This window comes from Oncorhynchus tshawytscha, linkage group LG27 (assembly GCF_018296145.1).
Source record: "Oncorhynchus tshawytscha isolate Ot180627B linkage group LG27, Otsh_v2.0, whole genome shotgun sequence".
NCBI classification, from domain to species: domain Eukaryota; kingdom Metazoa; phylum Chordata; class Actinopteri; order Salmoniformes; family Salmonidae; genus Oncorhynchus; species Oncorhynchus tshawytscha.
The window spans coordinates 5,092,040-5,164,128 of record NC_056455.1 but is presented as its reverse complement, the minus strand read 5'-3'; the positions used below and the strand labels follow the sequence as shown (position 1 = coordinate 5,164,128).

General features: G+C 45.3%; 3 protein-coding genes across 6 annotated transcripts; 2 read left to right on the top strand and 1 right to left on the bottom strand.

Annotated features, from left to right (window-relative positions):
- The first annotated feature begins 11,607 nt into the window (after positions 1 to 11,607).
- On the top strand, positions 11,608 to 19,979 carry LOC112225917 (proline-rich protein 15-like protein A). Its single transcript, XM_024390052.2, has 2 exons — positions 11,608 to 11,894; positions 18,207 to 19,979. The coding sequence occupies exon 2, from the start codon at positions 18,260 to 18,262 to the stop codon at positions 18,581 to 18,583; it is 324 nt and encodes a 107-aa protein (XP_024245820.1). The 5' UTR covers positions 11,608 to 11,894; positions 18,207 to 18,259; the 3' UTR covers positions 18,584 to 19,979.
- A 5,178-nt stretch (positions 19,980 to 25,157) lies between these two features.
- Positions 25,158 to 51,405, top strand: LOC112225916 (oxysterol-binding protein-related protein 7). Of its 4 annotated transcripts, XM_042307175.1 has the most exons (23): positions 25,827 to 25,944; positions 26,501 to 26,623; positions 37,335 to 37,540; positions 37,749 to 37,889; positions 38,167 to 38,220; positions 38,385 to 38,498; positions 38,846 to 39,028; positions 39,240 to 39,372; positions 39,517 to 39,638; positions 40,090 to 40,191; positions 42,518 to 42,680; positions 42,915 to 43,048; positions 43,909 to 44,010; positions 44,260 to 44,440; positions 45,064 to 45,096; positions 47,034 to 47,323; positions 47,949 to 48,086; positions 48,205 to 48,347; positions 48,689 to 48,833; positions 49,011 to 49,161; positions 49,444 to 49,570; positions 49,903 to 50,025; positions 50,326 to 51,405. In XM_042307175.1, exons 3-23 carry the CDS (start codon positions 37,400 to 37,402, stop codon positions 50,435 to 50,437), a joined length of 2,832 nt encoding a protein of 943 aa, XP_042163109.1. In that variant the 5' UTR covers positions 25,827 to 25,944; positions 26,501 to 26,623; positions 37,335 to 37,399; the 3' UTR covers positions 50,438 to 51,405. The 4 variants fall into 4 exon arrangements, with proteins under 4 accessions (XP_042163111.1, XP_042163108.1, XP_042163110.1 ...); XM_042307174.1 differs by lacking the exons at positions 25,827 to 25,944; positions 26,501 to 26,623 and adding an exon at positions 25,161 to 25,352; XM_042307176.1 differs by lacking the exons at positions 25,827 to 25,944; positions 26,501 to 26,623 and adding an exon at positions 25,162 to 25,352 and having other exon boundaries at positions 37,335 to 37,537.
- Positions 51,406 to 51,624: 219 nt separating this feature from the next.
- Positions 51,625 to 68,797, bottom strand: LOC112225915 (TANK-binding kinase 1-binding protein 1). Its single transcript, XM_024390050.2, has 11 exons — positions 68,682 to 68,797; positions 61,522 to 61,778; positions 60,518 to 60,646; positions 60,135 to 60,239; positions 56,010 to 56,160; positions 55,716 to 55,918; positions 55,451 to 55,512; positions 55,126 to 55,235; positions 54,354 to 54,841; positions 53,372 to 53,629; positions 51,625 to 53,195 (listed from the first exon to the last, which is right to left on the bottom strand). Exons 2-11 carry the CDS (start codon positions 61,753 to 61,755, stop codon positions 53,067 to 53,069), a joined length of 1,869 nt encoding a protein of 622 aa, XP_024245818.1. The 5' UTR covers positions 61,756 to 61,778; positions 68,682 to 68,797; the 3' UTR covers positions 51,625 to 53,066.
- Positions 68,798 to 72,089: the final 3,292 nt, after the last annotated feature.

Here is a 72,089-nt window from a genome sequence, read left to right as displayed (position 1 = left end):
GAGGGAATGAGAGGGAGGGAATGGGAGGGAGGGAGGGAATGGGAGGGAGGGAATGGGAGGGAGGGGAGGGAATGGGAGGGAGGGAGGGAATGGGAGGGAGGGAATGGGAGGGAGGGAATGGGAGGGAGGGGAGGGAATGGGAGGGAGGGAATGGGAGGGAGGGGAGGGAGGGAACGGGAGGGAGGGAGGGAACGGGAGGGAACGGGAGGGAGGGAGGGAATGGGGGGATGGGAGGGAGGGAGGGAATGGGAGGGAATGGGAGGGAGGGAACGGGAGGGAATGGGAGGGAGGGAATGGGAGGGAGGGAACGGGAGGGAGGGAATGGGGGAAATGGGAGGGAGTGAGGGAATGGGAGGGAGGGAGGGAATGGGAGGGAGGGAACGGGAGGGAGGGAGGGAATGAGAGGGAGGGAGGGAACAGGAGGGAGGGAATGGGAGGGAGGGAGGGAGGGAATGGGAGGGAGGGAACGGGAGGGAGGGAACGGGAGGGAGGCATAGGAGGTAAGGTAGAGGGGGAGGGTTGGTGGGAGGAGATTTTATTTAAAAAGAAGGGGTTTTGACTTTTGAGAGGCGTGTTTCTGCGAGTATGTGTGTGTGTGTGCGCGCACGTGTGCGTGTGAGTGCTACCGTGTCACTCTCTTGTTTTATCAATTGGACATATTTTGCTGAACCGAATTGAACTTTTCCATTCCATGTCAGTTGATCTTGGAAACAATCCCAGTTGTCAAGATGCGATGGGATGTTGACACTAGCGGAGAGTGGTGACAGTGCTCTGTATATTAAGCAGCAGCTCTAGCAGGCTCAGATTGGATTCTGAAACCAAATGTTTGGCCTATCTGTCCATCAACGGAGAGGAAGTGCCGGTTAGCTCACCTATTAGACGTAGGAAGGAAAGAAAAAAACTCCTGGGACTCGATATGGTTCGTACTTTTATGCGTTCAACTCGTGTCATCCACTATCTTGCCAATTCCAATGTCATCGCTGTTGTCATTACCGTCGCTCTGTGTTCCTGGCCGACATCCACACGGTCGTCAATGTTAGACGCACATGTCTATCATCCCAGTTTGACCACGAACGGCGTTACTGTAGGAACATCATCGTCGTCATCATCATCGTCGTCATATGAGCTATTGCGGCACTGACACCCACAATTTGAAATAGGAAGTGGCTATTTAGCTAAATGGAAAAGAAGGACCATTCTACAGTATGACTGAATGGGTGATCCGCTGGGCAGGGCCTGGAGGTGTTGAAGGTAACTAGAACAGCAATAAAATAGAAAATATGCCACTGCCAATCAATAAAGGATGCCATGAATGGTTGTGTCAAACATGTTACCCCCCACCCCGGCACACTCCATCCCCCGCTCCCATTGTAAACCGGTAACGCTGTTGCATAGTGGATCTGACTGGAGAGGAAGTGGCCATTAAAGCACGGGTTACAGCTAATCTGTTACACCCATGCATTTTGAAGACATGGCCGGGGTGAGGGAAGAGGGTGAGAGTGTTTGCATGTTTGAGGTGGTTGTTGTGTGTGTGCATGTGTGTTTGGGGGTGGGTGGGTGTGTATTTGTGAGTCAGGTGTGTGTGTGTGCGTGTGTGTTTGGGGGTGGGTGGGTGTGTATTTGTAAGTCAGGTGTGTGTGTGCATGTGTGTGTGTTTGGGGGTGGGTGGGTGTGTATTTGTGAGTCAGGTGTGTGTGCATGCATGTGTGTGTGTTCGGGGGTGGGTGGGTGTGTATTTGTGAGTCAGGTGTGTGTGCATGCATGTGTGTGTGTTTGGGGGTGGGTGGGTGTGTATTTGTGAGTCAGGTGTGTGTGCATGCATGTGTGTTTGTTTGGGGGTGGGTGGGTGTGTGTATTTGTGAGTCAGGTGTGTGTGCATGCATGTGTGTGTGTTTGGGGGTGGGTGGGTGTGTATTTGTGAGTCAGGTGTGTGTGCATGCATGTGTGTGTGTTTGGGGGTGGGTGGGTGTGTATTTGTGAGTCAGGTGTGTGTGCATGCATGTGTGTGTGTTTGGGGGTGGGTGGGTGTGTATTTGTGAGTCAGGTGTGTGTGCATGCATGTGTGTGTGTTTGGGGGTGGGTGGGTGTGTATTTGTGAGTCAGGTGTGTGTGCATGCATGTGTGTTTGTTTGGGGGTGGGTGGGTGTGTATTTGTGAGTCAGGTGTGTGTGTGCATGCATGCATGTGTGTGTGTTTGGGGGGTGGGTGGGTGTGTATTTGTGAGTCAGGTGTGTGTGTGCATGTGTGTGTGTTTGGGGGTGGGTGGGTGTGTATTTGTGAGTCAGGTGTGTGTGCATGCATGTGTGTTTGTTTGGGGGTGGGTGGGTGTGTATTTGTGAGTCAGGTGTGTGTGCATGCATGTGTGTGTGTTGGGGGTGGGTGGGTGTGTATTTGTGAGTCAGGTGTGTGTGCATGCATGTGTGTGTGTTTGGGGGTGGGTGGGTGTGTATTTGTGAGTCAAGTGTGTGTGCATGCATGTGTGTGTGTTTGGGGGTGGGTGGGTGTGTATTTGTGAGTCAGGTGTGTGTGCATGCATGTGTGTGTGTTTGGGGGTGGGTGGGTGTGTATTTGTGAGTCAGGTGTGTGTGCATGCATGTGTGTGTGTTTGGGGGTGGGTGGGTGTGTATTTGTGAGTCAGGTGTGTGTGTATGCATGTGTGTTTGGGGTTGGGGGTGGGTGGGTGTGTATTTGTGAGTCAGGTGTGTGTGCATGCATGTGTGTGTGTTTGGGGTGTGGCATGTGGGTGTGTATTTGTGAGTCAGGTGTGTGTGCATGCATGTGTGTGTGTTTGGGGTGGGTGGGTGTGTATTTGTGAGTCAGGTGTGTGTGCATGCATGTGTGTGTGTTTGGGGTTGGGTGGGTGTGTATTTGTGAGTCAGGTGTGTGTGCATGCATGTGTGTGTGTGTTTGGGGTGGGTGAGTGTGTATTTGTGAGTCAGGTGTGTGTGCATGCATGCATGTGTGTTTGGGGGTGGGTGGGTGTGTATTTGTGGGGTGTGTGCATGCATGCATGTGTGTTTGGGGTTGGGTGGGTGTGTATTTGTGAGTCAGGTGTGTGTGCATGCCTGCATGTGTGTTTGGGGGTGGGTGGGTGTGTATTTGTGAGTCAGGTGTGTGTGCATGCATGCATGTGTGTTTGGGGTTGGGTGGGTGTGTATTTGTGAGTCAGGTGTGTGTGCATGCCTGCATGTGTGTGTGTTTGGGGTTGGGTGGGTGTGTATTTGTGAGTCAGGGTGTGTGTGCATGCATGCATGTGTGTGTGTTTGGGGGTGGGTGGGTGTGTATTTGTGAGTCAGGTGTGTGTGCATGCATGTGTGTGTGTTTGGGGTTGGGTGGGTGTGTATTTGTGAGTCAAGTGTGTGTGCATGCATGCGTGTGTGTTTGGGGTTGGGTGGGTGTGTATTTGTGAGTCAGGTGTGTGTGCATGCATGCATGTGTGTTTGGGGGTGGGTGGGTGTGGATTTGTGAGTCAGGTGTGTGTGCATGCATGTGTGTGTGTTTGGGGTTGGGTGGGTGTGTATTTGTGAGTCAGGTGTGTGTGCATGCATGTGTGTGTGTTTGGGGGTGGGTGGGTGTGTATTTGTGAGTCAGGTGTGTGTGCATGCATGTGTGTGTGTTTGGGGGTGGGTGGGTGTGTATTTGTGGTGTGTGTGCATGCATGTTGTGAGGGGTGGGTGGGTGTGTATTTGTGAGTCAGGTGTGTGTGCATGCATGTGTGTGTGTTTGGGGGTGGGTGGGTGTGTATTTGTGAGTCAGGTGTGTGTGCATGCATGTGTGTGTGTTTGGGGGTGGGTGGGTGTGTATTTGTGAGTCAGGTGTGTGTGTATGCATGTGTGTTTGGGGTTGGGGGTGGGTGGGTGTGTATTTGTGAGTCAGGTGTGTGTGCATGCATGTGTGTGTGTTTGGGGGTGGGTGGGTGTGTATTTGTGAGTCAGGTGTGTGTGCATGCATGCATGTGTGTTTGGGGGTGGGTGGGTGTGTATTTGTGAGTCAGGTGTGTGTGCATGCATGTGTGTGTGTTTGGGGTTGGGTGGGTGTGTATTTGTGAGTCAGGTGTGTGTGCATGCATGTGTGTGTGTTTGGGGTTGGGTGGGTGTGTATTTGTGAGTCAGGTGTGTGTGCATGCATGCGTGTGTGTTTGGGGTTGGGTGAGTGTGTATTTGTGAGTCAGGTGTGTGTGCATGCATGCATGTGTGTTTGGGGGTGGGTGGGTGTGTATTTGTGAGTCAGGTGTGTGTGCATGCATGCATGTGTGTTTGGGGTTGGGTGGGTGTGTATTTGTGAGTCAGGTGTGTGTGCATGCCTGCATGTGTGTTTGGGGGTGGGTGGGTGTGTATTTGTGAGTCAGGTGTGTGTGCATGCATGCATGTGTGTTTGGGGTTGGGTGGGTGTGTATTTGTGAGTCAGGTGTGTGTGCATGCCTGCATGTGTGTGTGTTTTGGGGTTGGGTGGGTGTGTATTTGTGAGTCAGGTGTGTGTGCATGCATGCATGTGTGTGTGTTTGGGGGTGGGTGGGTGTGTATTTGTGAGTCAGGTGTGTGTGCATGCATGTGTGTGTGTTTGGGGTTGGGTGGGTGTGTATTTGTGAGTCAAGTGTGTGTGCATGCATGCGTGTGTGTTTGGGGTTGGGTGGGTGTGTATTTGTGAGTCAGGTGTGTGTGCATGCATGCATGTGTGTTTGGGGGTGGGTGGGTGTGGATTTGTGAGTCAGGTGTGTGTGCATGCATGTGTGTGTGTTTGGGGTTGGGTGGGTGTGTATTTGTGAGTCAGGTGTGTGTGCATGCATGTGTGTGTGTTTGGGGGTGGGTGGGTGTGTATTTGTGAGTCAGGTGTGTGTGCATGCATGTGTGTGTGTTTGGGGGTGGGTGGGTGTGTATTTGTGAGTCAAGTGTGTGTGCATGCATGTGTGTGTGTTTGGGGGTGGGTGGGTGTGTATTTGTGAGTCAGGTGTGTGTGCATGCATGTGTGTGTGTTTGGGGGGTGGGTGGGTGTGTATTTGTGAGTCAGGTGTGTGTGCATGCATGTGTGTGTGTTTGGGGGTGGGTGGGTGTGTATTTGTGAGTCAGGTGTGTGTGTATGCATGTGTGTTTGGGGTTGGGGGTGGGTGGGTGTGTATTTGTGAGTCAGGTGTGTGTGCATGCATGTGTGTGTGTTTGGGGGTGGGTGGGTGTGTATTTGTGAGTCAGGTGTGTGTGCATGCATGCATGTGTGTTTGGGGGTGGGTGGGTGTGTATTTGTGAGTCAGGTGTGTGTGCATGCATGTGTGTGTGTTTGGGGTTGGGTGGGTGTGTATTTGTGAGTCAGGTGTGTGTGCATGCATGTGTGTGTGTTTGGGGTTGGGTGGGTGTGTATTTGTGAGTCAGGTGTGTGTGCATGCATGCGTGTGTGTTTGGGGTTGGGTGAGTGTGTATTTGTGAGTCAGGTGTGTGTGCATGCATGCATGTGTGTTTGGGGGTGGGTGGGTGTGTATTTGTGAGTCAGGTGTGTGTGCATGCATGCATGTGTGTTTGGGGTTGGGTGGGTGTGTATTTGTGAGTCAGGTGTGTGTGCATGCCTGCATGTGTGTTTGGGGGTGGGTGGGTGTGTATTTGTGAGTCAGGTGTGTGTGCATGCATGCATGTGTGTTTGGGGTTGGGTGGGTGTGTATTTGTGAGTCAGGTGTGTGTGCATGCCTGCATGTGTGTGTGTTTGGGGTTGGGTGGGTGTGTATTTGTGAGTCAGGTGTGTGTGTGCATGCATGCATGTGTGTGTGTTTGGGGGTGGGTGGGTGTGTATTTGTGAGTCAGGTGTGTGTGCATGCATGTGTGTGTGTTTGGGGTTGGGTGGGTGTGTATTTGTGAGTCAAGTGTGTGTGCATGCATGCGTGTGTGTTTGGGGTTGGGTGGGTGTGTATTTGTGAGTCAGGTGTGTGTGCATGCATGCATGTGTGTTTGGGGGTGGGTGGGTGTGGATTTGTGAGTCAGGTGTGTGTGCATGCATGTGTGTGTGTTTGGGGTTGGGTGGGTGTGTATTTGTGAGTCAGGTGTGTGTGCATGCATGTGTGTGTGTTTGGGGTTGGGTGGGTGTGTATTTGTGAGTCAGGTGTGTGTGCATGCATGCGTGTGTGTTTGGGGTTGGGTGAGTGTGTATTTGTGAGTCAGGTGTGTGTGCATGCATGCATGTGTCTTTGGGGGTGGGTGGGTGTGTATTTGTGAGTCAGGTGTGTGTGCATGCATGCATGTGTGTTTGGGGTTGGGTGGGTGTGTATTTGTGAGTCAGGTGTGTGTGCATGCCTGCATGTGTGTGTGTTTGGGGTTGGGTGGGTGTGTATTTGTGAGTCAGGTGTGTGTGTGCATGCATGCATGTGTGTGTGTTTGGGGGTGGGTGGGTGTGTATTTGTGAGTCAGGTGTGTGTGCATGCCTGCATGTGTCTTTGGGGGTGGGTGGGTGTGTATTTGTGAGTCAGGTGTGTGTGCATGCATGCATGTGTGTTTGGGGTTGGGTGGGTGTGTATTTGTGAGTCAGGTGTGTGTGCATGCCTGCATGTGTGTTTGGGGGTGGGTGGGTGTGTATTTGTGAGTCAGGTGTGTGTGTGTGTATGCGTGTGTGTTTGGGGGTGGGTGGGTGTGTATTTGTGGGTCAGGTGTGTGTGTGTGTGTGTGTGTGTGTGTGTGTGTGTGTGTTAGTGTTTGGGGGTGGGTGTGTATTTGTGGGTCAGGTGTGTGTGTATGCGTGTGTGTGTGTTTTTGTGGGTCAGGTGTGTGTGTGTAGGACTGAGGCTGGTGGTGGGGTTCTAATGGATGGCTCCCATCACTCACTGTGCCTCCTCCGCCGCCCTCGGTAACGAGCGACTGGAGTGATGGGGTGGGCATGAAGAGAGGGAAGGAGGGATAGAGGGATGGAGGGCAGCAGGAGGATGTAACAGTGCTTTGAGTGTCCTGAGAGTGAGAGAGAGAGAGAGAGAGAGAGTGAGAGAGAGAGAGAGAGGTGTGGCCGGGGGTCCCCACCGCCATGAGTTAAACTCTCTCTGCTGTGAAATTAAAATGGAGTCGCACGCGAGAGGAGAGAGGGGAAGGAGAGCGAGAGCGAGAGAGGAGAGTGAAGGGGGGCTACCTTGTGCTTAAGGGGACAGCCCTCCTTCAGAATCACATTTACAGAGCACCTCTATCTCTCTCTCTCTCTCTCTCTCTCTGTCTCTCTCTCTCTCTCTCTCTCTCTCTCTCTCTCTCTCTCTCTCTCTCTCTCTCTCTCTCTCTCAATTTAAAGGGATTTATTGGAATGGGAAACATTCCAATTCATTGCCAAAGCAAAAGTGAAATAGATTACAAACAAAACTGAAATAAATAATAAAAAATGAACATTAAACACACAAAGGTTCAAAAGGAATAGAGACATTTCAAATGTCATATTGTGGCTATATACAGTGCTGTAACTATGTGCAAATAGTTGAAGTACAAAAGGGAAAATAAATAAACATCACTCTCCCTCTCCTCTTTCCTCCACTCTCCCTCTTCATTATTCTACCAATGACCAACTCATTGTTCTTCACTGCTCTTTCCTCTGATTGAGTAGAACACTGTATTTATAAACTGTGTGTCTGAATCCTAAAATATACAGAACATTCTCAACTGTTTTTATGAAATCAAGAGGTTTTGAGTGTTAACGAGTGTCAATATGCTCTACTGCCACCTGGTGTCCTATCACCATACTACCGCAAACAAAGACAGTGCAAAAAAAACTTTCAAACCGTTGTCCCCATCTGATCATATTCCCTGCAATGATAGGGTGAGACCACAGGGTGGCAGTGTTACTTAGGACTCCCTTACAACTTCAACCATCTCATGTGCGTCGACAACAGCTATTGGTAAGTTGTTGTTTTTTTAAACACCCCCAACATATTCAACCTGGTTCTTCTCCCGACATCAGTAATTTCAGTGGTGTGGTGGTACAACAATTCCCACTAGCAACCAGTGGACTGTAGTCTGTAAGTCTGTAAGACACTCCCCAGGACTTGGAGCAGGACCCAGAGTGTCTAGCTGCCCTAGACTGACCCAGTGGACCCACAGCCAACGTGCCACATGGGAGAGCAGCACCGAGGTGCCATGGAGGTTTCCTGGTGCCAGAGACTATGGTGGCCTAATTGCTTTAGAGGTCTGCCACCAGCAGGACAGCACGAGTGAAGTTACTGCCATGGCAGAGTGCCAGCCCTGTGTTTGATGGCAGAGAGCCCAGCAGTGCCCAGTGATGTCATGTACAATGCTGGTGGGTGAGTACTACATCAGGTGACATGTTATTTGATGGTCTCTATTGTTTTAAGGAAATATTTGACCCAAATGCCTCGTCTGGCATCAGTGGTAGATTACAAAGAGAGGCCACACAGCTTTTTTGTGGGGGGTGATGGAATCCTTGCATGTCTCTTCTGTCATTAGGTGTATGTGCTTTTCTAGTCACTGTCCACAAGGAGGTGCAGTTGCAAAAACCACTTCAACTCAATAAACAATTTATACCCACTGGCTAATTATTGGCAGACAACACCTAACAACACAATACATGCATAACCAACAACATATCAAAAATCAAAACACTACAGACACTCACACACACAAACAACAAGAATGACATCTGGGTAAAGCACACACACAAACATCAAGAATGACATCTGGGTAAAGCACACACACAAAACGACAAGAATGACATCAGGGTAAAGCACACACACAAAACGACAAGAATGACATCTGGGTAAAGCACACACACACAAAACGACAAGAATGACATCTGGGTAAAACACAGTGCATTATTGTATTGACATGCCTTTACAGTACGATGTGACAGTGCCAGTTCCTCTAGTAGATTGGCAGGTGGATTATACTGTACGTAGAATCAGTTTGACAGGGAAGAATCTTCTAGTTGGCTCGTGACACGGGTTTCCTTTATCTGCGAGCCAGTTGTGATTGATGCCGGGACGTATTTGCTTATCTACGTCGCTACAGTTCTGCACGGGGTGCCTGCTTTGAATGAGCGCTTCATTGCGTGGGCCCTTTACTATATTTTCCAGTCTCAGCAAACAGTCGTGTCAAATTGTCATCGATGTCAGGTAACATTACTGTTGATTACAAATGATTTTAAATCAGATCTTCTCTCAAGTGAATGATTTGGTGTCTACTTTTTTGTTGTTGTTGTCCACCAAGTAAACCAAATCAATGTGATTAACCAGGACCCAGTCGTAAGAGGTAAAGTTCGCTCCCATTTTCCCCAGGTGCAGACCAGAGCAGAAATGTTCTGTGCTTTCTGCGATCAACCGCCAGAAACAAGGCCCCATTTGTAGGGCCACGTGCTGCTGTCTGTCTAAGGTCCCTGTCACCTAGAAGTTCAGATCAAATCAAATTTTGGTGTAGACCTTACCGGGAAATACTTACTCGCAAGCCCTTAACCAACAACGCAGTTCAACAGAATTAAGAAAATATTTGCTAAATAAACTAAAGACAAAAATATTCAACCTCCTTCTCCTGACATCAGTCATTTCAGTCGTGGTACAACAAGCCCCACTAAAAAATAAAATAAAAAGTAACACATTAAAAATAACCATAGCGTGGCTATATACTGAGGTAATTTGTACATGTAGGTAAGGGGGAAAGTGACTATGCATAGATAACCATTCTCCTCATCTCTGTCCCTCTCTATCACATACTAACACACACATGATCCCTTTGGCCCGTTCTTCTTCTCCACAACCTACGTGTTTGAAGTACTGAAACACTCATTCGGGGGTCAGAGGTCAGAAGGAACAGTATGTGTCGAGCCATGCGACCTCTTGTGCAGTGCTGGTAAAAGAGAGCGTTGTTGGGTGTTGGATGGTGTGTCCCTTCTCGATCTGCCAATAAAACACTCATGCTGAGACACACACACACACCCAGCCTGTCCCAGAAAAGGGGGGAGAGAGAGAGCGAGAGAGAGAGAGAGAGAGGAAGAAAGAGAGAGAGAGAGAGAGAGAGAGAGAGAGAGAGGGATGAGATCAGACAAAGGGAGGGGGGAGGGAAGGGTGCTGTGCTGTGCTGTGCTGATACAAATGGCCTGAGCCTTTTAAATAAGGTTTATAAGCCACCCTGAACTATAATGCTTTATTCACTGTACTGTGCTGTCAAGCTTGCCCATTGGTCTCACCATAAAGCAGTGGCTCTTATTCCAACACAGAGCTCATCACCAGATCAAATCTCACATGACCGCTTCTGCCCAGAACATGCAAACTGATATGAAGCTGAGATGTGCTTGAGATCTAAGGATGGCATTGTTGGACGTTTTGCATGGAGTGACCATGGCAGAGATTGATAGGACAAGGGGCGCTGCTCAGGCAATTTCCTCCCTCTTCAATCTGATCTTTTAAATTGCTCATAGCGCTATATGAAGTAACATTATTATAGAGCTCAGATAGTCATAACATGATATTATGATACAGGACAATGGGGTTCATATCTGTGTTCGTTAAAGTTGTGGCCGACATGATGTAGGAAGTCAGAAAAACTGTACTTTCCCACTGTCCCATGTTGCTTCAGGGAAAGTCACTGGCGAAACATGTGTACGAAACAACAAACCCTTTCCCCCAAAAGGCACGCCCTCGATTGTGGTAATTGTCCATATCGCCCTTCGAGAGACACTTATCACATGATTATAGGTTTATGGGCCTTTAGCAGGCAGATGGTTGACTACTTTGGAGCTGGACACAAGGAACCACGCTATCTAGACTTGTGGGGACAGGACCCATCTACAGGGAGAGATGAGCTGGGTTGTATAAGGCCTCTTTGTTTTTTTTACGGCAGCCATTTTGGGTCTTAAGGATGTTTTCAACTGAAACGTGTGATCGGTCAGTTTCAAGCCTCATCACAAGCGGCCTTGGCGATTGTTTTATCGGGTGGTTGACGTTTGTGTCTGCGCCGGGTCCGCTTTCCCTGAGCCCGGATATTGGCAGTGGGCTGAAGAGGGTTGTACGAGACTTCTGATGTCTTACCCTTTGAATAAATATACGGAATAGGTATTTTTCCCCTCCCCCCTGTCATTGTAGGTGTTTGCGTGTGTCTGAATCGGTGTCATTGCATATTCAGGAGTGTAATATTGGTACACATGTGGTTTATGTATCCAAGAGCTTCTAAAACGACACGCTGACACCCGACAACGGTGGCAATAAAAACCGAAACCATGGAGATGGGACTTTCTTCATGCAATCCAGGGCTAAAGCCGTTTGGTTACATACTAACCAACGTCCTACTTCTGAGGGAGCGATTCAAAACCGTAACGCCAGGCATTATGGAAATCAACACAAATACAACATGATATCTACTGGCGCGCAGATCTATAACCGTAAAGTCATGTTCATCCTCTCTGACCTCTGCAGGGCTTTACAGAGTTGCAAGCCTCCTGTCTGACTGAACCAACAGTGCATTTGCATTGCAGACACATGGCAAAAAGTGTCGTCAGAGTGATTTGGCAGAACGCGTAATAAGTCGAGCGGATCTATTGAGCGTGGATCTACGCTCTTCCCTCACCTCGCTATCGCCCCGGTTGTGTTTACCCAAGTCCCAGTGGGCGGGGTCTGTAGTGCTCCACTCAGCTGAGTGTGTATCTGTGTGACAGGAGGAGGGACGAAGGTTGCACCTGTAGCTCTACACCTGACTATCAGAGAGAGACAGAGAGAGAGAGAGAGACAGAGAGAGAGAGAGAATAGGCTGTACAGGGGAGGACGAAGAAGACGAAGGGAAGGACAGCAGTAAAAGGATAAGAGTGGAAGAGGATTCTGGAGTGGATATTGCAGTGGCAATGATCTGATATTTGAGTCGATATATTTGGTTTTCCAAGCAGGGTTTTTCCCATAAACTATTAAGCTTTGGGAGGAAGGTCGTCTCCAGAGCTCTACATATATACAGGTGAGGTCATTGCATACACACACACTTGCGCGCGCACACACCCATTCAAAATCCTGTTATCCCTAACCCTTAATCTAACGCTAACCGTACCATTACCGTAACCCTAACCCTAACCTTAACCCTTACTCTAACCCTAGCTCCTAACCCTAAAACTAAATCTAGCTCCTAATCCTAACCCTAAATCTAACTTTAACCCAGCATTTGAGTTTGTGGGGACCAACAAAATGTCCCCAGTTGGTCAAATTTTTGTTTGTTTACTATTCTTGTGGACACACACACACTCTCTCTCACACACACACACACACACACACACACACACACACACACACACACACACACACACACACACACGCACAGACACACACACCCTAAACTGTGCATTGACAATGTACAATTAGCAACATTTTGCCAGATCGCAAGATTGTAATGATGAAATATTGACGATCAAAATGTAAGCGCTAGTTGTATTTTCCTTCACAACGTCAAATATCGGACTTACTACCCTCTTCCCGTAACATACCTAAACCAGATGAATACCTCTTAAACTGACCGAAAGTGGACTTCAGACAGAACGGGCTTCCTTGGGCCCCTTGTACCAGTTAGCAATAAGGACCTTTGAACACTGAGCCTTTTGACCCACACACACACACACACACCACACACACACACACACACACACACACACACACACACACACACACACACACACTGGGTAAACACTAAGCTGTTAGCACACACTGCACCTAACTGATTGCACTGTTCCTTGGTGACCGTATGTCAATGTGTCTACATTTGTATGGTTTCGATACAATGCTCTGGCTGGCTATGTCAGCTCTAAAATACCAATGTGACACTTTCATTTGCGTAACTCGCCTTGACATCCTACTCTTCGCTAATAATTACCAGCTGTATGATCTTATAGTCACGGCACCAATTTAACGTATACCAAAACACGTATAGTATATCCTTCGAGGGAATGACCCCAGCCCTAATGGCCGGCATATTGGCCACTGTTGCGTCAAAGCCTGCATAATGCAATAGTTTGACAGATTGACTGCAAGGGAGTTTTCCCTATATTTCCCCGATAAAGAGTCCAACGTTAGCGTGGGGAAATGGAGCTTTAATTGCAGACGGTTATCGCCTAAGGTGACTTGCCCGTCAGTGGTGTTGAGCCCAGTCTGCACACACAGGTGGATGTTTACCGTAGCGTAGACCTTCCACAGGACTGGAAGGGTTACTACAGAGGGTACAGGGGTATGGTCTCACTAGACATCTGCGCTCTTAAGCGCAGGTTTTTACTTCCTGTGACGCACCGGCGACACACTTTCTTTCGGGAAAGAATAACAGCGTGGTGATTTTGCTGGCTTGACTGGGTTTCTGGACGAGCAACATGGACATTATCCTTATGACCTTGAAGGGATGGCCTTTGGCCATCCCAAATAGTCACGCAACACAGCCACGGCCGTAAAATGAATGACTCTCTAAAATTGAGATCTCACGTTTCCTTGTTGGGTTCCTCATGACGCCGTGTAAACGGACTCAGCACTTGGAGCTTTACTTGGAAGTTACCTTGTCAGCTGACCTGGACAACCGGCTGTGCCAGCGACTAGTCCAGGACACGGTAAAGCTACTTGACAGATGTTCTGCTCTGAAGGAGGCTGTGAAACGGGAAGTCTAGGTTACTGATGGCTAAAGGACAAGAGGTGGATGGAATGACGGAGAGACAGACAGGGCGGACGACCTGAGAATGAGCTATGTTGAACGTCACTGACTGACTGGCATTCCAACGGGCACTAGAACGGGCAATAGAACGGGCACTAGAACAGGCACTACAATGGGCACTAGAACGGGCAATAGACCGGGCAATAGAACGGGCAATAGAACAGGCAATAGAACAGGCACTACAACGGGCAATAGAACGGGCACTAGAACGGGCACTAGAACGGGCAGTAGAACGGGCAATAGAACGGGCACTAGAACGGGCACTAGAACGGGCACTAGAACGGGCATTCCAACGGGCAATAGAACGGGCACTAGAACGGGCATTCCAACAGGCAATAGAACGGGCAATAGAACGGGCACTAGAACGGGCAATAGAACAGGCAATAGAACAGGCACTACAACGGGCAATAGAACGGGCAATAGAAGGGGCAATAGAATGGGCACTAGAATGGGCAATAGAACGGGCACTAGAACGGGCAATAGAACGTGCAATAGAACGGGCACTAGAACGGGCAATAGAACGGGCACTAGAACGGGCAATAGAATGGGCACTAGAACGGGCACTAGAACGGGCATTCCAACGGGCAATAGAACGGGCACTAGAACGGGCAATAGAACAGGCAATAGAACAGGCACTACAACGGGCAATAGAACGGGCACTAGAACGGGCAATAGAACGGGCACTACAACGGGCAACAGAACGGGCAATAGAACGGGCAATAGCACAGGCACTACAACGGGCAATAGAACGGGCAATAGAACAGGCACTATAACGGGCAATAGAACGGGCACTAGAACGGGCACTAGAACGGGCATTCCAACGGGTAATAGAACGGGCAATAGAACGGGCACTAGAACGGGCAATAGAACAGGCACTACAACGGGCAATAGAACGGGCAATAGAACGGGCACTACAACGGGCAATAGAACGGGCACTACAACGGGCAATAGAACGGGCACTACAACGGGCAATAGAACGGGCACTAGAACGGGCAATAGAACAGGCAATAGAAGGGCACTAGAACGGGCAATAGAACAGGAAATAGAACGGGCACTAGAACGGGCAATAGAACAGGCAATAGAACGGGCACTAGAACGGGCAATAGAAGAGGCACTACAACGGGCAATAGAACGGGCAATAGAACAGGCACTACAACGGGCAATAGAATGGGCAATAGAACGGGCACTACAACGGGCAATAGAACAGGCACTACAACGGGCAATAGAACGGGCACTAGAACGGGCAATAGAACGGGCACTAGAACGGGCAATAGAACGGGCAGTAGAACAGGCAATAGTCTGGGCAATAGAATGGGCACTACAACGGGCAATAGAATGGGCACTACAACGGGCAATAGAATGGGCACTACAACGGGCAATAGAACGGGCAATAGAAGGGCACTAGAACGGGCAATAGAACAGGAAATAGAACGGGCACTACAACGGGCAATAGAACGGGCACTACAACGGGCAATAGAACGGGCACTACAACGGGCAATAGAACGGGCACTACAACGGGCTATAGAACGGGCACTAGAACGGGCAATAGAACGGGCACTAGAACGGGCAGTAGAACGGGCAATAGAACGGGCACTAGAACGGGCACTAGAACGGGCATTCCAACGGGCAATAGAACGGGCACTAGAACGGGCACTAGAACGGGCAATAGAACAGGCAATAGAACAGGCACTACAACGGGCAATAGAACGGGCAATAGAACAGGCAATAGAACGGGCAATAGAAGGGGCAATAGAATGGGCACTAGAATGGGCAATAGAACGGGCAATAGAAGGGGCAATAGAATGGGCACTAGAATGGGCAATAGAACGGGCACTAGAACGGGCAATAGAACGGGCAATAGAACGGGCACTAGAATGGGCAATAGAACGGGCACTAGAACGGGCAATAGAACGGGCAATAGAACGGGCACTAGAACGGGCAATAGAACGGGCACTAGAACGGGCAATAGAATGGGCACTAGAACGGGCACTAGAACGGGCATTCCAACGGGCAATAGAACGGGCACTAGAACGGGCAATAGAACAGGCAATAGAACAGGCACTACAACGGGCAATAGAACGGGCACTAGAACGGGCAATAGAACGGGCACTACAACAGGCAATAGAACGGGCAATAGAACAGGCACTACAACGGGCAATAGAACGGGCAATAGAACAGGCACTATAACGGGCAATAGGACGGGCAATAGAACAGGCACTACAACGGGCAATAGAACGGGCAATAGAACGGGCACTACAATGGGCAATAGAACGGGCACTACAACGGGCAATAGAACGGGCAATAGAACGGGCAATAGAACAGGCACTACAACGGGCAATAGAACGGGCAATAGAACGGGCACTACAACGGGCAATAGAACAGGCACTACAACGGGCAATAGAACAGGCACTACAACGGGCAATAGAACAAGCACTAGAATGGGCAATAGAACGGGCACTAGAACGGGCAATAGAACGGGCAATAGAACGGGCAATAGAATGGGCACTACAACGGGCAATAGAACGGGCACTACAATGGGCAATAGAACGGGCACTAGAACGGGCAATAGAACGGGCACTAGAACGGGCAATAGAACGGGCAATAGAACGGGCAATAGAATGGGCACTACAACGGGCAATAGAACGGGCACTACAATGGGCAATAGCACGGGCACTACAACGGGCAATAGAACGGGCACTACAACGGGCAATAGAACGGGCACTACAACGGGCAATAGAACGGGCACCAGAACGGGCAATAGAATGGGCAATAGAACTAATAAGGAACCCCGCTGTAGAAGGGTCATAAAATGGGTTGCACTTTGACTGCAAGACAACCAACCACAAATAGGGCAGTACTACAGAGTCAGGTGACTGACACATGTATTAGTAAACCCAGATAAACAATTTAGCTTTACAAATATGTTAGGGTGAATAACAATTGACAAGTAAAAAAATATACTGTAAACCAAGAAATGATCGCACGTAAAGCCAGATATTAGACCAGACATATCTTAGACAGACTATTAATGCTGAGGCAGATGAAATGATGCCCAGACTAGCTTTGCCCTCTGAACGTTTCACCCTGGCAGGAAACCAGTCAAAGGAACTCAAACATTAACATGTTGGCCAAGTGTAGCCACTTGGCCAACACAAAAGCAGTCTTAGCTTCTGTTTGCTCATCCACAAACCGAAACCCAACCCTCAGCTATCGGGTTAAAGGTCACCAGCACCTAAACAGATCACCAAACGTACATTAGAATATTCTATGGAAATTTCCACGGCGTTGCTAGGCGACCGGTGGGCAATGGCCTATTCCCTTCTTCTGGGGGGGAGAGTGGCACATAGCCGAGGCTTTATCGGTGTGCAGCGAGGGCAGAGCAGTGTGCGTGTGTTCACGTGTCTATTTTTACGTTTGCTACATGTGGGTCCCCTCCGCCTGCATGCCTGTGTTCGCCTTTGCCTGCACATCACACAGTTCATCTGGTAAATGATGTACGTAAATGATGTACGTGTGCTGGTAAATCAGTACACGTTTGCTTATGTGGGCAGATTTACCTGTGTAGAAACTCACAGGACAGACAATACAACCTGCTCTGCCTGTATTACACAATGAACAGCCAAACTCTCCCACGACTGTTACAGTCAGAGCAGGAGCACTTAAACTGCACCGACACACTACAGAACACGTGATTTTTGGAATGCCCCCTTTAATATTTGTTTGCAGAACGGTTTAGCTGGAATTTAAAAAGCTTTTCACCTGGGTACTTCTCTCTCTAGTCCTGACAGGGGAAACGGTCATTGAAAGTGAAACACTAAACAGAAACTCACGGTTGAATGAATTACTTTAATGAGTGGTTGCTTTTGAACCCAGGCCAGGGGAATTTCAGCTAGAAAAATAAGTAAATTAATTCCCAGAAATGACTGCATCCGAATGGAACTAAGCCCACACTCAGGTTTGCGCTAGCAGTAGTCGTTGTTGTAGTAGTAGCGGTAGTAGTCATATTTATTGTGATGGTGGTGGCAACAATGGTAGAGGGATTGATAATGGCAGTAGTAGAGGCAGAAGTAGTGGCCATGGTAGCGCGGCGCTTGCAATTCAAAGAGCAACACCTCAGTACGAGAGATTGGGCAACCCGTGAGTGTCATCTCATCCTAGAAAGGGTTTGGCTGAAATATGAGGCGCTATTAGCAGCCAACACATTTAGCTTGGCCAACACACACTAGGAGTAACCCAATCTCCAGCGGTGCCCTGTCATCCCTCCACCATATGGTGCCTATTGAGTTCCCCTGAAATATTCAGGAGGGCTCAGTCCGTTCCTCCTGACACAGATCTATCTGACACAGAGTCAGGTTACTGTGGTTAGGGCTTAGGGTAAGAGGTGTGGCAGGAGTTTGAATGGGGAATGGGAAGAGAGTCATAGGGGGATTTAACGTAACTCTCCCTCCCTCCCTCACTCTTCTCTCTGAGAGTTCATGACTCATGTCTGATCCATCTTCACTGTAAACATTGTGGAACTGTAAAGCTACAGTTGTTAACTAACGTATTACTAAACTTCTCTCGCTCTTTCTCTCCCTACATCAACCCAAGGCCCCTCCATTCTTCCATCCCGCTCTCCCTCCTCTCTGTGTTTGTGTGTGGTCATGGCTGACCCATCGCCTGGCTGGTGGAAGCTGACCTTCCTACGTAAGAAGAAGTCAGAGCCCAAGGTTCTGTACGAGATCCCAGCGGAGCATGGCAGCAATACCACACCCCACAGTGGAGCCCCCGGGCCAGTAGAGGGCAACACAGAGGACAGCCAATTGAACGCCCGTCTGGAGAGGATAGTGGATAAGACGGCCACCAAGGGACGCCATGTCAAAGTGTCCCACTCGGGACGTTTTAAAGAGAAGAAGAAGATCAGGGCCACGTTAGCAGAAACGCCCGATCTGTTCCCTGGTCACAAGACTAGCGACAAGAACCTCTGAGCTCTGGGAAATGAGTTCACGTACACACACGCAAACACACCAAAACGTCATGTCTTTCTCTATCAAACGAATTCGTGCAGACTCAAACACAGAAGACTTTCTTTGCCTCTCCCTCAAACACATACATCGGTCTCACCATTTCACACGGTCCCTCTATCACACCCAGTGACACGCACAGAGATGAAAGGCAGTGCATCCCCATTGGGCCATGACATTTTGTGTCAATCCAGTCAGATATCTCTGTTCTTTCGTTCCCTAGAAATCTGGGACTCACTGAGAGTCATTGTAGGCATCTCAGTATCACACTCTCTCTGTCCCTTCCATCTATAAATCAGTGGAGTGGTGGAAGAATGGGACACCTGATTCTCCCCTGTCTGTCTGCATCCTACCTAGGCCACGAATACATAAACAGACTACCTTTAATAAGGTGCTATTAGTCATCTCCGATTTTAAATATTCAACAGGTCCTAGGGACATGGGGAGTTTCAGGTCCTGCATATTACACTGTACAGTCATGGTACGGTACAGAATGTGTACTTTATTGGTGTTGCTTAAGTTTCTTGTCTGTTCAAAAGCAAATAGGTAACGTATGAAACAGACGTTGTTGTTTGCATAACAGCTTTATGACCTAGAGGGCATGGTTACTGGCTGTTGGAGGTTGACTGGTTTCCATAGCAAAATACTGTGTCACGTGTCATTCGTAGACATGTCACCTCGAAAATCAATTGTTCTAAAACTAACCTGAGTTGTAAAACCTGAGTATATATTGTCCTGTTTTTTTTCTTTCTTTAAAGCTTTAAAAAAAAATGCCAGTAGGCCTCTCTTTTATCCCTTCAGAATTTAACCTCACACTAGACAAACGTTTCAGTTTTTCTTCTAGTTGCACTTTCTAATGTAAAAGTGAAGGACTGCTTCATAGATCGACTGCAAGGCTCCAACATAACATGCATTTCTCCAGTGTTGCTTTAGTGTTTACAACAGTCTTTTGAAGATATTGGCAGACACTGAAGCCAAACTAAAACCAGAGATGGAAGTGGAAGCGAGACACCCCACTTGCTGTTTTTTTTTTTTTGGTTCAATGAAGTAAGTGGACCAGACCCAGCTGCTATTGCATTGGTGGCTATGGTCGACACACCCAGTTAAGTAGACTGGAACGGACTATTTATTTTCGATGGTAAACGGCCTGAGTGAACTATCTTCACTTATCCACCATATTCGCTAAAACTATTCATGAGATCCCTCCTCTACAAAGACTGAAAAAGTACATTTCATTTCATTTTCACCTTCTACACTTAATGACAAAAATCACTTTCATTGAAACGGTGCTGTACATTCTGAGTAATTTTGTAAAATAAATACAGACTTGTTTTATAAATAAAATATATGTCGTATTTTATTGAAATGCTTACGGCTCTTTCTTGTGTTACTGTGGACTCATTCCATTGCCCTCTAGGAGGATGCCCTCTAGTGGGAACAAGCCCAATGTTTATCTCAAAGTTGGCACATTCGATCTAGGCAGCAGGGTTGGGGTCAATTCCATTTGATTTCCAGTCAATTCAGAAAGTAAGCCAAATTCCAATTCCAATTCCACATTTTCCTCATTGAAAAGCATTGAAGAGATTTTGAATTCGAACTGCAGTGTACTTCCTGAATTGACTGGCGTCGAAATGGAATTCACCCCAACCCTGCTAGGTCTATTATGGCAACGGATCCCAAACGGTTCATTCCCATGACCCCTTCATGAACATGAAACACTACACAAAATGTATACTACCTACCAGTTATAAAATAATAATACATGCCATGTTGATGCTTATACTGTCCTTTGGACCTGCATATCCGGGCTTATCAGGTGTGCAGATAGTCCTACTATGATCAACATTGTATTTGTAAATTATATTAGGGATTATAAGGGACTGGAATATCCTGTATATTAAATATAATGTCGTGAATCAATGCACTTACTTGGCTATAATCCAACGTTTGACAAGTCTGCTATGGCAATCGACGACCACCAGGGGGCAGTGACAAGCCAGAGAAATCAGAGCAATACGCAAAACTCCTTTGCAGAGAGAGAGAGAGAGAGAGAGACAGAGAGATAAAGAGAGAGAGAAGGAAAGAAAGAAAGAGAAACAGACAGAGATAAGGGGAGAAGTTCATTCGAGGAGCAACAAGGGATGAAAAAATAGGCTGAATGACACTGAAGAGGCACATTGACAAGAAGGAAAACGAACATGTGCCTGTGTGAAAGAGGCTATGATAGAGTAGCAGAGGCACACAAGGTCTTATCTGATGACATGGAGTCTGAGCTTGCTAAACATATCAAGAATCTCGTGCACCAGTTTAATGGGCTTAGTAGCCTCAAATGCAGAGAACTTGCTTATGAATTGGCACATCAAACAACAGTCAAGAAATGGAAGGGTAAGTTATATTGAACAGAGATCTACAGTATACCGAACAAAAATATAAACACAACATGCAACAATTTCAAAGACTTTACTGAGTTACAGTTCATATAAGGAAATCAGTCAATTTAAATAAATTATTTAGGCCCTGATCTACGGATTTCACATGACTGGGAATACAGATATGCATCTGTTTGTCACAGATACCTTAAAAAAAAGGTAGGGGCGTGGATCAGAAAACCAGTCAGTATCTGGTGTGACCACCATTTGCCTCATGCAGTGTGACACATCTCATTCGCATAGAGTTGATCATGCTGTCGATTGTAGCCTGTGGAATGTTGTCCCACACTTCTTTAATGGCTGGGTGAAGTTGCTGGATATTGGTAGGAATTGGAACACGCCGTCGTACACGTTGATCCAGAGCATCCCAAACATGCTCAATGGTTGATATATCTGGTGAGTATGCAGGGACATTTTCAGTTTCCAGGAATTGTGTTCAGATCCTTGTGACATGGGGCCCTACATTATCATGTTGAAACATTATGTGATGGTGGTGGATGAATGGCACGACAATGGGTCTCAGGATTGCATCACGGTATCTCTGTGTATTCAAATTGCCATCGATAAAATGCAGTTGTGTTTGTTTTCCATAGCTTATGCCTGCCCATACCATAACCCCACCATGGGGTGAACTGTTTACAAATCATCAAATCGCTCTCCCAAACGCCCCCTGGACACGTGGTCTGCGGTTGTGAGGCCGGTTGGACATACCACCATATTCTCTAAAACAACATTGGCACGACACCGGGTTTCTTATGGTAGAGAAATTAACATTCAGTTCTCTGGCAACAGCTCTGGTGGACATTCATGCAGTCAGCATGCCAATTGCACGCACCCTCAAAACTTGAGACATCTGTGGGATTGTGTTGTGTGACAAAACTGCACATTTTAGAGTGGCCTTTTATTGTCCCCAGCACAAGGTGCAACTGTGTAATGATCATGCTGTTTAATAAGCTTCTTGATATGCCTGTCAGGTGGATGCATCATCTTGGCAAATGAGAAATGCTCAATAACAGGGATGTAAACAAATGTGTGCATGAAATTTGAGAGAAATAAGCTTTCCTTGATTTAAACTTTGACCTACCAGCATCATCCCCCACTGTCACAGGACACCGTCACCCACTTACCCAAAGGCGGCTCAACTTACCCTGTCCTTAAGCCCAATTTACTCCATACCGGGGGAAGACGTGCCAAGAGACCACTTTATTTGGACAAGCTATATTTTCAAAACGGTTCTGTTTAAATTCATTCAGATTATTTCCAGGGATACACAACATCCTGAGATACATGTTGACATCCCACTTTGCACCATTCACATGTGCTGTTCAAAACATCAAGCTGGAGAGATACCACATTAATTGAGTCAGGACTACAGTTTACTGTAAGCAAACTCTTCCGGTGGACAATTTACATCAAATGACTGACCCGACTACCAGTCATTTTATCTTTCGTTGAGGTGTAGAAAAATGCTGTCCGTTGACAGACATGTATTTTAACAACTGAACTCTACAGACATGTCTATTAGGCTTTGTCTTTCTTCAGTAACTATGCAGTGGCTATTCATCAGGAATCGGGTCTTAAGGTGATACCAAACACTTGTGAAGCATCTCACCTCCTCCTTCCACTAACACGTTATGGTATGGAGGTTACCGAATGGATGTGTCGTCACGTTTATGCATAAAGTACTTGACACGCGTGTGTGTGTGTGTGTGTGTGTGTATAAGTTAGACGTTCAAGGGGTTTTAGGTCAGGATGTAGAAAATGCATGCTGTAGGTCAAGTAGTTATCTGTAAGGCCACCTACCCAAGGTCGGGTCATAGGTGAGTGGATGGGTCGAACCCTGTTACCTTATCGTTATGACGGACACCTCAATCATAAGCTCCGAGAAAACAAAATGCAACTGCTATAAAAAAAAATGTAAGCCTATCATATCACATTCCATGATAATTCTAGCCTATTATTGAGCATTTATACAGTAACAACCACTGGTCATATATCACAGCTTACTCATGAGCGCCAGCCAGTAACATTACACAGGCTCAGGCCTCTTCAGCTCCAGAAGCTCCGTCCCAGTGTAAACAGACGTCAATGTCAACGTCTATTCCACGGTGTGCCTTTCTTGTGAAGCTGGAAACGGAAAATAAAATGTTTTTGTTGCCTCTTATCCTCATCTTTTATTCCCATGCTCCACCCTTGATGTTTAAGAACCTGATTTCCCTTAGAATTGTGGACTCTTAAAGACAGACTTCAACCGTCAGGCAATATCAGATTTCTCTCACAACAAAACATTACTGTAAATACGTTTAATACATGCACACAACTTCTAATATCACTGTCCTGACTGTGCTGCTGCTCCAGTTTCAACTGTTCTGCCTTATTATTATTCGACCATGCTGGTCATTTATGAACATTTGAACATCTTGGCCATGTTCTGTTATAATCTCCACCCGGCACAGCCAGAAGAGGACTGGCCACCCCACATAGCCTGGTTCCTCTCTAGGTTTCTTCCTAGGTTTTGGCCTTTCTAGGGAGTTTTTCCTAGCCACCATGCTTCTACACCTGCATTGCTTGCTGTTTGGGGTTTTAGGCTGGGTTTCTGTACAGCACTTTGAGATATCAGCTGATGTACGAAGGGCTATATAAATACATTTGATTTGATTTGATTTGATTTGATCACCTATTCTGAAAAGTTTAACTCGGGTGGACTTTTATCTCACCTGCATTGTTAGATTAGCTACTGTACTCACGCGTGGGAATTTCTGCGAATGTGCTCCGAGTGTTTGTTTCAGCATAATCGGTGTACGGCATTGAGTTGTACATCTGTGTGTATTTAGATGTATATGCATACATTTTTTCCCCCCACAAGTGTGTAAAGCCTGTGTGTAGTCCCGTGTTGCTCAGTTGGTAGAGCATGGCACTTGCAGCGCCAGGGTAGTTTGATTCTCACGGGGGACAAGTACAGATGAAAATGCATGCATCACTATGACAACTCGCTCTGGATAAGAGTGTCTGCTCAATGACTCAAAGGTAGCCAACACATGCGACCACATGCTCAGCAGCACTACATACATGTTTGTGCCTGAGTTGAGGTGCACATCCTCTGGAATTTCTCAAAGCAGCAGAGCCTGATCCTAAATGTCGATACTCCTGTCAACAGCCGAGAGAGAGAATACCTCACATTCTTTCACATTGCCAGGGCAACTCTCATTGGCCCATTCTAGGCCCTGCGCTTGGTGGCAGTGACATGGGCCTATGATTGAGGTGTCAGTCATACCAGTTTAGCAAGGCACAGGCATCCTATTTTAACTGTGCATTTTGTGTCTAGCTATCACTAGATTTAATACCACATTGGAGTGTCTTTTTGTTTATGAGGAAAAGTTAGGTGGTTTATTTTCCCCCAAAAAACAACACCAAACAAATGCTAACGTTTTACAAAAAAAAAATTTAAAACTGTGTGTGACTTAATTTTGTAAACATGTGGTTTATTAGGCATATTCTGGTAAACAATTTTAATTTAAAACACATTACTAGTGAATATTTGTAATTTATTTTTATTTCACCTTTATTTAACCAGGTAGGCCAGTTGAGAACAAGTTCTCATTTACAACTGTGACCTGGCCAAGAAAAGCAAAGCAGTGCGACAAAAACAACAACACGGAGTTACACATAAACAAACATACAGTCAATAACACAACAGAAAAGAAAAATAGAAAAATATATATAACCTACAATAAAATCTAATATAACCTACAATTCATAAAATGAACAAGCCAAAAGCCTAATAATTTGCTAATCGTACTGACTAAACAATGCAAAATCAATCAAATCATGTGTGCACTAGCGGCACAACATTGATGGAAAAATGACATTCATTTCATGTCATATTTCTCTGACACCTCAGGAGGTTGGAGAGGTAAGGGTTGATAACTAATGTATGTTTGGCAACTGGGAAGTAGGGAAAAAAACGAGGTCAAATCAAGACCTTAGTCGGAGCTCTAGAAAAATGCCCGAGTTTCCATCTTGGAATTCCGAGTTGGATGACCCTTCAAAATATTTGTCCAAGTCGAAGCTCATTTTTCCCGAGTCCCAGTTGTCTTGAACGCACTGAAGTAAGGACATTTCCGAGTTCCGAGTTTACAGTTGTTTTGAACGCGGCATATGGATCGGGCACACCTTTTTCCCCTGAGACACTCGGGTTTCGACAAATGGGCGGAAGCAAATTGGAAGTTTGCTTGAGTTTTCGGGATGTGAAAATCAGTCTCGTTTCATGCTGGCCATCTACTTGGATTATCCACGGTTGTCATGTGAGTTTTTCGTTCTTATTTTATTGACAATCGGGAATAAATGAACATGATTGCAAGTAAATTCAATTGGTTGAAACGAATGTTTGATTTGCGAAAGTTGTTAGTAATTGTTTGTTTTGCTTCCATTGAGTTTGATATTGCGGTACGCTATGTTTGATCAATGACAGATCGGATTTCTAGTGTTTTAGTTTCCTTTGCTTTACATTGTTTAGGTCTATGTTTTAAAGTAAAACAAAACTCATATTTTGGACACCTGGAACTTCAAATGTTCCATCATAGGATATTTATCTAATAGATAGGACTGCTGCCTGCTGCAATTAGCTCTCACAGTCCCACATCAAAATTAGACGTTCATCCATGTTTCTTAAACATCTAATTTCGAAGTTGTTGCAAACGTCAAAGTGTAAGCATTAACTCCTAATGGTTAAGGTTTGGGATAGGCTTAAAACAAAAATCTCATACAACTTTCCATTGCTGGGTTCGAACTTGCAACCTTTGGAACCAGAGGCAGATGCCCATCCTCCAACCCCATCGCTCACTGTTGCCCCTATTGGACGGTTTCCACGTCGACTCCCGACGTCCTCAGACATGGGTAAACGTCGAATACTGACTTGTAATCACAGGTGACCTGGCTGGCTTTTTCAGCTTTCTGAACATTTGATGCCAAACTTTTCCGAAGGCACAAAAGTCACAACAGTACTGTAATTAGTCCTACCTTTTCTGAGCAGCAATTTGCTCCCTGGTCGTGACATTATGAGCCATCTATGGCTTTGAAGCGTTTGTGTGTGGAGTGTGCTCAAATCCAGGGACCAAACTCGTTTTTAGTCAACGAGTGGGACACAGTGAGGATCTTGTGATACAATGTTTGTTGTTCTTGCTATACATTGTTGCTTATTCTCAGAGGTGGAAAAAGTTTTCAATTGTCATACTTGAGCGAAAGTAAAGATGCCTTAATATAAAATGACTCAAGTGAAAGTAACCCAGTAAAAATACTACTTGAGTACAAGTCCAAAATAATCCGATTTTAAATGTACTCAAGTACGGTGGCGGAAAAAGTACTCAATTGTCATACTTGAGTAAAAGTGAATGCTATACATAAAATTCCTTATTTAGCAAACCAGATGGCACAATTGTCCTTTTTTTGACAGCCATGCGCACACCCCAACACTCAGACATCATTTACAAAGGAAGAGTCCACCAGATCAGAGGCAGTAGGGAGGACCAGGGACGTTCTCTTGACAAGTGTGAATTGGACCTTTTTTCCTTTACTGGTAAGCATTCTAATTGTAACTAGTACTTTCGCTCAGGAAAATGTATGGAGTAAAAAGTACATTTTCTTTAGGAATAAAGTTAAATAAGACAAAAATATAAAGTACAGATACTCCAAAAACTGACTTAAGTACTTTAAAGTATTTTTTTACTGAAGTACTTACATCACTGCTTATTCTCATGAAGACTTCTGGACATGTGACTTCTGAACACAACAGTACATATGATATGGGTAATGATCAATGTCTAAGGTTTACAGATGGCCAGCCAGGATGAGCATTTAGGAGTGTTGTATCCCAGCATTACTGAAGCTTAAAAGCTTAGGTTGTGCCATGATGGCCAGCCAGGATGAGCATTTAGGAGTGTTGTATCCCAGCCTTACTGAAGCTTAAAAGCTTAGGTTGTGCCATGTGTCTACCTCTGTTTCTGGTTATGATAAACCCAAGTTGTAGAAATGGGAGTGAATATGGTGTGCATGTGGGCCTGTCGAATGTGATTCGACCAATGCTACCAGTATGTCCCACAGCCATAGTCCTGCAGAATGTCAGCCATGATGGACCCTCTTGGATCAGGCTTGGAACTTGCAGTGCCAACATAGTTTACGTTGGAAATCCCCCCTCCCCAAAACCATCCCTCCTCACACCAGGACACTTTCACTGTATCCCTCATGGAGGATTTCTAAACCTTCAACTCAATTGGCCTATATATCCATGGCACTGGAACTGCCTAGTCTAGAAGATGGAACATCCCAGCTGTCCCAGTAGCAGCAGAAGTGTCAGGGGCCCTGCCTGGGACCCGTGTGGTGATGCAGCTCAGGCACATTCCTGTCAGAGCACAGGAACCTGTCCGTTCACCCAACGCCTCCGGCACCCGACGCCATCTTTCCCCCTTGTAAATGTTCTTTACCTCTTCTGGCAGTTTCTCCTAGGTGTTCTAATAATCTCCTTCAGAGATCATTCTAATATTAGGCCTTCGTCTTCCAACCAACACTCTGATCTTGTGATTGCCACTCTGGCCTGCAATCAGGAGTAAGCTACAGAGGCTGGATTGTGTTTGTAGTTGTTTTAGGCTTAGTTGTTAGGAGTTCCTTGGTAGTTGCTATGGTTGCTATAGAGTACACAGAGCTGTATAGTCCCATTTGATCCTGATCCAAATGAATCAAACATCCAGAACAAGCTCATGTTTTGTTGGTGTCACGTATGTGTCAATAGCTACAAATTCTCTAATTCAAACCGTAATATTATGCAGCTGTCTCGAGATCTTTATCAATGCTGGCAGGAAGTTCCTGTTCATCCAGATGTCACATTTTCAAGTTCGACTATTTTTTAAAGGCCTGAGAAACGTAGTTGACATCTTATTCAAAATAAGTGACGTTGTCTCGTTTTCTGGTTGAACGACATATTCCACATGGTTATTGTATGTGTCAGTCCCTGTAACGTTCTCCATCTTCCAGCCTAGTTATGACTTAGTATAAAGCTGACCTGTATCATGATGGTCATTTGGTCTGATAGATTCAGGAATGCAGTTGTTTGATGGGTGTATTTCAGTATATTTTTAAATGATTTCGACGCCACCCAGGAGGGCGTGAGTGCAGTTTCAGTTGACTCACTGTAAATGACAGTATGTGCTACATTTTTCATGCCATATTTGTAAACATTAGTGTAAATAATCAGCAACAGCAACTCTTATTACTCCCTAATAGAATGAGAAAATATTGTCAGTTACCTGGAAAGTTGGTGTGCGTCACCAATTGATGGAGCTACTGTAATCACAATGGCTGCCTCAGCTAAATCTAATCTGAGGGATATTGGAGGTTTTTTTTGTACTAGATGATACCCCCCTCAGTCAATTTTGTCAAGAGTAACTACCAGGAATGATACTCGTCAACAACCTATTTTTCCTGACGAAAACTATTGATGATAACAAGACCAGATGCCCTAAATAAAAAAATACAAAAATCAGTAATTAATTTTCATTTCTGTTGAAAAATGTAACAAAAACGAGAATTCCACGTGGAATTAATGAACATTCAATTTGACATGAAGCTCCTTTTCATCTGTTTTGCCCAATTATCAGCATGCATGGTTTATCAGAATATTTAATGTGATCCTCTCATTACCTTTTTGCCTGTAACGTCTTTCTGCTGCGTTGGCTGCTTGAGAAAAGCTGGCTCTCCCACACAGACCGTTCCTGGGAGGTCACTTCACTCCTCTCTCCTTTGAACGGTTATTATGGTGAAAATCCGAGCTGTAAATGATTTAACCTGTAGCCAAGGCTTTATAGCCTATATGGTTATGGTAACCAATGCAAGTCATCTGCCACAATAGCAATGTTGCCAGCTAAGGTATACGAGGGGATAGTATGACTAGTTGGAAAAGGCAATCTGAATGTGCACATGATGGAAGTTAGAGGTAAATATAAATCATTTGGTAAAACTTTTTTTTTTTAAATGCTCTGACCTATTATGTGACCTAGGACTGACTAAAACTATACTCAATTTTTTTTTCTCGAGTTTGTCGACTGATAACTAAAACTAATGCGGGATTAAATTACTAATGTGACTGAGACGAAAAATGTATTTTAAGACTAAAACGAATACTACATCTAATATAGCTGCTAAAATCAAGTCGAAGTGACGAAGAGGATCTTATCCTAGGTTCTATCGCTAGAACCATATACATTATCACCAGGCTAGGCAATAAAGGATGTTTTGCCTATAGGACTACTGTTCCCTGGATGCTTTAGTATTCAACACCACCTGGCGTTGAATACTAAAACATCCAGGGAACGTCTTCCATCGTTTGGAAACAAGGAAATCATTTCTAAGTACTGATCTGTTTATTGGATGCATGGCTTCAATGTTGGTCATTTTACTTTCATGTGAAAGTTGCCCTTAAACATATGGTCATCAACTGCATTACCCCCCCAAAAGCGCAAAAGCGATCACTTGTTACAGTTTCATTATTGATGTCCAGCCTGGATCGAGGCATCTCATTTGGTTGTCACTCAAAATAACAGCGATATGAAGATGACGCGTGGTTGCCGTGGCTGTCCTGTATGTATGGTATTAGGGTGTGCAACCTACTTTCTGTCTTGGCTCCCCTCCCATCTTTGATGTGCAGCACAACCTTGCTTGGTAACCAGATAATAGTTCCTTTATACCATCCAACACAAGTATCCAAGAGAACAGTAACGGGCCTATGTTGTGATATATTATATACTTTACGTGTTTAATTGATTAAATATGTAAACAAGAGAAGAATGACCTTTACTCTTACACGTGTAGACAAAGAGGAGAAACCCCGACCCCCTAATATTATTTGGGATGCTTTTAAGGCGTACGTTAGGGGAATGATAATCTCATACTCAGAAAAAGTTCAATCTGAGTTAGAAATTCAAATTAATGAGAAATAAATCACTCTCTTAGAAAATGCCCATGAAACTTTACAAGATAAAGAAGAATTTAAGCAGGAATATGATATTTTACTTTTGAAGAGAGCCAACAACTACAGATTAAAGTCAAATAAAGCATACTATTTAATGGTAAATAAACCTGGTAAACACTTGCAGCTCTCACAAAATGAGTACACACCAAACCAGTTATAACTTTAAAAGCTAAGGATACAAATGCTTTAATTAGTAACAAAGCTGTACATAACAATTTTGAAAGTCACTATGAACGTCTATATCAATCAGAATTATGATGGACTGATTCTACAGCCTTCTTGGACTCAACCCTGAAACAACTGTCAGCAGAATTCTTTTTAAATCACAAAAAATGGAAAGTTTTACTCCAAATGACAACACCAGTCACTCAATTCAGTGCTTCCGAGTTCCATGTAACTAGTTATTTCAGTTATATTAAAACCAGGAAAATCTGTCGAGTCCCCTGCAGATTACAGACCCATGCATTCATATATTGCAACAAAATGAGTACAAAACCCATAAGCAACAGAATGGCACAAGTCTTACCAGACATGAGACATTTCTATTTATTATGGATCCCCATTATCTGCTGTCAAGGCATTTCAAAACACATTAAGTGTGCACCCACATGCTGCTACTCTACTACCACATATCTACAACAGTGTGTGTGTGTGTGTGTGTGCGCGCGCAGTGCAGGGTTTCCCTAACTCTGTCCTCAGGTACCCAAGTGGTTCGTTTTTTTTGCCCTAGCACTATACAGCTGATTTTAAAAATAATGAACTAATAATCAAGCTGCAATCATTTGAATCAGCTGTGTAGTGTTGGTGCAAAAATCAAAACGGGCACCCCTGGGGGTCCCGAGGACCGAGTTTGAGAATTGCTGGTATAGTACGTATGTTATCCTGTGCATGTGTCTGTGCCTCTTCACAGTCCCCGCTGTTCCGTAAGGTGGATTTTTATGGGTTTTTTGCAAACCTGATTTTACTGCTTGCCAGAGTTACTTGATGTGGAATAGAGCTCCATGTAGTCCTGTGCACCTCCCATAGTCTGTTCTGTACTTAGTGACTGTGAAGAGACCTCAGTTAGGCATGTCTTATGGTGTATGCATGGGTGTCTGAACTGTGTGCTAGTAGTTTAAACAAACATTCAACATGTCAATGCTTCTCACAAATGCAACTTTGAGCCAGGAGAGATTTGACATGCATATTATAAATTTTTGTTCTCCATGGGCCAGCCGTGCTGCTCTGTTCTGGGCCAAGTGTCATTTTCTAAAGTCCCTCTTTGTGGCACCTGACCATATGACTGGACAGTAGTCCAGGTCCAAAAAAACCGAGGTGCTGTAAGACCTGCCTTGTTGATAGCAATGTTAACAAGGCAGAGCTAGGCTTTATTATGTACAGATCTCTCCCAATCTTAGCTATTGTTCCTTTGACCATTTATAGTGTAGAATACAGGGTTACTCCAAGCAGTTTAGTCTCAGCTTTCTAAATGTCCACATTATTCATTACAACATTTAGTTGAGGTTTAGTGAACAAGTTGTCCCAAATACAATGCTTTTAGTTTTTGAAATATTTACGACTAACTTATTTGTTTCCACCCATTTTGAAACTGACGGCAGCTCTTTAAGTATTGCAGTGATTTCACTTGTTGTGGTAGCTGATGTGTTTGGTATTGAGTCATTAGCATACATAGACACGTCGAGCCAGTCACAGGTCATTAGTAAAGATTGAAAAAAGGGGCCTAGGCAGCTGCCCTGGGGAATACCTGACTCTACCTGGAGTATGTGGGAGAGGCTTCCATTGTGTTCATTAGTGATATCAAAAGCTGCACTAAAGTCTAACAAAACAGCTCCTACAATCTTGATATACATTTCTTTCAGCCAATCAGTCATTTGTGTAAGTGCCATACATGTTGAATGCTGCCCTTCCCTATAAGCATTCTGAAAATCTGTTAATTTGTTTACTGTGAAACAACATTGTATCTGGTCAAACAACATTTTTTTCCAAAAGTTTACTTAGGGTTGGTAACAGGCTGATTGGTTGGCTATTTGATGGAACTATTTTTTTCTTCCCTCCAAAGCCCTGAGGGCACACGCTTTCCTGTTGGCTTAGATTGAAGAAATAGGAGTGGCAATATCGTCCGCTATCATCCTCTGTAATTTTCCTTCCAAGTTGTCAGACTTGGGTTGCTTGTCATTGTTGATAGATAATTCTTTCACATCTTGCGCACTCACTTTACGGAATAAAAAATTACAATACTTGTCTTTCATATTTTGGTCGGTTATGCATGGATGTGTAGGTTCAGAATCTCATGCCTGCGTTTGACATATTAATCAAACAGGGTTTATTAAAAATAGACACTTAAAAATACAAGACCATGTTTCAGTATAATACACAAAAAAACAAGATGTAAACTTACCAATAATGGCTGATGCCAAAGGCTTTTTGTCTTGAGTGGGCTTTTCTGTTCAAAACTTTGGAAGCATTCAACTTTCCAGCTGAAATAATACATTTCATAGAAATATTACGTAAATATCCAAAAGCAAAAATATACACATTATCTGAATAAATGGCTTTAGAAAGGGGCATGAGACATGGATGTCCTCTCTTCCCCCATCATGTTTGCTCTGGCAATTGAACCGCTTACAGAAGGAATTAGGGAGGACCCAAACAGGTATTGGTAAACATGAATATAAACATTAACTTATTTGCTGACGATCTCCTGATTTTTACCTGACTAATATTGATAGTTCCATACTTCGGAGTACTCTACAATCTCAGGATGTAAAATGCATGTGGGGAAAAAAGGAAATGGCAATAGGAAAAATAACTCATCTACTGGAATCTTTAAAAAAAATTTAATACTCGGGATGCTTAAGTGACAAGTATATAAAGTTAACTTTATCCCATTACTTGACAACATGAAAGCAGATCTAATTAAATTGAGCAATCTCCCCATAAATCTTACAGGTAGAATCTATTTTAGAATGGCATGGCTTTTTTTCTATGTATTTTTGCTAATACCAATTACCACACCAAATACTTTCTTTAAAAAAAAGTGTACTCTGCCATAAGACTTCATATGGACAAATAAAACTCCTAGAATGAAATATGAAAAGATTTACATGTCCCTAAATCTGAAAGTGGTTTTAACCTTCCAGATTTGAAATTGCATCAACTTGCCAGCCAGGGCTTTTACTTGCAACATGTTGTGAAATTCCCCAAAGAGGAACAATGGGTAACTAATGAAGATGCACATGCTCACCCTCAATCTTTACACATGTCTATTTTCCAAGGATGGTGTTAAGACCATGAACAACTTCATAGTTAAGAAGACTAACATCATGGGGGAAAAAATGAAGCGGATTCTACAAGAACCAATATCACTCCCTAAAAGCACACCCTTATGGAACAATCCTTGGATGGCTTTTCAGAATTCACCAATAAATTGGGCACACATGGGGAAACTAAAGGCACATGAGATGTTAATAGGAAATAATCATTTAATGGTTGAATTAAAGCGCAATTTTAGACTGACCATCGTAGACATTTTCAAATACAGTGTATGCAACTTAAAAGTTTTATCACACAAATTTCAATCTGAACGTTTTTGGACATCAGAGCAATGTCAGTCAGGGGAAAAAGTCTATCATATATGATGGGTAAGATATACACAACCTTGCAGAGAGCCTATCCGACTGACAATTACTTTGATTTTTTTTTGTAAAGTATTAGAACCAAGTCTTAAATAACTGATATTAGCACAAGATGGAGTGTTGGGAAATGAACACAATTATAGGTAACAAATGTATGAAATATCCAGTAAACTAATATATAGAATTGATTGTACAAGAGACAGAATTCACATTCTTCAGCACAACGACAGAGTCTTCAGCGACACTGTCTTAAGTGTAAAACTAACAATGACACGTCTTTGTTCGTGTTTTCTGGGAGGGCTGTAAAGTCACTTATGGGCGGTGTTGGGATGCTGTCAGAATTTTTACAACGTAAATTTACTTTAATCCGTCTATCTGCATATTTCAAGACATGGCATATGAGTGTGCGGCGATATTCTCAATGGGTTAGACCCCCCAAAAAATTGACACTTAAAAAAAAAAAAAAATTATCGAAGAAGCTATTACTTATATACAGGGAGTCAAATGATACCCCAACGTTAAGCGAGTGGAGGCATCGTATGCTTGGTTTTCTCTCCAGTATTTAAATAATCTGGCTACAGACAAATAATTTGAAGTCACGTTGGGCAGAGTCATACAAGCGTTACAGACATTGGGTGTGGACACGGTGGGAACATATGGGTCTGAGCAAGTGTGGTGTTGCTTATGTTTGTCAAAGTATTCACACCCATTAACTTTATCTACATACTGTTGCCGCCTGAATTTAAAATGTGTTGCATTTAGAATTTTTGTTGTCACTTGCTGACACACCTAACGTTAAAGTGGAATTGTGTTTTTAGACATTTTTACAAATCGGTTAAAAATGAAAAAAAGCTGAATTGTCTTAAGTATTCAACCAGTTTGTCATTATGGGGTATTGTGTGTAGATGGGTGAGAAATGTATTTAATCAATTTTGAGTTTAGGCTTACAGCAAAATATGGAATAAGTCAAGGGGTATGAGTATTTTCTGAAGGCACTATGTAAATGTTGTCTGTCTTGTCTATGTATGTCTTTGTTAATTGTTGTGTGTGTGTGTGCCGAATAAATATAAATGCAACAATTTCAAAGATTTTACTGCGTTACAGTTCATATGAGGACATCGGTCAATAAATTCATTAGGCCCTGATCTATGGATTTCACATCTAGAAGAAAAAGAAACGCACACCTATTTAGGCGAGGTGCTGGCTAGCGGAGTAGATAACTTGAAGATAAAAGAGCCGCACACTCTAGGAGCTCAGATGCAAAAATGTAATTACCAACATTTCGACAGCCAAGCTGTCTTCATCAGGGTAGGGTATGGTATGGATTTCACATGACAGAAAATCAGATATGCATCTGTTGGTCACGGAGACCTTAAAAATGGGCCTCGGGATCTCATCACGGTATTTTTGTGCATTCAAATTGCCAACCGATAAAAGGCAATTGGGACCCTCTGCACACATCAACAACAGTCACCCACGAAGCATCGTTACCCATCGCTCCACAAAAGCCGCGGCCCTTGCAGAGCAAGGGGAACCACTACTTCAAGGTCTCAGAGCAAGTGACGTCACCGATTGAAACGCTATTTAGCGCGCACCACAGCTAACTAAGCTAGCCGTTTCACATCCGTTACACCTGCCCATACCATAATCCCACCGCCACCATGGGGCACTCTATTCACAACATTGACATCCGCAGACCGCTCACCCACGCAATGCCATACACGTGTGGCTGTGAGGCCAGTTAGACGTACTGCCAAATTCTCTTAAGCAACGTTGGAGGAGGATTATGGTAGAGAAATGAACATTCAATCTCTGGCGGACATTCCTGCAGTCAGCATGCCATTTGTCCACTCCCTAAAAACTTGAGGCATCTGTGGCATTGTGGGGAAAAAACTGCACATTTTAGTGGCCTTTTATTGTCCCCAGCACAAGGTGCACCTTTAATGATCATGCCGTTGAATCAGCTTCTTGGTATGCCACACCTGTCAGGTGGATGGATTATCTTGACAAAGGAGACATGCTCACTAACGGGGATGTAAACTAATTTGTGCACAATTTAAGAGAAATAATATGTTTGTGCGTATGACATTTCTGGTATCTTTTATTGCAGCTCATGAAACAAGGGACCAACACGTTACATCTTGTGTTTTATATTTTATGCATGTACACTACCGGTCAGAAGTTTTAGAACACCTACTCATTCAACGGTTTTTGCTTTATTTTTACTATTTGCTACATTGTAGAATAATAGTGAAGATGTCAAAACTATGACATAACACACATGGAATCATGTAGTATCAAAATATATTTTATATCTGGCAACTTGGCACATTATTGGCTTTCTCTCAACCAGCTTCATGAGGTAGTCACCTGGAATGTATTTGAATTAACAGGTGTGCCTTATGTTGTGGAATTTCTTTCCTTAATGCATTTGAGCCAATCCATTGTGTTGTGACAAGGTAGGGGGTTATACAGAAGATAGGCCTATTTGGTAAAAGACCAAGTCCATATTATGACAAGAACCGCTCACATAAGCAAAGAAAAATGGCATTACTTTAAGACATGAATGTCAGTCAATATGGAACATTTCAAGAACTTTGAAAGTTTCTTCAAGTACTGTCGCAAAAACCAAGCGCTATGATGAAACTGTCTCTCATGAGGACCGCCACAGTAAAGGAAGACCCAGAGTTACCTCTGCTGCATAGGATAAGTTCATTAGTTACCAGCCTCAGAAATTGCAGCCCAAATAAATGCTTCAGAGTTCAAGTAACAGACATCTCAACATCAACTTTTCAGAGGACACTGTGTGAATCAGGCCTTCATTGTCGAATTGCTGCAAATAAACCACTACCAAAGGACACCAATAAGAAGAGACTTGCTTTAGCCAGTAAACACAAGCAATGGACATTAGACTGGTGGAAATTTGTCCACAGAGTTAAGGAAAAGCAGCCAAACAATTGCTCAGCATATGTGGGAACTCCTTCAATACATTCTTCATTACTCCATGATTCCATATGTGTTATTTCATAGTTTTGATGTCTTCACTATTATTCTACAATGTAGAAAATAGTAAATAAACTTTTGACCGGAAGTTTTTATTTATTTTTATAAACCTTTCTGTTTTTAATTTTTTTTTTTTACTGTAGATTGTCTGTTTGCTACTTTTGATAATCCCACACGCTGCTGCAGGTTTGGTCTCTCTTTTTCTCGAAAATATTGTTTTACTGAAATTAAAAACATTAGCGTGTTTTTGAAAATACTGACAATTAAAATTGTAAGTAGTATCTTTGAATCATTGTTGATGTTGTGTCGTCATATTCTTTGGTCAGTATTCCTGGACCTTGTCTACTACCGGTTTGTCCACCATGGTCTTTTATCAGGCCAAGTCATCCATGAAGTTGAGGGGTGGATGGGGTGAAGGTTCTCTCATTCTTCTCCTTTACTCATGATCCAAGGGCCAACTGCAGCAGGGGCAGCACACGTGTGTTCCTGACCACTTGAATTGAAGACTGATTCTCATGGTTGAAAAATGGGACAGTTAAAGCTTACGAAGTTGCCAAATGTGAAACCAGTAAAATGTTGCCATGTTTTTTTTGATGTCGCCTCACTTTACTGTAACTTTGTCTCCACAGAGCTGTGTTTCCTCCTCAGAGGGAACCTTTCCGAAAAGCAGACTTACTTTTAGCGACCAATCGCAATGATGGACCCTCGGGTGTGCCCACCCTCACTCAACAGCAGCCAATCAGTAATGAGCAGTTTGGACAAGTCTCCTGCTGTATCCAAGGTTGGCCACTCGCGGAACGGCAGCGCTGGGTCATCGCGCAACACCCGCCAGGTAGTTTCCGAGTCGTTCCTCTTGATGAAAATGATATTAGTGTGTTTGGGGTGTGCACGTCTTTGTATATGATTGGGTCTCCTCTCTACACCATAATGCAACCAATGATATATATATATATAACCATCATGAATATGTCTATGGATGCAACCCACTGAGTATGAAGTTCTTGATGGACCATGCACCATATGAAAACATATCCCCCCCATAGTACTCCAGCCACTGGGAGGTGTTGGAAGACCATATGGACATAAGTTCAGGGATCGGGTCAGGGCTGGACATGAGCGTCCCTGGTATCTGTGAGGGCTTTTTGATGAAGAGGAGGAAGTACCCTATGAAGGGCTGGCACAAGGTAATGTGAAGTCTATACTTGGCAAGCCAACTGAAGCGCAGTTGTCAAAGCCAATTAGTTGTGTTTCACCATCACTTCTGACTTCCTGCGGTGTATTCACTAGGAACCAAACGGAAGGAAATGGCAGATACTCAGCTAGAAGGGACTAATCCAGGGTTTCCCAAACTAAACTTGTTTTCATTGCAAAGTGTATTTTTTTAATGTTGCAGAATGTTTTGCTACTGGTGTGCACATATGAATACACCCCTGTCTGATGTGGTTCGGTCTTTTCTTTCAGAGGTACTTCCTGTTGGAAAAAGGAATCCTCAAGTACTCAAAGACACAGCCGGATGTATGTATCCACACTACTAAAACACAAATTCAAGTAATGAGGGCAATCTTTCTGAAATCGTCCGGCGCCATATTGTAAACATTACAGGCTACGGAGTTCTTGTTTTATATACATATTGGACAATAGTGCAGGGTTTTCATCCATTGTAATGTTCCACTCGTCAGATCCAGAGAGGAAAGCTCCATGGCTCCCTGGATGTTAGCCTCGCTGTCATGTCCATCAACAAGAAGTCCAAGCGCATCGATCTGGACAATGGAGACTATTTATACCACCTCAAGGTACACTGAGTATACAAAACATTAAGAGCACCTGCTCTTTCCATGACAGGCTGACCAGGTGAATCCAAGTGAAAGCTATGATCCCTTATTGATGTTAAATCCACTTCAATCAGTGTAGAGGAAGGGTAGGAGACAGACAGGTTAAAGAAGGATTTTTAAGTCTTGGGACAATTGAGACATGGATTGTGTATGTGTGCCATTTAGAGGGTGAATGGGCAAGATAAAATATTTAAGTGCCTTTGAATGGGGTATGGTAGTCGATGCCAACCCACTGCGCAGGTTTCCTTTTCACATCTGTGTCTTATCCATCTATATCCCCATTAATGTAAAATTCACTCTCCTGTTAGACCAAGAGCAATGACTTGTTCTACATATGGCTGACCAAGCTGTGTGCCCATCGTGTCTTCAAGAAGAACGAGGCCCTGGGTGTCCACCAGGGAGTCCTCCATGCCCTCACCATGGGCAACAGCACGTTGTTGCCAGCCATGGCCAGTCTAGCCCAGAGAAACCAAACCGCAATGCCAGGCATGGTGAGTGAACAGAGAAACGGGCATGACGCAGTGCGGTCTACTTCTCGCAGTGCGGTCTGCTACTCGCAGTGCTACAACCAAATATATGCTGGTCCCACCAAAATAGATGAAGTTATATTCTGAATAGAACAAGAGGACTTTATAAAAATTCTCTAACACTTGACTTCTCTTCTGTCTCTTTCCCTCTGTCCCCAAATAATGTGGTTTCCAGTACCCTCACTATGCCAGCTCTGCCTCTGTCTACCAGGCGGAGATGGAGGTTTCGCCCACAGCAGCCCCAGGGGTCAACGGCAAGGTGGCAGCATGGCTCCAGCAGACCCACCAGTCCGATACCTGCTCCCAAGGTAAGGTATTGCCATGGTGAAGCTAGGGAATAAAGGCTATCACTTTACAATTCAGCATTAAATTAATATCCAATATTACTTTCAGAGCTAAGCCTCCGCTCCAAACCTTTCTTAATAACCTTCTCTGACCCTTGACCCCCACAGAGCTAGCTCGTTCTCAGGCCGACTTGACTGAGTTGGCCCAGCTCATTCAGAGGCTCAATTGGCTGGAGAGTGGCCAGAAACCCATCTCCAACAGTGACCTAGAGCGACGAATCAACTTGCAGGTAAGGTCACCGCCCCTAACCACTGCTCCACAACCGTGTATGATCAGTACTCAGTACACTTGTATTTCTGAGGTGAGCACGCGGACCCCTCTTTTACACTGCTGCTACTCTGTTTATTATCTATGCATGCTCCCTTTAACTCTACATACATGTACATATTACCTCGACTAACCGGTGCCCCCGTACAATGACTCTGTACCGGTACCCGCTGTATTTAGCCTCACTATTGATATTTTACTGCTGCTGTTTATTTATGTAACTTTTATTTTCTATTTTTTTACTGAGCTTTTAAAAAATATTTTTTAATTTTTTTTAGCCCTTAACCAACAATGCTTTAAGTAAGCATTTCACTGTAAGCCCTACCTGTTGTATTCGTCATTTATTTGACATTGAAATATTAATTTAGTGGCTAGTCTTTATTCTGAGCATATCTATTCTACTTGTCTTTCAGAATCTGACACTTAATATCCCCAAGGCCAAGAAGGAGAGGAAGACTACGAACAAGATATTTGGTCATTCTCGCACCCATTCCGGAGTCGAAACCTGCGGCATGGTAAGTTCTCATGTCCTATACAGTGGGTGTATGTTGTTACAAAGTGGGATTAAATAGATGTAACTATTTTTTTTGTTATTGTACACAAAATGTTCTGTCAAAGATAAAATTATCCAACATAAATGTCATGGCTAAAATATATAGTTGTTGCGTAAGTATTCACCTGCAAGCCTAAATTAGTTCAGGAGTAAAATGTAGTTTGACAATTTATTCTTTATTTAACTAGGAAAGGCAGTTAAGAACAAATTCTTATTTACAATGACAGCCTAGGAACAGTGGTTTAACTGCCTTGTTCAGGGGCAGTACTGCATATATTTTTTACCTTGTCAGCTCAGGGATTCGATCTAGCAACCTTTCGGTTACTGGCCCAACGCTCTAACCACTAGCCCCCCCCAAATCACATAATTAATACCACCTAGACGCATCAAAGATGGTCGTCTTTCTGAACTGAGCTGTAGAACAGCAAGGAAACTGCTCAGGGATTTCTCCAGGAGGCCATTGGTGATTTTTTTTTAATGACTATGTAGTTCTATGGCTGTGATGGGAGAGAACTGAGGATGAGACAACATTGTATTGACTACGATGATTACCTTTATGACAATGTAAATAGTAATACCAATAAATATACAGATTAAAATGATTCCAAAACACTAAAGTAAACCTGGGGTTAAAAAAACACTGCAAAGGAACATACGTTTTGGCCTAAATGCAAAGCCTTGTGTTTGGGTCAAACGACACATGATTGAGTAACTCAGTCTCTTTATTTTCAAGCATGGTGGCGGCTGCATCATGGTATGGGTATGCTTGTCATCAAGATATGGGGAATTTCAGGATAAAAAATAAATGGGATGGAGCTAAACACAACCTGCTTCAGTCTGCTATATGCCAGACAGTGGGAGAGGAATTCATCTTTCAGCAGGACATCCCATAGGGCTGCTCACAATTGGCCCAGTGTCGTTAGGGATTGACCGGGGTAGGCCATCATTGTAAATAAGAATTTGTTCTTCACTGACTTGCCTAGTTAAATTAATAAAATAACCATAGGCCAAAGTTACACTGGAGTTGCTTACCAAGGAGACCGAAGTTAGTATTGACTTAAATCTGCTTGAAAATCTATGGCAAGACTTGACAATTACTGTCTAGCTATGATCCCCCAACACCTTGACACAGCTTGAAGAATTTTGAAAAGAATAATGGGTGAATATTTTACAAGCCAAAAAGTGTTTCAAACATGTAATGACGTTTTGGGTGAGTACTTATCTAATCAAAGGTATATTAGTGTTTAATTTTTAATTTAAAAATGATTTTTAAATCCTTCCACTTTGTCAACAATAGACAATATTCTAATGTCAAAAACAAAACAAAAACAACTTAATCCATTTGAATCCCTCTTTGGAACACAGTCAAATGTGAAGAAATTCAAGGAGCTGAATACTTTTGAAACCCACTGTACAAGACATTAGTCGTTGGATATGAACATTTTTCTAGACATTTCTGTGTCGTGGGTCTTTCAGAATCCTCTAACTCTTCCACTTTCACCCACTGGTTCCTGCCCGACCCCTCATTTTTCATTTAGGATTTAGGGACCGGTACAAACACATTGTTTACTCAATCTTATGGTTGCACTACAGTATTTTTTTTTACATATATTTTTTATTTCACCAAGTAGGCTAGTTGAGAACAAGTTCTCATGTGCAACTGCGACCTGGCCAAGATAAAGCATAGCAGTGTGAGTATATTTATAGCTGACGAGATGGGATTTTCTAAAGACTAGAATAAAGAAGTTAAAAACGCAGCAGTAGAGATTGCAGAGATTCTACAAAAGAAGTAACGCTAGTAACATACAATATATAAACTACTTCAATGCGTCATGAAAAGTTGTGTGCACAGTTAGGTGTCAAAGTGGCTTGTTTAAATTGAAGGGAATGACGACTTCCAGCTTGAGGCAGCTCATGCAAGTTAACAAACATGTAATTCGATGGTCGTCGTCTACAACATGGCAGATGTCATCGGAGGACTGGTTTGCGTAACGGTCTAGCAACGAGGCTAGGTAAAATATCACAAATAGAGCTAGATCAAGCCGGGAGAATAATGTACTCGTTGAGCATAATTATAGCCATCGTTCTTGTGTGTGTTCATGGTCATCACTCACTATTACGTTGGTCAAGGTTCCCGACGTCAATGTAACGCTATTCTGATATACTGTAGCTACAGGGCTTTTTGATGCTAGCCGTGCATCACTCGAACATGATTGGGGGGGTGGAAAAATGGCTCTCTACACACATACTTTCCCTTCTCCTCCCTTCTTCCCCCTCTCCTCCCTCAGTTTACCTCCAGCCACCTGAGCACATCGTCCAACCATCTGAGTGTGGAAGCCTCCTCGGTGCCATCCATCCCAGACTATGTGTACTCGCAGCTCTCCAATCCTCTCATAACCTCCCCTGAAGCCAAGAAGATCCAGCAGGACATTTGTGCTGTGTCCCAAAAGGGTAAGAGAGGGGTGTTACAAGGGTTTTGGGGCTCATTCGATTTGGGTGTTTAATAAAGTTCCACGTAGGAAATGCCACGTGTAGAACTGTTATAGTGAAGCTGGTTCTGCGTCATTAGAAGAAAAAAAAGGACTGCAATCCAGTGATGACGTAGTTACTTAGGGATGTGTGTTGGTATGGATGAATGCAACAGGAAATCGAATGAAAATGACATTGGTCTGCCATAATCTTCAGTTCATGCGTCTCTCAAATCCATCCACGAGGTGCTCGCGCTGGAGCGTGAGCGGGTCCGGCTGGCTTGGACCGGTCCCGACCTACGCTCATCCACCTCCAATCAACTGGCCACCCTGTGTAGCACACTGTCTGAGGTAAGAGGCCCGCCCTGGACACACACTCGCATGTACCGTACACGCGCTGAAACTGACATCCTGCCATACACTGACAACACGAACCATTGTTAATGGCTCCAAAGGAGAGACCTAGATTTCTTAGTTTGTTTTTTTGGAAGTAACAAGAACAGGAAGAGACCTAGCGACCAATCGAAAGGCCCGATTCACATTTAGTCAATAACACTGTGGTCTCTGTTTAAAACACACACACACAGCAGAGGTTTCTATGGACCACACCTATTCTCTCGCTTTCACTTGCTTTCTCCTTCCAAAATATACTTCAGTCTCAGCCTGCTGTTGTTCAAGTGTGTGAAACCAGGCAGAACTGGTTTGGGCTGTTTGGGGTTGGGACGTCTAGATACTGCCCATCGGGGGCAGAATCGTTCCTCCCTTTTCCCCTGTTTTGAGCCTGCCTGGATACAAGAACAAAATACATTTTCAAATGTAAAGACACTTGTTCACACAGAGGGAAATTGTTAGATTTATCTTGGTGAAACAACTAAAACCTCCCACAAACCAATCTATTTGATCCGAGTTACCAGATGTCATTGAACTTCACTAATTACTATGAAAACAGAACTAGGATAGGTTGTTTTGGTTGAAAGCTGCATCAATTGTTTTGTCCTGGCTGGATCTGACAAAGCTGAAAGAGTTCTGAGGAAATCAGAGGGAAAACTTCCATATGTTCATACTGTACATTTTGTCCAACTTACCTGCATGTGGGCCAAGGCTGATAAATAATGGGAGATTTAAGAAATGGGAAATGAGCTTAATATTGTGCTTGCTTTTCATACAATTCTCTACCGTACACTAATAAGTCACTGTTTGCGTGTATCCAGCTGGAGGTGCAGTCTTGCCAAACCAAAGTTCATTCCCTGTCCCTTTCCTCTGGATCCACGGGGGGCTCCAAGGAGTCCTACAGCACTGTGCGTCAGGACCAGGTGTGTATTCAGCCGCCAACCCCCACTCAGGAAGAGGCAGGCTGCCACTTGTTTGTCTGCCTGTCTCTGCGTCTGTTTGTGCCTGTAAGGGATTCTCTATCGAATGAGCACACTTTTCTTCTGTTACTCTCTTTTGTAAGACATCACTTATCCATCTGGAAGCCTTCCTCATTTTGTATGCTTCCTGTTAACTATAATCTTGCTCTACCTGCTTCGGCTACTCTTATCTTCCCTTCCCATGCTGAGAAGACGCCCTCTAAGGGTTGCTCTGTGCAGCGCACCCCCTCGCTGGCCGACTCCATGGCCGAGTACTATGACGCCAGAGATGTCATCGTCTGTGAGAACTCAGAAAACGGCGATGAGGAGTCTGATGAATCCGGGCTAAGTGACGTCACCACCACCAGTAACTCTGAGCCAGACGAGGTCCATGGTGAGCGGCCACTGTGTAAAACTATTCAACTGTGGCCATAGAAGTAGACTGAATAGAACGGAAACTCTGAAGATGTGTTCTACAATATTGTGTTTGAGCAGTCCCATTGTACCTTGGGTGCAGTTCGGTCTATGTGGTCCATTTTTGAGTGTTTGTCTTAAAGTAAATAGCAATATGCATTTGATTTGTTTTAAATTCAGCAGTATCTAGTGAAGCTTGGACGATAACCCGAAAATGATTGATACCGACCGTTTATCGCAAGGATGTTTTTACTGATGGACTGGGCTGATTTACTGATGAAATAAGTCTGTTAAATGTGCGCTATTGTTAACAGAACAATTGATGGCCCCACATTCAAAGTTGTACTTTTAAGGGTAATGTAAAAAAAGAAACTGGTCCACATTAATGTTAACTTGTCTTTCAAGTGATCGTTATCGTGATAATTCAGTAATTTTATTGTGATGTGGATTTTTGTCCATATTGCCCAGCTAGGTAGTTGTACTCATAAACTCGTCTGACACCAACGTTGGGGGAGTGTGTGTGTGTGTGTGTGTGTGTGTATAATCTGTGTACAAATGGCATTTTATTCAGTTTTCTGAATATATCTTCTACTTTGCCTGCAGAGGGAGTATCACCGGACCAACTGCAAACAAAAGGTATTTTGGGAATGATCAAACTGAAGTATCATCAGAGTGCTGGTGAATTTGCGGTCATATTGGAAATCGCATATGGATCGATTTAATTCATTGATGCACATCATTTATTTGAAAACGGCACATTTTCAATGTTGTACATGCAAGCATGCTGATTGGACCCTGCAAACGTCCCAGGAGTCTACTCATTCTATTACCACGATTTTATCATCACTCTCCTCCTTCCTCTTTGTCCTCCTGAGGTGTCTCTTTGGTTTTGTGGGACTGGTGACAGTTTTAACAAATGCATTATTGTCTAATCTGTGTAGACATTTCATTATTTAAACTTCATACCTTCCACCTCGATCCAACATCCAACTCTAATTTGGAATATGGAGAAATCGAGCCTCCACTGTCATGTCTTTTCTTAATTTTGCCTCTCACCATCCCCCTTTCCTTGACAGCTTTGGGCCTTCAGACTTTTTAAAGGGATGGTTCAGCATTTTGGTCACTGAAACCTTGATTTGACTATTTAAAATGCATAAAGAAACCACACTAGGCAACAAATTAATGTACCAAAAATTGCTGAGGATTAAATGCACAAAGTCTAAAGATTTGTTTCCATTGTGGTCCTCTAATGGTTGCCGTGTCTGCAAGTCAAAACAAGAGACATTGTCCACTCTGGCATACCTTCAGGCATAAAAATGTATTTTGTTTACCGTGTATCTATCCACGATAAACTCGTGGATAGCGTTTTTATGTCTCTGCGTCCAGTATGAAGTTAACTGCCAAAGTAAAGGAAACGCCAACATGGGTCCTATTGGGCGCTGGGGGTCACCCTTAGCCGGCAGGACTACTTCAATGCACCGTGGAATAGATTCTACAAGCGTCTGGAACTCTCTTGGAGGGTTGCGACACCATTTGTCCATGAGAAATTCAGTGTTGGAATATGCTGGCTCAAGTGCTGCTCCAGAATCTACCATAAGTGTTCGATTCAACCTGGTCTACTCCATTTTGTATGCTTTGTATTTGTGGACTCCATCACAAGTTACAATTTGTATTATATGTTACGAATTTGCGAAATAGATGTTACGCATTCTAGCCAGGCGGCTAACGTTAGCTAGGCTAGGGGTTAAGTTTAGGGGTTAGGTTAAAGGGTTAGGGGAAGTGTTAGCTAAAATGCCGAAGTTGTCTGAGATTTGAACTCGCAACCTTTGAGTTGCTAGACATTTGCATTAAACGCCCACCCATCCCACCCACCACCTTACTTTTTGTTTTTGCCTTAAGTAACCATTGGTCTTTATGTAACCAAATCATAGTAATTTGAGTGTCCTGGATTTACTTTTACTATGTTATGTCTAGTCTTGAGACCAGGCTGTTCAATTAGGTTGAGATCTGGTGACTGAGATGGCCAGTTTTTAATGCTCATCAAACCTTGTACCTTGTGGGTGGGGGCATTGTCATCTTGGAAGAGGCCACTTCTCTCAGTATATAAATGCTTCACCGTAGGTTGAAGGTGAGCACTCAGAATGTGTATTTACTGGCTGTTACCTTTCCCTCTAAGGGGTTGAGTGGCCCCCAAACCATGCCAGGGAAATGCACCCCCACACCATAAGAGCTGCCAGTTGCCTGTAGTTTTGCAAGCCAATGCTAACTAGCGTTAGCGCAATGACAAAGTCTACATGAACAGCTAGCATGCTAGCTAATGCTATTTGGCAACTTCCTTCAAACTAAACGTGGAGACAAAGTGTATCCACAAGTTCATCTGGCCCTGGAGAAAATCCTGAACTCTCCCTTTAAGGGCTGAATCTTGTGAACCATGTCTATTTTATTTAAATCTATATATTCAAGCTTTCAAGCCCTAAGTGCTGGGTGTAATCATAAAAAAAACATGAGATTCAATAGAAAATGTATATAGAATTCCATCTAATCTTTTGTCATATGCCCTCTCCCCCTGGCAGCCTCTGCCACCCTGAACTACCGCACCAGCGTGTCCAGAGCCCCGGACATGGTCAGCACCGTGCCCACCAACACAGGCCGCCGCACTGTCCTGCCCGCCAACTGTGTCGACAACAGCCACATTGGCATCATGACCATCCTGTACAACAACATTGGCAAGGACCTGTCACGTGTGTCCATGCCCTGTGGCCTCAACGAACCTCTGAACCTGCTGCAGAGAGTGAGCGAAGAGCTGGAGTACTCTGAGCTTCTGGACATCGCCAACCGCACAGAGGACCCCTTCGAAAGGATGGTAAGGTGGCCCGACACATGCCTGACCTTACAACGAAGCAGCTCAAGTATAGGTTTGTGCTGCGATACCAGCGTCGGTGCTGTTTCAAGTGAATTTATACCCCTGTAGATTTGCTTAGTTGAAATCTGAAAAAATGCTATTGGTCTCAAGGTCTACGCTTTCTCAAATCAAATGCTATTGGTCACCTGCCGAATACAACCAGTTTACCACGAAAGGCTTATTTACGAGCCCACTCCCAACAATGCAGAGTTTAAAAAGACCAACAAAAAATATATATAATAAATAAAGATAATGGGAACACAATAAAATAACAATAACGAGGCTATATACAAGGAGTACCAGTACCGAGTCAATGGGTATGAGGTAGAGGTAATGCAGTATGTACGTAGGTAGGTAGGGGTAAAAGTGACTAGGCAATCAGGATAGTGTGTGTGCATTAGAGAATCGGTGAAAACAACAAATGGGGTCAATGTAAATTGCAGATTTGGTATGTAAAACTGTATATTGTGGTTCTTATGTATAGTAAGTATTTTGGGGGGTAGCAGTTTGCTTCAGGTGCCATTTTGATATTGTTGATGGGTGTGGTCTCACTCATCCGTTTTCCCATATCTTATTTTTCATGAAGCTGTACATTGGCGTTTTCTCCATCTCTGGCTACGCCTGGGCTACCTGGCGGAACCGCTACAAGCCCTTCAACCCTGTCCTGGGAGAGACTTACGAGAGCCACCGAAAGGAGCGCGGCTTCCGCTACGTCGCTGAGCAGGTAGGAATTAAATCACCCTAGATACCATCTGCAAGGCAAGTAACCTCTAAAGCTGATCCAGGGTGTTTTCCACTGAAGATAGTTAGTTAGTTATTTAACACTTCCTTTCTGTTCTCAGGTCAGCCACCACCCGCCGTGCTCCGCCGTGCACGCAGAGTCTGAGAACTTCACCTTCTGGCAAGACCAGCAATGGAAGAACAAGTTCTGGGGAAAGTCTTTGGAGATCATCTCCTCTGGTCCAGTGAATGTAAAGTTGCCAAAGTGAGCGTTTATGCCAATTCCGTCATGATTATTTGACCAAATAAAGGAGGAATGTAAACCCTACTTCCACATCGTCGTTTTGAATGTATTGCTCCGTTGGTCAAAGTACCATCTCAAGGACAGTGTTTTGATTGAGCTGATTTTAAGATTTGAAAAGGTGTTCCCCAAATGCTCTACTTGTTAGCTGTAACGTGCTTGAAAGTATAATTTACTATGTTATTCAATGAAAGGCTCATAGTATTGAAAACCGGCTCAGGTGTCCATGAGTTTCAAGAGTGCGTGTCTCAATCTAGTTGTACTAAACCCATGGCTCTCTCTCTCTCTCTCCCTCCGCCCTCTAGATATGGGGATCACTATGAGTGGAACAAGGCGGTGACCTGCGTCCACAACGTCCTGAGTCAGCAGAGGTGGCTGGAGCACTACGGAGAGGTGACCATCAGAAACACAAAGAGTGACATCTGCACCTGCAAGATCTCCTTCGTCAAGGTGAGACTTTTGCCTGGTGCCCACAGAACATAAAGCTCAATTGAAGAATAACCCCATAATGGGACCCATAATGAATCAAATAAATGGTCAAACGTTTAAATGGGGTCTAGACATTTGACATTTCCAAAGTTTTACATATGGTAGTACCTACTAAGTTGACATTGCTCTCTCCCTCAGTCCCGCTACTGGACTTCAGAGACGAGTAAGAATGAGGTGCAGGGCCAGGTTCTGAACCAAGCAGGAGAGGTGGTCCACCGGTTCGGTGGGCTGTGGCACGAAGGCATCTTCTGTGACACCCTGCCTAACCCAAAGTGCATCTGGAAGCCCAGTGAGTACTGCTATTATCCGATTAATCCCTTATCTGCTATGTACGATAATCTCTAATCCAAAATTGATATTATAGTTTATCCTATAGAAGTGTGTCATCCACACCATTGTGCCTATTATATTTTCCCTAATCCCATACTATTTCTGTGAATTCTGTCTTCGATCTTGATCCTCTGTGCAAGACTATGGATGTTCTCCCTCAATCCCTGAGTCCGTAATCCACTCTATATAGTACCAGCACTATGTATCGCCTCACACAGTACCCTGCTTCTCCCATCTCCAGACCCTCAGGCTGATGACCACTTCCAGTACTACGGCTTCAGTCGCTACGCCAGGGAGCTCAATGAGCTGACCCCTGAGCTGAAGAAGGTCCTGCCTCCCTCAGACACCCGCTATAGGCCAGACCAGAGGTGAGACCACCACCCAGCCTGCTCAGTAATGCATACATAGAGGATGTTTGGCCATGTGCACATAATTAGATTTGTCAAATGCGTTGGAAGTAGGGATAGGAATACTTCATGAATGCGATATAACCAGGAAGAACTCTGGGTCCTGTTCAGTAGGTCATGTAGGTGGTATCGTTCAGTGACCCCACTGAGGGGAGCTGTGTTGCGCATTGATGCGATGCCACATCCGATGTGGCAGCGTGCGAAGGCACGTTACATACATTTGACCCGGCTAACGCCTTAGGTTCTTTCATGCAGCTGAAGCGCTTTATCTCTCCACTGTTCTTTCCCTGTAGGATCCTGGAGGAGGGAGATGTAGCCGGGGCTGACAGTAAGAAGGAGGAAGTCGAGCAGAAACAGAGGGAGCGACGAAAAGAGCTGGCCAAGAAGGGAGAGGAGCACGTGCCTCGTTTCTTCAGGTGAGTCTCGCCAACCGTCCCTTCCTGCCTTACGCGGTCAAAGAGCATTTATTGTCGAAATGGCAAGGCGATGGTAACCAACACCACTATCCCAGGGTCTTTATGATTAGCTGAATCGGGTGTTAGGGCAGGGTTGGAGTAAAAGCCTGCACCTGTAGCTTTTCCAGGACTTGAGTTGGTGACTGCTGATGTGACATTGTGCGTTCATGCAGTGTTTGTGCTTCCTTGAAGGCCTCTATTGATGCCCCTTTTTAAAGGTAACCTCACACTAGAAAGTAAATATACTCTTCCCTCCTTCAGGAAAGAGCTGGATGCGGCAGGGAATGAGAGCTGGCTGAGCAACGGAACCTACTGGAAGATCCGTGATCAGCCAGGCTTCGCCAACACCAAGAACTTGGATCTGTGGTGTTGAGTAGACCTGGCAGAGCCTCGTGTCATTTTGGCTCCACCATAGACTATTAGAGCCCAATGAGACTATTGAACGTAGATACTAAAGTTCCACTAAGGAAGAGGATAAGGGAGTTTTGGCTGCATGGATGATTCATTCCAGGGTGACTGTCTGCCATGGAGAGAGGAAATGTCAACGTGGAGTAGATGAGGACTACTTTGGATCTTTTCCTTCAAGTCTGATGTTCCCACATTTGATGCCAATCCTCCACACCCCCAGTAACTGCTCTGGTGTCCGCAAATGTAAACTGCCTTGAAAATAACCCGATTTTGAAGTTGGTTCATGCATTTTTAACTGCCAAGTTTGCCGCATTAGTGGTCGGAGATCCAACATAGCATTTTGAATAATGTTACCGTGCATGTTATAGAGATGCATGATGCTTTTGTCTATGTAAGATGTCTATATATTTAAGCACTTATTGACGTATATATGCAGATTAATTTAAATCAGTTTGTGATATCAAATGCTCACTCCTATAAAGGGGAAATAACCAGGGCAGGGGATTGTTTTTAAGACTGCTGTGGATTAATGGGGTTTTATGGCTCTTCCACTCTCGATGGTCTTACTTTGTTTTTGTATATTTAGGTAATCATGTTGTACTTTACATCTTGTTTTAAATGACACATTGGTATGTGTCACTGAACGCCTCCCATTCATCTCCTTCCTCGCCCGTTTTAAAGAGAACAGGGGTCGTTTTCTTTTCTTTAAAAAAAAGTTGTTTTCATTGATGTTTTAATGCTTTTGAGGGTTATCTTTTCAACCTTGATTTAGGTTGATACTGTGAAGTCCTTTTTATGGCTGTTTCAACAGTGGGTTTTGCGGAAAAGAGAACCGCTGTTACATTTCAGTGTAAAAACAATGGGAGGGCTATAGCGGAAATGAATTGTTTTTCTAATCTATTACCAAATAAATACTAAACTAAAAAAAAAAAATGTGCATCTTTGAAACTGAGTATCACAGCTATTGTAAGCAGTTGTTTAACTGGAATAATCTATTTTACTATTGCCCAATGCAGGGAATGTAAAATGCCTATAGATCGATATTCAACATATTCCCCTATGAGTTTACGTCTATAATGACTTGAATGTGGAACCCATGTGGAACTCAGTCCAACCAGTTGCTGTTTAACAAACCAGTCATTGAAGGCTGAGTTAAGCTAAGGTTCAACCAGGTATACCACTGTTTTTTTATTATTTGCGTTACAGAAATCCCGAAAGATGACTATAAAGAGAGAACTAAGCCTCCATGATTCTACGGAAGGGGAAGGGGGAAAAAAAGATTTGCAAAAGGAATACTGTAGTGTCTTGGAATTCAATGTGAACACATGGGTTCATTCCATTTTCAAATGTCGTTCCTTCAGCTCTGATTCCACTCCTGTATCTCAGTACTGTTCCGTCTCATTGGCAGAGTCTCTTGGTCTTCCTCTAGAAGCGATCCAGCATTTAATTTATTTTATTTTATTGTGGTTGATTGCAGTGTTACCTTCTATGGTATCTATACTAATGGCATTGTCTTTCGACGGGTGGCGTCACTCTTGCGCGACACTTGTCCCTCAACTGATAAGTACCAAAAGATCTGAGGTAAGACAATGTACTGATGGTAGATCCCCATCCAGTGTCTTTGGATCATATTGATTGCTGTGCAAATTTCCGAATTGGCTGAGTTGAGAAATCAGCTGATGTTCTGGTAATTGTGTTGTGTATCTGTCAAATTCCTGTCCGGTAGGTTTTAAATGTGTTGCTGTGAATTGTGTTAACAACCTGTAGGCAAGTACCGGAGATGACTGCAAATAAAGTGTCCGTATTCTGAGATTCACAAATCATCCACGGAGAACATCAGCCTGGAATCACTGTACAGCGCCTACAAACCAGAACATCTTCAGACTGTTATTTGCCCTAGTTTTAATCACTGTGGTACAATATCATAAATCCCTGAATGTCAATATATATATAAAGGAGTTTCTTACGAGGTACCTATAGTGGGCCCTCCTATCACTGTTTTAGGGCCCTCGACACACTGCCATAGCTCAACTATTTCTAGCTATTATCACCGACCCCTCTGTCACCCTTAACTTCATTACATTTTACAGAGACACGTGAGATGTTTTAAAGATTGTTCTTGAATCTCCGCGAAAACTATTCAAGTTCCATTAGAACTAAATTGTAAAAAGTGCTGTGTACCTCTGTTTATGAATATGCCCTTAAAGTCTGGGTGACGAGTTCATTCTGGTTTGACAGTGTAAACTTTGTGATAAAAGCATGTAGTTGGGCTGTGACCCATTATTGATGGGTTTTAAAAACCGTGTGAGGTAACCATGTCAAAGACCATACCTGATAACATGGGAGAGAGGGGGAGCATTCAGAAACAGCACTGGCCCTTGTTATAGCCCTAAACTAACATGGTCAAATACAGAGGTTAGGAAACTTTCCGGTTTAGAAAACGACTAGTATCACATCTAAATGTAGATGGATGATTCAGTGGATGCAGTCTGCCCTAGAGTGTCATATTGCAAAGGGGATCTGCAATGGATTTTCCTGATCATGGTTTAGGTTAGAATTTGGCAGGGTAAGTTGATCTGTGTCTTGGGGGGGGTTTAGATCTTGCTGTTCTCCAGGTGCGTGTCGATGTGTTTGATGAGGGCGTCGTCGGGGTAACCAGTGGGGAAGGTCAGCTGACACAGAGGGCAGCTCCGGGCATCGTTCTCCTCCGTCTCCATCCACAACTGCAGGCAGCCAATCACAAAACTGCGTAAACAGCTCAACTCGAAGGTAAACACTAAATGTACTCATTGTAATGACTAAAATAACCAGTTTTCTATTTGCATGTCACGTAAGGAAGCTCTTATTACTGCTATTGGGATACACTACTGAGCTCTGAACTCGAGCAGCAACAACTCACATTGATGGAGGGCCAGGACTGGGCGTGGTCTGCGTTCAGGTACCCTGGAAGGTGGCAGGCGAGGGTAGCCGGATCCTTTAGGGCCAAGAAGGAAGGGCAGGGAGGGGGTTCCCGTGAGCTTACCCCCATGGCCCCCAGTGTCCTGGGAGGACTGGAGACCGGGGATGGGCACCTCCACTCCTCATCGTCAGACGACTGGGGCGGGGTGACCTGTGGGGTGGGGGCCGGGGGTTCCTTCAGACGACAGAAGTGACGCCCCTGGATGGAATAGGGAGTAACATTGTTATTTTAATGTTTTACAATGTTATTCCCTAAGAAAACTGTCATTAAAACGGGTGGTGGTGGTGCGGTTAACCTTATTTTTATACATTTATCTTAAAATAAATACACTACCGTTCAAAAGTTCAGGGTCACTTAGACATTTCCTTGTTTTTGAAAGAAAAGCACTTTTTTTGTCCATTTTAAAATAACATCAAATTGATCAGAAATACATTGTAGACATAAATGACTATTGTAGCTGGAAACGGCAGATTTGTAATGGAATATCTACATAGGTCGATTGTCAGCATTCCTCACTCCTGTGTTCCTATGGCATATTGTTAGCTAATCCAAGTTTATAATTTTAAAAGGCTAATTGATCATTAGAAAACCCTTATGCAATTATTAACAGTTTTAGCTGTGCTAACATAATTGCAAAAGGGTTTTCTAATGATCAATTCGCTAATCCAAGATTATCATTTTATTTTAAGACTAACACAACGTGCCATTGAAACACAGGAGTGATGGTTGCTGATAATGGGCTTCTGTACACCTACATAGGTATTCCATAAAAAATCTGCACTTTCCAGCTACAATAGTAATTTACATTTATTCTGTATTTTATATTTCAATGGACAAAAAATGCTTTTCATTCAAAAACAAGGACATTTCTAAGTGACCCCAAGCTTTTGAATGGTAGTGTAAATACAAATATGGTGTGTACCTCTGCAGCTAGAGGGAAGCCCAGCTCCAGGGCATGGTGGTGGGGGCTACTGCTCAGGCTGCTGCCACCACCTCCTCCCCCTCCACCAGCACCTACAGCTCCACGGGCCGAGGCCGGCCGGGGAAGCCCCACCAGGGAAATCCTGGGCGGGCGGGAATAAGCCCCAGACTCCCCCATGTTCTTGGGCTTGGGCAGTGTGGAGACTGAGTCACGGAGCAGCCTGGGGGGGGGCCTCTGGTGGGCAGACGAGTCTGCCACCTCCGAGTAGCTGCGGCGCCCCTGGAAGCGGGCACGCAGCCGTTGGCTGGTTGGCCGGCAGGAGTAGGAGGCTGGGCCGGTGGGGGAGTAAGAGAGGCCAGTTGGGGAGTAGGATGCAGGGCCAGAAGGGGGTGAGGAAGGTGAGAGGGGAGGAGAGGGGTGGAGGCGGTCTGGGGAGGGGCGTTGGGAGGCCGGGGAGCGACGCTGGGGGGCTGGGGAGTGTCTCAGGACTGGAGGAGAGAGAATGGGATGGTTATTATAGTCCATTGCTACCTCTGTAGCCCAACTGATAGAGTATGGAGCTTGCAACACCAGGATAGTGGGTTCAATTCCCGGGACCACCAGTACGTAAAACGTATGCACACGTGACTAAGTCACTTTGGGTAAACGCATCCACTAAATCGCATTTATTGTTATTACATTAGTGTCCTTATTGGCACCCTCATTGGTCATTTTTGCAATTATACTCCATTCAACATCAATATGGAGAACAATTTTTGTGTTTTCTACTAACCCATCTGCTCGTGGGATGCCTTCCTGAGGATCTCAGTCTGTTTGACAGCCAGACCTCTCACACGCACCAGCTCCTCTGTCAGCTCAGTGTAGGCCAACGCCAGGTTCACCCTGCAAAGGAGGGACAATAGTTGATCATCTCTCAATGTTAGGACTGCGTCCAAAATGGCACCCTATTCCATAAATAGGCCACCACACCCTATGTGGCCCTTGTCAAATGTAGTGCACTAAATAGGGAATAGTGTTCCATTTTGGGTCACCGACTTGGTTATTCTATTGACAATAGCTACATGGCCGGAGTATTAGATGGGGCAGCTGTCGCTCACTGTTCATCTCCTGCCTTCTTTATCCATTCCATGTCACAGTGCTCACAGGGTGTGGTCACCTCCTGCTGGACAGAGACAGATGTGTGTCAGTGGAGGCTGTTGAGCGGAGGATGGCTCATAATAATGGACTGAAACGGAGCAAACGTAATGGAAACCATGTGTTTGATGCATTTGATACCATTCCACTGTCTCCGCTCCAGCCATTACCAAGAGACCGTCCTCCCCTAGTAAGGTCCCACCAGCCTCCTGTGTGTCACTATCTGACCTGTCTCTGTACATTCTGCTGCAGCTGTCTGATCTCTGCCTGCAGCCTCTGTAGCTCCTCCTTCATCTCCTTCTCTCTCTGACACGCACCCTGGGCCTGCTGCTGTGCCCCTTCTAGCTCCGCCTCCAACCGCTGCAGCTTCAGGTCGGACACGGCGTCCAGACTACGAGAGCTCTGCAGGGTCGGACCCCGCCCGTTCCGCTCTGTAGCACACATCCAGGCACAGTAAGAAACATACACACCCGCACTCACTCAAACATACATACATACATACACACACACACACACACTCACCGCGAGGCACGTCCAGACTGGTGTGTAGCTGTAGGTAATGAATGTTCTTGCTGTGCAGCTGAGCACTGAGTTTCTGCAGGGACCCCTCCCTCTGCCTCAGAGCTGACTCCAGACCACAGATACGCTCCATATGCTGTTCTGCTAGTGTTGTCTGATAGAGAGCATACACACGTGAATGCACATTTTCTACACACACGCGCGGGTGTACACACACCCACACACACACGCGGGTGTAGGGTGTACACGCACGCGCGGGTGTAGGGTGTACACGCACGCGCGGGTGTAGGGTGTACACGCACGCGCGGGTGTAGGGTGTACACGCACGCGCGGGTGTAGGGTGTACACGCACGCGCGGGTGTAGGGTGTACACACACACGCAGGGGTGTACACGCGCGGGTGTAGGGGTGTACACGGGTGTACACACGCGCGCGGGTGTAGGGTGTACACGCGCGGGTGTAGGGTGTGCGGGTGTAGGGTGTACACACGCGCGGGTGTAGGGGTGTACACGCGCGCACGGGTGCGCGGGTGTAGGGTGTACACACGCGCGGGTGTAGGGTGCACACACGCGGGTGTAGGGGTGTACACGCGCACGCGGGTGTAGGGTGTACACACACACGCACGCGGGTGGTGTACGCGCGGGTGTGTACACACACGCACACGCGCGCGGGTGTAGGGTGTACAGGGTGTACACACACGCACGCGCGGGTGTAGGGTGTACACACGCACGCGCGGGTGTAGGGTGTACACGCGCGCGGGTGTAGGGGTACACACGCGCGCGGGTGTACGCACGCGCGCGGGTGTAGGGTGTACACACGCACGCGGGTGTAGGGTGTAGGGTGTACACACACGCACGCGCGGGTGTAGGGGGTGTACACACGCACGCGCGGGTGTAGGGTGTACACACGCGGGTGTAGGGTGTACACACGCGCGTACACGCGCGGGTGTAGGGGGTACACGCGCGGGTGTAGGGTGTACACGCACGCGCGGGTGTAGGGTGTGCACGCACGCGCGGGTGTAGGGTGTAGGGTGTACACACACGCACGCGCGGGTGTAGGGTGTACACACACACGCACGCGCGGGTGTAGGGTGTGCACACACACGCACGCGCGGGTGTAGGGTGTACACGCACGCGCGGGTGTAGGGTGTACACGCACGCGCGGGTGTAGGGTGTACACGCACGCGCGGGTGTAGGGGTGTACACGCACGCGCGGGTGTAGGGTGTACACACACGCACGCGCGGGTGTAGGGTGTACACACAGGGTGCAGGGGTGTACACGCGCGGGTGTGGGGTGTGCGGGTGTACGTGCACGCGCGCGGGTGTAGGGTGTACACACACGCACGCGCGCGGGTGTAGGGTGTGCACGCGCGGGTGTAGGGTGTACACACACGCACGCAGGTGTAGGGTGTGCACACACACACGCACGCGCAGGTGTAGGGTGTACACACACACGCACGCGCAGGTGTAGGGGTGTACACACACGCACGCGCAGGTGTAGGGTGTGCACACACGCACGCGCAGGTGTAGGGGTGTGCACACACGCACGCGCAGGTGTAGGGTGTACACACACGCACGCGCAGGTGTAGGGTGTACACACACGCACGCGCGGGTGTAGGGTGTACACACACACGCACGCGCGGGTGTAGGGTGCACACACACGCACGCGCGGGTGTAGGGTGTACACACACGCACGCGCGGGTGTAGGGTGTACACACACGCACGCGCGGGTGTAGGGTGTACACACACGCACGCGCGGGTGTAGGGTGTACACACACGCACGCGCGGGTGTAGGGTGTACACACACGCACGCGCGGGTGTAGGGTGTACACACGCACACGCACGCGTGCACACGCACACACACGCACGCGTACACACGCACACACACGCACGCGTACACACGCACACACACGCACGCGTACACACGCACACACACACGCACGCGTGCACACGCACACACACACGCACGCGTACACACGCACACCCACGCACGCACGCGGGTGGGTGTGCACGCACACCCACGCACGCGCGGGTGTACACACACACACACGGCGGGTGTACACACACACGCACGTGTAGGGTGTACACACACACACGCCGGGTGCGGGTGTGCACACACACACGCACGCGCGGGTGTAGGGTGTGCACACACGCACGCACGCACGCGTAGGGTGTACACACACACACACACGCACGCGCGGGTGTAGGGGTGTGCACACACACACACGCACGCGCGGGTGTACACACACACACGCACGCACGCGGGTGTACACACACACGCACGCACGCGCGGGTGTAGGGTACACACACACACGCACGCGCGGGTGTACACACACACACACACGCACGCGCGGGTGTAGGGTGTACACACACACACACACGCACACACGCACGCACGCGCGGGTGTAGGGTGTACACACGCACGCACACGCGGGTGTAGGGTGTACACGCACGCACACGCGGGTGCACGGGCGCACACACACGCACGCGCGGGTGCGGGTGTACACACGCACGCACGCACGGCGGGTGTACACACACACACACACACACACACACGGGTGTAGACACACACACACACACGGGTGTAGACACACACACACACACGGGTGGGGTGTACACACACACACACACGGGTGGGGTGTACACACACACACACGGGGGGGTGTACACACACACACACACGGGGTGTACACACACACACACACACACACACACACACACACACACGGGGGTACACACACACACACACACGGGGGTACACACACACACACACACACACGGGGTACACACACACACACACACACACACACACACACACACACGGGGTACACACACACACACACACACACACACGGGTACACACACACACACACACACACACGGGTACACACACACACACACACACACACGGGTGTACACACACACACACACACGGGGGTGTACACACACACACACACACACACGGGTGTACACACACACACACACACACACACGGGGTGTACACACACACACACACACGGGGGTGTACACACACACACACACACACGGGGTGTACACACACACACACACACGGGGTGTACACACACACACACACACGGGGGTGTACACACACACACACGGGGGTGTACACACACACACACACACACACGGGGGTACACACACACACACACACGGGGGGTGTACACACACACACACGGGGGGGTGTACACACACACACGGGGTGTACACACACACACACACACACACACACACACACGGGGGTGTACACACACACACACACACACACACGGGGTGTACACACACACACACACACACACACACACACACACACGGGGGTGTACACACACACACACACACACACAGGGGGTGTACACACACACACACACATGGGGGTGTACACACACACACACACACACACGGGGGTGTACACACACACACACACACGGGGTGTACACACACACACACGGGGGTGTACACACACAACACACACGGGGTGTACACACACGGGGGGTGTACACACACACGGGGGTGTACACACACACACACGGGGTGTACACACACACACACACATGGGTGTGTACACACACACACACACGGGTGTGTACACACACACACACACGGGTGTGCACACACACACACACACACCCGGGTGTGTACACACACACACACACACACACGGGGGTGTACACACACACACACGGGTGTGTACACACACACACGGGTGTGTACACACACACACGGGTGTATACACACACACACGGATGTAGGGTGTGTATACACACACACACGGGTGTAGGGTGTGTATACACACACACACGGGTGTAGGGTGTGTATACACACACACACGGGTGTAGGGTGTGTATACACACACACACGGGTGTAGGGTGTGTATACACACACACACGGGTGTAGGGTGTGTACAGGTAGCGGAACAATCTCTCTCACACACACCTCTGAGGCACATTGCTGATAGAAAACTGATGGTCAAAAATAGTGTTTGCATTAATTTGTATGTAAAGGATTGGATTTTATTACAATGCCTTAGCCCATAATACTGTCCCCTCCCCCATCACTCTACCAGTACTACTCATGGTGTCCAGAAGGGGACACTGTTTCCCACTGTTTCTCACCATCTTGTCCAGGTCTCTCTGAACGTTACTCTTCTCCATGTGGATCTTCTCATAGGCCTGAATCACATCCTCCAGCCTCTCCTCTCGCTCTTTACTCTTCTGGAGCTGAGGGAAAGGTGGACATTTTCAAAGGGAAAAGTGTAGGAGAAAGAAAAATGTGTTCGATGTGCAGTTCCTTCCACCCCTCCCCCTCCTTTCTCCTCTACTCCCTCTTTTCCTACCTCTCCCTCCCCCTCTTAACTCTTACCACCCTCCCTTCTCTTGTCTCCTCCCTCTCCCCTCTTCTCTCCCTTCTTCTCTCCCTTCTCTCTTCTCTCCCTCTTCAAGCTCATCTCTCTTCTGTCTCCTTCATCTCCCCTCCTCTCTCTTCCTCCATGTCTTACCTCCTGTGTGAGGGAGTTGACTCTCTGTTGCAGGTTGGTGGTCTCTGACTGCAGTAGGCTGGTCTCCTTGGGTTCACAGGAGCAGCACTGTAGGGTCCTCTCCTCCTCAAACTCACTGATCATAGGGAACTGAAGGAGAGAAGAGGAACAAGAGAAGGACAGAGGAGGCAAATGAGATGAGTAGGTGAGAAAGAAAGGAGATCAAAGGAAGACGGTGAGAATAGGACAAGGTGTGTCACAGCCCAAAACATAGGAGATGGAAAAAGCAAAAGTAGATGGAGAAAAAAAGAGTACACCAGCGCAGGTCAAGGCCAGATTATCATTATTAGAGGTTAGAAAATAACATAAGCTTTTCCACTGTGAGTTTCAACTGAATAATGGCCTCATTCAGGTACGCCTGATTGTTTCAGTACTTTGAAAATCAACCCTTCCTTCCTCCTCTCCTGGGAGTACACACTGATCTAACGCCGTTGCATAGGCGAAAGCACCGGTTCCATAGAATAGCTTCTACCAATTCAGTCATGTAAAATCAGTGATACCCCTTTTAAAGGGATAGTTTGGGATTTTGGCAATGGAGCTCCAGCTACGTCGCCAGAGTCGGATGCACTCGTGGATACCGTTTGTATGTATCTGCATGCAGTTTGAAGAAAGTTGCTATCTAGCATTTGCACAATTGCTAACTAGCGTTATCACACTTATTAACTAGCATTAGCGCAATGACGAAGCCTATGGAAATAACTAGTCTTTGCTAGGCTAGTTATTATTTTCTTCGTGAAACTACCTCCAACTTCTTTCATTCTGGACTCGGACACATCAAAATGGTATCCAGAGTTAATCTGACTCTGGGGAAGTAGATAAAGGGCCAAAATCCAGAACTATCCCTTTAAGAGGGGACACCTTTTTGACCAGGGCCGTAAGGGCTTCCCTTTAAAGTTGAGCAGTATAAAGGGAATATGGTGCAATTTGGGACGTAGCCTCTGTGATGAACGGATCAGTCAACCTACCTTGACCTCATAGTTCTTCAGCTTCCTCTTGATGCTGCTGTTCTCTCGCTCCAGGCTGGCCAATCGCGTCTTGATGTCATGGTATGCGGCGGCCAGGGCGAAGTGGGAGGGATACATGTCGTCTTGGATGGGTGAGCACGACCAGTTGACCCCCGACCCCAAGCCGCAGCCGTCATCCCTCAGCCCCTCGCCCCCGCCCAGGAGGCCCAGCTCGCCCCCGAAGAGAGACTCCATCGCTTAGGCAGATCAGTGGCTACCTGAGGGGGAACACAGGAAGGAGGTTAAGTCATTAGAGCCAGTCATTCTGTAATACTGACGTTATGAAATGCAATACCCACAGTCAAAGCAGAACAGTCTGTCTGTTTCCTAAATGGGTGTCATTTGGAAACTATTTGGGATTTTTTTACCAGAAAATGCTCTCTTCTTTCCCATTCATGTGGGACTGAGATGTATAGGTGGATCTACACACACACACACACAACAGATTGCGTTGACACATTTCAAGTCTCAAAGTATCCTATAAAACTGGGATTTTGGAGTGAAGAACAATCACTTCAACAACGTCAAACAACACTGTAACTAATGTCAGATGACTTGTAAACAGACCACAGCGCCCTCTAGCATAGAAGGCTAGGATAACCGGAAGGATATCACTTCATAGCAGCATGAAGGGAACAGGGCAGCTGCACCACCCATAAGGCCTCTTCCAGTTCAGTGAACACACACTACGGTCCCCAGGCCTTCCGAGGGAACAGAAGGCCGTGGTCGTTCCGGCGCTAGCCTCTCTCTGCCAGCCACTCTCCTTCTCGCAGCAGGTGGCGCTAACGAGGCTCAAATGGCAGAGCGACGGGCCCTGGCGCAGCTCTGGTGTGAGTGAGAGCCATGGCCGACAGGGCATATAGAGGGGTCGTGTGCCAACCCTGCCCAAGCAGTCTGTCCGCAGTCTAGGTTACACATCGCCTGCTCCATCTGCCACCGTTTAAATCTGGTTGGCTGTTGCCATGAACGTTATACCATCCCACATCCTGAAACATTAAAAAAACACCTTGTGTCTTCGAGTGCTCCCCCTCCCTACTCAGTTGGGAAATCTGGAATACTCAACTAAAGAGATGTATAGATGCGTCATTGGCTGCTGTAGCCTAGATCTAGGCCAAACCAACTGTCACACGTACAGACAGCCATCGCTTGTGTATGTGGAAGGTTTCCCGGTCTGAAACACATTAAGGTGGCCACTGCTGTAACGATAATATATTCAATATCAAAGTATCCATATCGAAAATGTATGTATATTCCCCTGAACTATTTTCCCCTTCCCCTCTCCAAAAACAAATACATAAACAAAACAAATATACATTATGCATACACATAATCATGCTGAAATCCCCTGGCCTGCAAAGGCTGCTGGGCTGAATCATAGTCTGTTAAGCTCAGCTTGGCTCTTATTTTTACAATTACAGGAGACCCGAGAGAGTGGTGCTCTTTTGATGTTGTTTGTTCTGCCAGCTGCATCTCTCAATTTCGGATTCGACATCATTCAACATCTCCGTTGCAGAGGCATGAATAGATACGGAAAAACAGCCCAATGAAAGTAAGGCCCTCCAGCTCAGACTTCACACAGGAATACCACAGTGAACCATGTGTTTCAACGTGCCCTAGAGTCACTTTCTGAGTACCCACATGGTCAACAACCCTCCACTGACATCAATATATACCCCCCCCACTAGAAACCAATCTGGGATCTTATTTTACAATGTCTTTCCCAGCACAATTGCCCCTTCTGGGATGAATAATAACACAAGTTGTATTGGATTGCATTGAAACCATGTTAACAGATATAAACCAGTTGTTTCCCCACCTAACCACCCTTGTCCCTGGAGGTCGGGAACTGCAGCTGCCACAATGCTCCAGGTGGCTGGTGCCGTTCCATCCTGTGTAATGCCCACGAGATTCGCCCGTTGGAGACGAGCCGTTTTTCCAGTTGAAGGGGCAACTCTGCAGTTGCAACATGCATTTTTGAACGTAGGAATCAACGATACACACTCCGTGTACAAAACATTAGGAACACTGGCTCTCACCACGACACAGACTGACCGGGTGAATCCAGGTGGGGTCCAATATTGACGTCACGTGTTAAATCCACTTCATTCAATGTAGATGAAGGGGACGGGTTGAAGAAGGATTTTTCAGCCTTGAGACAAGTAAGACGTGGATTGTGGTATGTGTGCCGTTCAGAGGGTGAATGGGCAAGACGAAAAATATTTAAGTGCCTTTGAACGGGGCACGGTAGGAGGTGCCAGGCACACCGGTTCGAGTGTGTCGGGAACTGCAACGCTGCTGGGCTTTTCCACACTCAACAGTTTCCTGTGTGTATCAAGAATGGTTCACCACCCGAAGGACATCCTGCCAACTTGACACAACTGTGGGAAGCATTGGAGTACACATGGGGTCGGCATCCCTGTTGAACAATTTCGACACCTTGTAGAGTCCACGCCCCGTCGAATTGGAGCTGTTATGAGGGCAAAAGGGGGTGCAACTCAAAATTAGATAGGTGTTCCTAATGTTCTGTCCACTCAGCACAGACCCCTTGATTCTTGAAGAATAGAACTAATAAATGTCTCATGAGCTTAGTTCAACTGTCGTACCCCATTGGAACAGCAATTCTAAATGCGTTTCACTCCAATGTTTTTAAACATGGTAAATGTAAACAAACACTGTATAGCCACAAAACATGGTTAAAACGTTTGCATTTGATAGAAGTTTTGAGTGGTTACATTTCACCAGCCTCATCTTTCAGCCTTTTAACAAACCAGAGGCGGGGGTGCCCACTTTGTCCTTGTTTCAATGGCAGATTGGCCTCTATAGCACAATGTTTATGCAACCAAGCGGCAAACGCTCCCTACCAACCCGCCACTGTTTGAGTCTCTAGCGCATCTTCATCGCCCGAGGGAGGAGACAGCTGGATGGGTGCAAGACGGATGACAACTGGATTAATGAGTTGGTTAGATCTACTGTACACCAGATCTACTGTACAACAGAGCATCACAATAAAGTCTTATGAATGGGGTGTTGTTTGTTCAAGGTTTTTTAATCTGAGGCGGGAGTAAAGAGTTGTTTGTGATATACAGAATATCAAGACACTTGACAGTGTGCGAGTTGCAAAGTTTTAAGTCGGGGATATCCTAACTTTTCTGTGGACCCGTCCCCCATGTACCTGTTTACATTTGTGCCTCTATGCATGTGGATCCATTGAAATATGCACCTCTGCCAATTTTCCTCTTTTCCAAGTCTCCTTTGGTTGCAAATGGTTTTGCATTTCTACCTGGACTGGAGCCTAAAGACAGTTCTACTTCTGCCGAGAAGGGTCGAGCATCTTTCCTTTACTAACACCACACACACACACACACACACACAGTACGCACACACATGCATTTACTAACACCTACACACAAACCCACACATGCATCAACTCACTGACTCACACTGCACACACACATCCTCTCTCTGTTCAGAAAGCAGAGGACAAATTAGCTACAGTGAAACACGAGCTGCTTAGCAAGCCCATTCACCCCAGGGCCAATCAGAACAAGCCCATATGTCAATGTCACATGGCTAATTCATATTTTAATGTTCCGGATATCAGCCAGAATGGATGCCCCGAGCTAACACTAGCTTAGCCCAATGTGCTGTAGAGATTCAATATGCTTCTAAGCTTTGGTTCAGTTTTAGCTTAGCACAATGCTTCTGTAAACCAGCTACTGCAATGGTTTAGCGTCATAGTACGCTTCAGTGCTTCATTTGTTTGTTATATGTAAGTAAGTAGCCTTGCACGAGTGAGCCAGAACGGCTCATAGATGCAGGAGCCTATTTCCAGTTTCTGTAGCGTGAGGAAGCTTGATGTACAAGTACACCCACCGGACAGGACGCTTAGACTATGGCAGGGCCTTACCCTCAATCTCCTTAATGCTGAGTGCCAAGCAGACGCAGAGATCGGGTGCCATTTTTACCTTCTTTCAATCTCAGGGTGGACACTCTGACCACAAGGCCAGTGAGTTGGTCTTCAGGCAGGCCCACACGTAATCCCCAGATGAACGTTGAACTCCGCTCTGGTAAATTGGTCATATCCTTACTGCTTATCTTGTACTCAGGTCAAATACTTGTAAGATGGATGGCTGCATCTATCATAATGGCCACTTCAGTGTAGGCAGAATGACACCGAAGGTTGACACTTAAAAAGGTACAGGACTGGCAGTGGATACTTTAAAGCTGGAGTCCTTCATTTAAACGATAACAAAGCAGTCACCTCTGATTTGGTAATAAACTGATGGATGGCCTGAAGAAATGTAACCACTCTCAAATTCATACACACAGCTAAGGATGCACGTTTTGAGGATATAGAGTGTTGATTTACATTGTTTATAAATGTTGGGAGTAAAACAAGCTTATATTTTGGGTTCTGATGGGTTACGACAGTTGAACTAAGCTCATGAGACAAGTTATAGTCTTCAAGAATCAATGAGTATATAAAATGCATTTATAAGTTTAAAAAAAAAAGAAATAAATGGATGCATCAACTAGCTTTAAAGGCAATTTCCGATTGAGCTAACATCTGCAGCCTTTACCATGAATACAGTCTCTGCGAACGCAGAAACGTTGCCTTTACATTTCTATCGCGCTGTAGCGCACGTCTTCAGCGCTACGGATTGAATCAAGCCCTTAGAATGTGCATGGTCCTGGCAAAGACAAACAAATGGAAGGAAAACAATGTCTTAAGGAATGTAGAGATGGAGCAACAAAAAAAAGGAAAGGGGGAGAGCGAGGAGGAGGATGGCGGGATAGAGGGTGTCCTTGAGGATTGGCACCATCCTATATGTGAAGGGGGAACTGAGGCCAGTACTCGGGGGAGGGGTCAAAAGCTTGAATAGATGTGGCCTATGTGCTTTGTGAGGTGGAGATGAGTAACCTAGTTCTGACAGGACAGAGAGAGAGGGAAGGAGATATATATATTTATATATATCTCTCAGAGCTGTCCCAGTGGGGTGCAGCGAGCCAGAGACCTAATCCACAGCAGCCCTGTGCAGAAAAGCATCTATACGTCAGACACACACCCTGGTGACGTACCGAAAGCCACCAATGGGAAAGGGAAAACAGTTTGACTGGAGTTCTAATCTTTCCCATCAACCTTCATATTACACCAAGCCCCAATTGAATGCTGTGCTCCTAACAAAATAAACCCAATACAATCATACAGCCAAAAGGCACAACAAATAATGTAGCATTATGGCATTGTTGCACATGGCTAGCTGTTGATAACAGGGTGTAAATGGTGGTGGGTGAGGTGTCTCACCTCCACATAATATAGGATAGTAATTCCAAATGGCACCCTTTTCACTATAGTGCACTATTTTGACCAAAAGTAGAAGGGAAGGGAATAGAAGGGAATAGGGTGCTATTTGGAATTCACACCCTTAACCTCTCTTGCAGTAGACCTGGTGGAACATGTTACATAATAGACTACATCATCATCATTATCACTGTCAACAGCCCAAGACCATGCTTCATCATGCCTCAAGTGCTGTACAGGCCTATCTGTACGGTCTTCTCCAGTAATGGATTTGACTTGCACTCTGAAAAGCAATGGGTGACAATGCCTCCAGAAAGCTATAGGTTTGAAAGATCAATGAAGGGGAATGTTCAATATCGCTATGCGCACATGCTTAAATCATCATTGCGGTTGGAATGGAAGGGCTTAGTGGTCTGAGAACAGAAGTTTCCAAATAGCCTACTTGATTTCAGGAGGGACATTAAGTGATAGGCCTTTTAAGCAAGACACCAGACACTTAACCTTGAACGTTTCCATAAACAGCTGTATCAAAATAAATAATTGAAATCCGTCTAATAAGAAAACCAAGACATGACTTTTAGGCAAAACTGATTTCTTACTAAAATAGACTTAAGACGAGTAGCATAACCTTTACTAGTCACATAACTTAAACTGAGTAAAACTCTCATGTCAACACGTCACTCTCCAAAGTACCCCCAGATACAGTTGTTACAGGCTATGCCCCGAAGCGGAATGTCAAGCGTATGGAGATGCTATTCGCTGTTCCTCTCGCTAACAGCCTCTGACTGGTTCGCTGGGTGGTTAATGGCCAGTCAATTACTCACGGTGGCCGGTGAGCCGCGCTTTAGCACCATGCACAGAAGGATCGATTCCTCTGATTTAATGGATTCTGTCTGTTTGTTTCCACAAATGCACGTCCAGCTGTATTTCTTTATGGCACATATACGATGGTCATGGTCTGTCATAGTAGGGACATTTCAACGTTTCAGCAGAACAACTTAGGTCTTTGAAAGACCTACGGATGGTGTTTACATAATTGAACAAAAATGTCAAGCACCATGTTTTGATCAAGGCCATTTTCATTTGAATAAACTTCCGTTGACCTACCTGGTGTATAATGAACTTAGTGACTGTTATCATATAGTGGTGGTTCATAAACATAGTTACCAAGGTAACTTCGTTTTTAGCACGTAGGCTGCGTTTGTATTTAAAAAATATATATTTTTAAGTGAGACAACCATTTTGGTCTGAAGCATTGTCAACATTGAGCATTCAGCACCACTAGCAAGTGAACAGCGCAAGTTTGTCTACGCTGCTAAACCAGTCGGGAACTGTCCAGTGTACGATGATCTCTCAAAGCCACATGCACCAACATTAGGACAATAAAAGAGTTGTGTCAAGACAGTTACCAGAAAACAACAATCAATCACGTGCATGAATATCTCCGCAAGCAACAACCACGTCGTATGCTACGTGTGGTTGTGTAGACGACATGTTTCCTGTGATTACTTACAATAGAGCTTCTATATCGTTTCCCTCCTTGCAGCAAGACACTAGTGGTCGTTGCCATTCTCACTTTGTAGTGCAATCAGTAGCTAACCTAGTCTACAACATGGCTGTATACAGCGACGCAGCTCTCCATCTCTCCCAACGGAAAAAAATGAGCTCGCGCTTTTTCCCTTCTTCCTCATATCGAGCCCTTTTTATATATGTACACAAAACCGTTGCCGTGAGCGTTACTTAACACCTGTTAAATTAAAAAATACTCTACAAAGGCACAACAATAAACACTGTCAAACAAATACCACGATATACTTACGCTTCCTCGTGAGAAACTGAAAAATTCATTGCGAGAAAGGGGGTCAAAACCATTCATTTGCCGTTTACATCTACAATGGTTGGATTGTGGATGCTTGTGACGCCCCCCCCTCAACCCCTCTTTCCACTCCCATTCTGTGATGAACCGAACCGTTTTTACCAATAGAAGACGGTGAAATAGGTTGGAGTAAGGTTCAGAAAAGACCAAGGAGTAACACATCAGAAGATCACTGACATGTGACAGTTTATGGCCAAGAATATAACAAGATGATAGGAAAAAATAAGCATCACATCCCCATATCATATAGGATAGCTTGTGTTCAGTAGTCATATTCTTTGCCTCATGGATCTCTTTGTGTCCCTGGTTGCATAACTGCCTGCATCAGAAGAAATAAAACATTTTTTTTAAATATATTCTGACACAAAGTTCTGACGTCGAAGCTTGATTAGATTGTTGTATAAATAGATTGATTCATTTTATCTCAATTATGGCAGTTTATTTATTTATGCTGTCCCCATTGAGTGATGGAGATTGCTTATTTTTATGAGAAGAAATTCTCTCTAATTCTCTCTAGATAATCTTTGTGTGTCAACTGTGAGGAAAAATAAATATGGGATTTTGTCGAAAATGTGTTGCATTCTACAGTGTCCTTAATGTACCTGCTCTCAGGGCATGAACCAATTGGAACTTCTAACAGAATGTTTGGATTATTATGGATTATTCAATTACATTGAGCTGATTTCTGACGTGCTGTTCCTTCTTTTTCCGTAGAAGGCTAGACTCAGGTTTTCTGGGTCTCTGTTTTCTCTCTCTCTCTCTCCCTCTGTCTCTCCCAGCTGCCAGCACAACAAAGTTTCATCCACTCAGTGGCATATGTCCTGCATGCAAAATATAACATAGCCAGCAGATGGCGACCTTGTTTAATACACTGAACAAAAATAAAAACGCAACAGTTAGTGTTGTTCCCATGTTTCATGAGCTGAAATAAAAGATCCCAGAAATGTTCCATATGCACGAAAATCTTATTTCTCTCATTGTGTGCACAAATTTGTTTTACTTCTCTCTTAGTGAGCATTTATCCTTTGCCAAGATAATCCATCCACCTGATAGGTTTGCCGTATCAAGAAGCCGATTAAACAGCATGATCATTACACAGGTGCACCTTGTGCTGGGGACAATAAAAGGCCACTCTAAAATGTGCAGTTTTGTCACACAACACAATGCCACAGATGTCTCGAGGGAGCGTGCAATTGGCATGCTGACTGCAGGAATGTCCACCAGAGCTGTTGCCACATAATTTAATGTTCATTTCTACCATAGGTTGCCTCCAATGTCGTTTTAGAGAATTTGGCAGTACAACCAACCGGTCTCACAACCACAGACCATGTGTATGGCGTTATGTGGGTGAGTGGTTTTCTGATGTTAAGGTTGTGAACAGAGTGCTCCATGGTGACCGTGGGGTTATGGTATGGGCATAAGCTACGGACACACTTGCATTTTATTGATAGCAATTTGAATGCACAAAAATACCGCAGCCAGATCTTTAGGCCCATTTTTTTTTAAGGTATCTGTTACGGCTTTCTTCGGGTGAAAGAGAGTCGGACCAAAATGCAGCGTGGTTAAATCGATACATGTTTAATAGAAGAATAAACACGATAAATACAAAAACAACAAACGGAATGTGAAAACCTATACAGCCTCTCTGGTGACAACTAACACAGAGACGGGAACAATCACCCACGAAACACTCGAAGAATATGGCTGCCTAAATATGGTTCCCAATCAGAGACAATGAGAATCACCTGCCTCTGATTGAGAACCGCCTCAGGCAACCATAGACTTTGCTAGAACACCCCACTAAGCCACAATCCCAAAACCTACGAAAAACCCCCATACATAAACACAACACAAAATAAACCCATGTCACACCCTGGCCTGACCAAATAAATAAAGAAAACACAAAATACTAAGACCAGGGTGTGACAGTATCTGTGACCAACAGATGCATATCTGTATTCCCAGTCATGTGAAATCTAGCGATTAGGGCCTAATGAATTTATTTCAATTGCCTGATTTCCTCCTGTGATCTGTAACTCAGCAAAATCTTAGAAAATGCTTCATGTTTGCGTTTATATTTTTGTTCTGTATAATTCACAGACCTGTCATCAATGATGTTAATAGTACCATTGCAGTTATTGTACATCATCTGAACGCTGTACAGTCCAGTGTTAAGGTGATTGTATCGATGATAATGGTAAGGCTAGTACTAGAGAGATTGTCTCACAAGCACAGACACTCAAAGCGGAGAACCTCAATAATGCAGGAACGTGAGTCTAAGCCGATCCGAAATCAGTTCTTATATACAGTGGGTCACTAGAGCAGAGTTCAACGTTCGTCTCGGGTTAACAGGTAGGCCTACTAGAAGATCAACTTGGTGGCCTTACGATTAGAGTGTCCGCCCTTTGATTCGAAGTTTGGGAGCTCGATCTCCTGCCGAGCCATACCAAAGATTGTTAAAATAGGACCCGATTGCGTTTCTGCTTTGCACTCAGCATTAAGGAGATTTGGGGTAAGGCCCTGTGATAGGCTAGTGTCCTCTCCAGGGCGTGTAATTGTACATCAAGCTGCCTCGTGCTACAGAAACAGGAGATATGCTCCTGGTCCTATGAGAGGTTCCAGCTTGCACGAGCCTGCTACTTACCCACTACTAGAAGATCAAAACCCCATGAAGTGCAAAGCAAATGACGCACATGTGCAAATAGCATGTAAACAACACATATGTTAACTTAATATACTGACTCTGTCTGGAGTCACTGGAATCAGTTAGATGTCATGTTCAAAACAAGAAACACAATTGATAGAGCAGACACTGGGTTCCTCCCCACATGATAGAGCATGGTGTTTACTCTATACATGCCAACTCTATGTTTAGCCAACTGTTAAAAATGCCACCTCTCCCACAGTTGAGCCTGTGCTACACACACGGACCTCCCCTTCCGCTTTACAAGCTTGTCTCGCACTATCTAATTCCACCGTAAATCAAGGTCTCATCCCCTAATATGAAACTATAGCCTACCACAGTCAGACAATCTATTTACAGTATGTGGGTATTTGGACTATCAGTGTCTAAATGAAGTGTCAACTTCCTCCACTCAGGACATACCGCTGTGCTCATCAAATACACTTCTCCCAATCATTTCATGTTTGCTCAACTTTAATTAAACCGTTGAGTTGGATTAGACATACATGGAATATTACTAGTCTGAGCTGTCAAGTCTCTGATCGTTAGCTCGGCCTACAGTCACAGTGGAGGCAGCATATACACGTCATGACCAAAAGTATGTGGACACCTGCTCATTCGAACATCTCATTCCAAGATCATGGGCATTAATATAGAGTTGGTCCCCC

Bases quoted from the DNA above. Each gene is read 5' to 3' on its own strand.
- LOC112225915 (XM_024390050.2), bottom strand. From the start codon at position 61,755: ATGGAGTCTCTCTTCGGGGGCGAGCTGGGCCTCCTGGGCGGGGGCGAG. The intron at 55,919-56,009 runs GTGAGTGTGTGT...TGTGTGCTACAG, and splicing joins CAGTCTGGACGTGCCTCGCG to AGCGGAACGGGCGGGGTCCG. The intron at 53,196-53,371 runs GTGAGTTGTTGC...GGCTGCCTGCAG, and splicing joins AGTCCTGGCCCTCCATCAAT to TTGTGGATGGAGACGGAGGA.
- LOC112225917 (XM_024390052.2), top strand. From the start codon at position 18,260: ATGGCTGACCCATCGCCTGGCTGGTGGAAGCTGACCTTCCTACGTAAG.
- LOC112225916 (XM_042307174.1), top strand. From the start codon at position 37,400: ATGATGGACCCTCGGGTGTGCCCACCCTCACTCAACAGCAGCCAATCA. The intron at 37,541-37,748 runs GTTTCCGAGTCG...TCCCCCCCATAG, and splicing joins CGCGCAACACCCGCCAGGTA to TACTCCAGCCACTGGGAGGT. The intron at 48,348-48,688 runs GTGAGCGTTTAT...TCCGCCCTCTAG, and splicing joins GTGAATGTAAAGTTGCCAAA to ATATGGGGATCACTATGAGT.